Consider the following 72,089-nt stretch of genomic DNA (forward strand, 5'->3'; position numbering starts at 1 on the left):
ACTCCAGCTTGTAGGGGAGAGACCCTAAACCCGGATACTGGAAAGAGATAAGGTATGGCCGCACGCAGGATCCAAGGGACTCCCCCCTCTAGGGTAGAGACCCCTCAAACTCGGGTCCCAGGGCAGATCAGGTACGGCCGCATCCAGGGTCCAGGTGACTCCCACCTCTAGGGTCGGGACCCCTCAAACCAGGTGCCATGGGGAGATCAGTACTGCCGCAAACAGGGTTCAGGGGACTCCCCCCTCTAGGGCAGAGACCCTTCAAACCCAGGGAAAGATCAAGTACTGCAACACACAGGGCCGAGGGGACTCCTTCCTCCAGGGACTAGAGCTTCGAACCCGGGTGCTGGGGGGAGATCATGTACAGCCGCACCCAGGGTCCAAGGGACACCCCTCTCTAGGGAAAAGACCCCTTGAAGCCAAGTACCAGGGGAGATCAGGTAAGGCCGCATCCTGGGTCCAAGGGACTACCCCTGTAGGGGAGACACCCCTCTGACCCGGGTGCCAAGAGGAGATCAGGTACTATCGCACCCAGGGTTGCATGGACTCCACCATCTAGGGGCAAGACACCTCGATACTGGTGCGGGGTGGAGGTCAGGTATGGCGGCAACCAGGGACCAGTGGACACACCCCCTCTAGGGGCAAGACCTCTCAAAACCAGGTGCCAGGGGGACATCAGGTAACGCCACACACAGGGACCATGGGATGCCCCCTCTAGGGGTGAGAACCCTGGAACCCGGATGCTGGGGAAGATCAGGTACACCCGCACCCAGGGTCCAGGGGACTCCCTCCTCTAGGGGAGAGACCCCTCCAACACGGGGTGACATCAGGTACCACCGCACACAACGTGGAGGGTACTCCTTTTTTAGGGGGAAGCTTCCTGGTCCCTGGGTGAAGCAGTACCTGACCTTCCCTGGCACGCTAGTCCCAGTGGTCTCACCTCTAGATAGGGGTATTCCCTGAGTGCGGCCATACTTGATGTCCCTCTGGCACCAGGTTACAGGGGCGTGTCCCATGGTGCCTGGGTGTGGCTGTACCTAATCTCCCCTTGGCATTTTTTTTGAGGGTTCTCTACCCTCCAGGGGTGAGTCCCTGGACCATGGGTGCAGCCTACCTTATCTCCCCCCGACACCCGGGTTCGAGGGGTCTCCTCCCTAGATGGGAAGTCCCCTGGACCCTGGGTACCGCCGTACCTGATCTCCCCCCCTCCCCGTACCAAGGTTCGAGGGCATTTGCCCCTTGAGTGTACAGTTCCCTGGAACTTGGTTGCAGCAGTACCTGATCTTCCCCAGTATCTGGGTTCCATGGGTCTTGTCCCTACAGGGGGACGTCCCCTGGTCCCCGCTTGCGGCCATACCTGATGTCCCCCTGGCACCAGGTTCGAGACATCTCGCCCCTAGTGGAGGGCGTCCCCTGGTCCCTGGGTGCAGCAGTTCCTCATCCCCCCCCTTGCACCGGGTTTGAAGGGTCTTGCTCCTAGAAAGGGGAGTCCACTGGACAGTGGGTGTGGTGATACCTGATTTTTCCCCGGTACCCGGGTTCGAGGGGTCTCTTCCCTAGAGGATGGAGTCCCTTGGGCCTTGGGTACAGCCGGGCCTGATCTCCCCCAGCACTCGGTTTCAAGGCATCTTGTTCCTGGAGAGGGGCATCACCTGGACCCTTGGTACCTGATCTCCCTCCGGCACCTGGTTCGAGGGGTTTCACCCCTAAAGTAGCGAGTCCCCTGGACCCTGGGTGTGGCCTTACCTGATAAAACCCCCACATCCGGTTATGAGGTGTCTGGGCCCTGGAGGGGAGGGGTCTCTTGGCCCTGGGTGCTGTCGTACATGATTTCCCCCCGGAATATTGTTCAAGGTGCCTCTACCCTAGAGGATAGAGTCCCCTGGACCCTGGGTGCGGCTGTCAGTGAACTCCATTGGCTCCCCGGTTCAAGGGGTCTTGCCCCTAGGATTGGGAATCCCCTCGACCCTGGCTGTGAAGGGAGCTCTCCCGAAACAAGGGTTCGAGTGTTCTCGCCTATAGAGGGGGGGAGTCCCCTGGATCCTGGGTGCAGACATACCTGATCTCTCCCCAGCACCTACGTTCAAGGGTTTTCACCCCTAGAAGGTGGGGTCCCCTCGACCTTGTATGCAGTGGTACCTGATCTCCCCCTGGGTTGAGGGGTCTCACCCCTAAATGTGGGCATCCTCTAGACCCTAGGTCTGGCCATACCTGATCTTCCCCCTTCACCCGGGTTCTAGGGGTCTTACCCCTAAAGAGGGGGGCCACTGGACCCTGGGTATGGCCATACCTGATCTTCCCTGGAACCTGAATTCAAGGGCTAATGCCCCTAGAGGGGGGCGTTCCCTGAACCCTGGATGCAGCCATACCAAATCTCACAAAACACCCAGGTTCCAAGGGTCTCGACCATACAGAGAGGAGTGCTCTTGATCCTGGCTGCAGCCGTACCTTATCTGATCTCCCCCCAGCACCAAGGTTCAAGGGGTTTCACCCCTAGATTGGGGAATTCCCTGTACCCTGGGTGAGGCCGTACCTGATTCTCCCTGCACACGGTTTACAGTGGTCTCACCCCTAGAGTGGTTCGTCTCCTTGTCCCTGGTTGCAGCAATTCCTGATCTCCTCCCATCACCTGGTTTGATCGTCTGGCCCCTAGATGGAGGGATTCCCTGGACCCTGGGTGTGACTGTACCTGATCTCCCCTCTTCACACAGGTAAGAGGGGTGTCACCCCTAAAGAGTGGGACCCCAGGACGCTGGGGACGGCCATTCCTAATCTTACACCAATCCCTGGATTTGAGGGGACTTGTCCCTACAGAGGGGAGTCGCCTGAATCCTGGGTGCAGCCATATCATACCTGATCTCCCCCCGGCACCCAGGTTGGAGGGGTTTTGCCCCTAGAGGGGGGAGTCCCCTGGATCCTGTGTGCAGATGTACCATACATGATATACCCCAGTAACCTGGGTTCCAGGGATCTCTCCCCTAGAGGAGGGTGTCCCTTGGGCCTGGGTTCAGCCATACCTGATCTCCCCCAGCACCCATGTTCAAGGGGTCTCATCCCTAGAGAGGCCGTGTCCCCTGGACCCTGCATGCAGCTGTAGCTGATCTCCCCCCAGCAGCTGGTTTGAGAGGTTTCGCCTCTAAAGTGGGGAGTGCCCTGGACCCTGGATGCAGCCATATCGGATCTACCCCTGGCACCCGGGTTGGAGGAGACTCGCCCATAGAAGGGGGCTTTCCTGGACCATGGGTGCTGCTGTACCTGATTTCCTCCAGGCATCTGTTTCAAGGTGTTTCTAACATAGAAGGGGGGGGGTTCCCGTGGACCATGGGTGCGGCCGAAGCAGATCTCCCCTGGCTCCTGGGTTCTAGGGGTCTCACCCCTAGGGTGGGCAGTCCCCTTGACCCTGGCTGCAGCGGGAGCTCCACCCGACCCGTGAGTTCGAGAGGTCTCTCCCCTAAAGTGGAGAGGCCCCTGGACCATGGGTGCAACAGTACCTGATTCCCCAGGCACCCAGGTTGGAGGGGTCTCACCCCTAGATGGGGAAGTACGTGGACCCTGGGTGTTGCAGACCCGTGTCCCAGGGGTCTCCTCCGTAGAGGAGGATGTCCCCTGGTCCCTGGGTGCGGCCGTACCTGATCTCTCCCCTGCATTGTGTTTGAGGGGACTCACCCCTAGAGCGGGGTGTCCCTGGACCCTGGGTGCTGCCGTACCTAATCTCCTGCTGCGATCCGGTTTTGTTGGGTCTCTCCCCTAGAGTAGAGAGTCCCATCGTCAATGGTTGTACCCGGAGCTCCCCTGACACCCGGGTTCGAGGGGTGTCTCCCTTAGAGGGGGGAGTTCCTTGAACTTTGGGAGTGGCCGTCCATGATCTTCCCTCGGCATCCAGGTTCGAAGGTGTCGGCCATAGAGGGAGGAGTCCCCTCGACCCTGTGTGCAGCTGGGTTCGGGGGTCTCTCCCCTAAAGGGAGTATTACCCTGGACCCTGGTTGCGGCCATACCTGATCTCCCCCTGGCACCTTGTTTGCCCGTCTTGCCCCTATTGGGGGAGTCCCCTGGACCATGGTTGCGGCAGTACCTGATATCTCCCTTTCACCTGGGTTCGAGGGGTCTCGTCCCTAGAGGACGGAGGCTCCTGGACCATGGTTCCAGTCGTACCATACCTGACCTCCCCCACCAGCTCCCAGGTTCGAGGGGCTTCGCCATAGAGGGGGGAGTTCCCTAAACCCTGGGTATGTCAGTACCTGATCTTACCCAGCAACCGGGTTCCAGGTGTCTCGCATCTAGAAAGGAGAGTCCCTTGGTCCCTTGGTGCATCTCTACCTGATCTCACCCTCACAATGGATTTGAGGGGTCTCACTTCTAGAGGGGGGCGTCCCTAGACCCTCCTTGCTATGGTACCTGATCTCCCCCCTCATCGGGTTTGAGGGGTTTCTAGCCTAGGTGGGGATTCCCTGGGTGTGGCCATACATGTTCTCCCCTGGAAACCCGGGTTCGAGTTGTGTCTCCCCTAGAGAGGGCCATCACCTGGACCCTGGGTGCACCCTACCAGGTCTCCCCACACACCAGGATCTATAGGTTTCACCCCTAGAGGGGAGAGTTCACTAGACCCTGGGTGCGGTGGTACCAGATCTCCCTCCCAGGGTTCGAGGGGTCTCACCTGTAGAGGGGGGAAGAGTCCCCTCAAACCTGGGTGCAGCCCTACCTCATCTCTCCCCCCCCCCCGCATCTGTTTCGAAGAGTCTCACCCCTAGGGGGGGTGTGTCTGGACCCTGGGGGCTGCCATACCTGAAATTTCCCCAGCATCTGGTTAGAGGCATCTCGCCCCTAGAAGGGGGTGTCCCCTGCTCCCTGGGTGCGGCTGTATCTGATCACCCCAGGCACCCGGGTTCCAGGGGTCTCACCACTAGAGGGGTGATTCCCGTCCTCCGTCCTCCTTGTGTGCTGTGAAACCTAATCTCCTCAAGGGTTTGAAGGGTCTGGAACCTAGATGGAGGCGTACACTGATCCCTGGGTGCAGCAGTACATGATCTATCCCAGCAACCAGGTTCCAAAGTTCTCCTCCATAGAGGGGGCGTCCCCTGGTCCCTGGGTGATTCCAGACCTGATCTCCCGTCTGTTTGGAGAGGTCTCTACCCTAGAGGTGGGAATCCCCTGTACACTGGGTGCGGCCATACCTGATCTCCTCCCAGGACCAAGGTTTGAGGGGTCTCTCACCTAGATTAGAAAGGTTCATGGGGTCTCCCACTAGTTGGGGGAGTCCTCTGGACCCTGGGTGTGGCTGTACATGATCTGCCCCCTGCATCCGGGTTTGAAGGTCTCCTCCGTAGAGGGGGGAGTCCCCTCGACCCTGTGTGCGGCAGTACTTGATCTTTACCTGGGTTCCAGGGGTCTCGCCCCTCGAGCGGGGCGTTCCCTGGACAAAGGATGCTGCTGAACCTGATCTCCCCCACACCATGTTTGACGGTCTAGCCCCTAAATGTGGGAGTACCCTGGACCATGGGTGCGGCCATACCTGATCTCCCCCTGGCACCTGGTTTGAGAGGTTTTTCCCCCTAAAGTGGGGAGTCCCCTGGACCCTGGGTGAAGCCGTATCTAATCTACCCCGGGCATCCATGTTAGAAGAGATTCGCCCATAGCGGGGGGCATACCTGGACCCTGGGTGCTGTGTGCCGTACCTGATCTCCTCCTGGCATCTGTTTCGAGGGGTCTCTAACCAAGAGCGGGGAGGCCCCAGGAACCCGGGTGTGGCGGTAACTGATATCCCCCGGCTCCCGGGTTCGCCCATAAATTGGAGAGTCTCCTTGACCCTGCCTGTGGCGGGAGCTCCCCTCGACATGCGTGTTCGAGGGGTCTCTGCCATGGAGTGGGGAGATCCCTGGATGCTGGTGCGGCATTACCTGATCTTCCCCGGCACCTGGGTTCCAGGTTTCTCACCCCTAGAGGGGACGCTCCCTGTTCACTGTGTGCAGTCGTACCTGATGTACTTCTGGCACCCAGTTTTGAGGGGTCTCATCCCTAGATGGGGGAGTCCCTTGGACCCTGGGTGGGGCCCTACCTGATCTCTCCCCCAGCAACCGTGTTCGAGGGGTCTCTCCCATAGGGGGGAGGATTTCCCTCGTCACTGGGTGCAGGTACCTCATCTCCCCCCTTCACCTGGGTACGAGGTGTCTGACTCCTAAATAGGGGACCCCTGGAAACTGGGTGCGGCGGTACCTAATCTCACACCAACCCTCTGATTCCAGTGGTCTCTTCCCTATAGTGGGGAGTCCCCGGGATCCTGGTGCAGCCACATACATGATCTTCCTCACGCATCTGGGTTTGAGGAGTCTCTGCCCTAGAAGGGGAAGTCTCCTTGACCCTGTGGGCGGAGGTACTTCATCTACCTCTGGGTTGGAGGGATCTCGCACTTAGATGGGGGAATCCCCTGACCCTGGGTCTAGGTGTATCTGATCTGCCCCTGGATCCCGGGTTCGAGGGATCTGGACTAAATAGGGGGAAACCTGAACACGGGGTGCTTCCATATCTGAAATTCCCCAGGCATCTGGTTATAGGTGTCTTGCCCCTAGTGGGGGGTGTCCCTTGGTGTCTGGGTGCAGCTGCACCTATCTCCTCTGGCACCTGAGTTTGAAGGGTCTCACCCCTTGAGGTGGCGTCCGCGGTTATCTGTGTTAGGCGGTTCCTGATGTCCCCCTGACACAGAGTTTTGAGGACTCTCGACCCTAGAGGGGGGCATCCCCTGGCCCTGGGTTCGGCCCTACTTGATCTCCCCATGAACCGGGTTTGAGGGGTCCCCTTGACAATGTCTGTGATGGGAATTTCTCCAGACACCCGGGTTCGAGGCGTCTCTCCCCTAGAGAGGGGAGTCAACTCGACCCTGGGTGCCATGGTATATGATTTTCCCCCAGGTTCGTGGGTCTCGCACCTAGAGCGGGTAGAACCCTGGACCCAGGTTGCAGCCATATCTATCTCCTCCAGCACCATGTTTGATGGTCTCGCCCCTAGATAGGCTTGTTCCCTGGACCATGGGTGTGGAAAAACCTGATATCACCTGGGTGCAAGGTGTCTTGTCCCTAGAAGATGGAGTCCCTTGGACCATGGTCGCTGTCCTACCATATCTGATCTCCCTCTGGCAGCCAGGTTCACAGGGTTTCGCCCCCGGGGGGGAGTTCCCTGGACCCTGGGTGCCTCCTACCTGATCTCTCTCCAGGCACCTGGTTTGAGTTGTTTCACCCTTAAGTGGGGAGTCACCTGCACCCTGGGTGCGGACGACTGATCTACCCTGGCATCCTTGTTAGAGGAGACTCGCCCATAGAGGGGAGAGTCCCTGGTCCCTGGGTGATGTCATACATGATCTCTTCCCAGCATCTGTTTTGAGAGGTCTCTACCCTACAGGGTGGAGTCCCCTTTACCCTGGGTGCAGCCATAACTATTCTCCCCTGGCTTCCAGGTTTGAGGGGTCTCGCCCCAAGAGTGGGGAGTCCACCCGACCCTGGATGTGGCCGGAGCTCTCCCTACACGCGGGTTCCAGTGTTCTCTCCCCTAGAGGGGAGAGTACCCTGGATCATGGGTTTGGTCGTACCTGATCTTCCACGGGCACCATGTTTGACCAGTCTCATCTCGAGAGGGGAGAGTCCCCTAGAAACTGGGTGCAGCCATACCTGATTACCCACGGCATCCGTTTTGAAGAGTCTCACCCCTAGGGGGTGCGTCCGTGGGCCCTGGGTGCTTCCATACCTGAAATTCCCCTGGCATCTCGCCCCTAGAAGGGGGTCGTCCCCTGGTCGCTGGGTATGGCTGTACCTGATCTGCCCTGGCACCCGGGTTCCAGGGATCTCACCACTAGAGGGGTGATTTCAGTCGTCCTTGTGTGCTGTGGAACCTAGTCTCCTCCTGGGTTCCGTGGTGTTGAACCTAGATGGAGGCGTCCCCTTAACCCTGGGTGCGGCAGTACATGATCTTCCCCAGCACAAGGGTTCCAAATGTCTCCTCCCCAGATGGTGTGTCCCCTGGTGCCTGGGTGCTTCTGGACCGGATCTCTCCCCTGCATCTGGTTCTAGTGGTCTCTATCCTAGAGGTGGGTGTCCCCTGTACACTGGGTGTGGCCATACTTGATCTCACCCCAGGACCAAGGTTTGAGGGGTCTCTCCCCTAGATTAGAGACCCCTCGACAATGGCTGTGGAGCAACTTTCCTCCCACACCCAGGTGTGAGGGGTCTCTTCCCTTGAAGGGGGAGTCCCCTGGACCTTGGGTGTGGCCGTACGGGATCTACCCCTGGCATCCCGGTTCGAAGGTCTTGCACCTAGAGGGGGGAGTCACTTCGACGCTGTGTGTGGTGGTACATAATTTTCCCTCAGGTTCCTGGGGTCTCCCTCTAGGGCGGAGTCCTCTCGACCACGTGTGCGGCAGTACTTGATCTTTACCCGGGTTCCAGGGGTCTTGCCCCTAGAGGGGTGAGTTTCCTGGACCCCAGTTGTGGCCATACCTGATCTCCCCCCAGCACCGTGTTTGACAGTGTGGCCCCAAGATGGGGGAGTTCCCTGGACCATGGGTGAGGCAGTTCCTGATATACCCCTTTCACTTGGGTTGGTGGGGTCTCCTCCCTAGAGGACAGAGTCCCCTGGACCATGGTCCCGGCTGTACTGTACCTGATCTCCTCCCTGACACCCAGTTTCGAGGGGTTTCACCCCTAGAAGGGGCAGTTCCCTGGACCCTGGTTGCAGCAGTAACTGAACTTCACCACCACCCGGGTTCCAGATGCCTCGCATCTCGAAGTGGATGTCCCTTTGTTCCTGGGTCCGGCAGTACCTTATCTCCCCCCATCAACTGGGTTCCAGGGGTTTCCTCCCTAGAGGAGGTTTTCCCCTGGACCCTGGGTACCGCTTTACCTGATGTGCCCCCAGCACCCAGGTTTGAGGGCTTTGGCCCCTTGAGAGGGGATTTCCCTGGATCCTGGGTGTGGCAGTACTTTATCTTCCTAGGCAACCAGGTTCCATGGGTCTTTCCCCTAAAGGGGGGCAGCCCTTGGTCCCTGGGTGTGGCCTTAATTGATCTACCCCCGGCACCTGGTTTTGAGGAGTCTCATCCCTAGAGGGAGGCTTCCCCTGGGCCCTGGGTGCACCCGTACCAAATCTCAGGTCAAAATACTCTTACTTCAAATGTGTAAGGGCAAAAAATATTTTAATGATATTGTGTTTTATTTTCTCTTCTTTATTTCATTCTTTCTGGTATTTGGCCACCACAGTTCTCTGCATCTATTAGCTATTTAATTTGTCAAAAGTCTTTGCTTTGAAAACAACTATATTCTTCTTCCTTATCTTGCATATATGCTTTCCATGTACATGATCATGTTTTTTAAAATTTTCAGAGTTTTAAAAAGTTTTGTTGAGGAGTAACTGATATAAAAAGAGCTACCCCTATTTATTGTGTGCAACCCAACAAGTGTGTATGTATACAAACACCTGTGATGCCATCATTTCAATCTAGATAATACCAACATCTCAGAAATTTTCCTTGTGTTCCTTTATTTTTGCTTTTATTCAATAATAACATTTAACATGATACCTACTCTTAAATATTTTGAAGTGCACACCAAATTTTTAAATAAAAGCACCATGCTCTCCATTTTTCCCCCATCCACAACACATAGCATAAACTATTATCGGCTTTACTTCATGATATTTACTATTTTAGACACCTTATATGAGTGGAATCATGAAGAATTTTCCTCTTATGACAGGTTATCTCACTTTTAAAAAGTCCTTTTGGTTCATTCATGTTGTCACAAATGGTAAAATTTCCTTCTCCTTTTTAAAGGTGAATAATATTCCACATTTTGTAGAGACCACATTTTTCTTTATGCATTCATCAGGATATTTCCATGTATTGGGCATTGTGAATGAGAAGAATGCAGACAGACATTTTAGAGTCTAATTTTCATCGTTTCATACATGCATGTTAAAAAAGCAAAGATAAACAGCATGATAGTTCCATTTTTAGTTTGGTAAGAATCTATGTACTTTACATTCCCAGTAGTGTACAAGTGTTCCAATTTTTCCATATCCTTATCAATACTTGTTACCTTTCACCATTTTATAAAAGCCTTTCTAGAAAAGATGAAATGATATCTTATTGGACTTTTGATATTCATTTTCTTAACAATGATATTGAGTGTCTTTTCACATATCTGTTGAAAATTTATATATTCTTTTAAAAGTGTTTATTATTCTCCTTTCTAGTATTAATTTTTTAATTTCATTTAGAAGAGTATATCATATCTTTGCCTCCTATCTTACTTTTTTCTTTGAATTTCATTTATTAGAGTACTAATTTCTTTGCTTTTATGGCATGAGTGGTATATATGTGTGTGTGGGTGTGTGTATTTGTCTACACATTGTGGTCCTTTCCTGTGTCAAAAATTGAAAATATATATATATATATATATATATATATATATATATATATATATATATATATATATAATTCTTTTTTAATAATCATCATTTCTTTTCCAGGCTCACTAAATCTAAAAACTGTGTAAAACAAATTGGGGTGGGAGTGAACAGGGAGTGAACAAGGGAAATAAAAGCTAGGTTTTTGAGATGGTGCCCTCAGATTTCTCTGAGCCTATATAATGTTCACTTTCTACTTTCAATAGTACAATTGAGAATCATTGCTTGCAATTAGATTTGTTTTCAGATATATTCTATATGGATATCTTTTATTTTCTCTCTCTCTTTTCTTTTTGGTATGGTTCAAGAAAAGAAAAAATCTAGAATTTTCACTAAGAGTAAACTTTCTCAATTACAGATTGTAACTACTAAATTGAAATTGGAAGAACGTTTTTTTGAATTAATGTTTGAGGAGTTTTAGTTTTTTGTTTCCTTTAGTAAGACAGAAAACTCTGTCTCCCTTAAGTTCAGGCCACGCCTCCAAGAGAGGTGGTTGATATGCAGAAGGGCTATGTGGAGGGATCCAGCCTTCCCTGCACACTTTTGGTTTGTTCTCTTTTTTCTATTATTGTGTAAGAAACTATCATGAAATTTTGTGACAATAAAACAAAGATTTATTATTTGCCAAAATTCTCCATTCCTGATCAAGGCAGCTCTAATTTTGCTGATATTACTCATACAGCTGCAGTTCCCTACCAGGACAGAGGATCCTATTGTGGCTTCATGAACATTCTTCACCATCAGTGGATAGGTGCAAGTTATCAGTTGGGTACTTTGATTCTCCTCCTGGTGGAATCTCAGCCTACTGTAGGATAGACCTCGATTTCACAGCATGGTATTCTCAGAAATTGAGAGCTGAAATTACATGGCTTCCTAAAGCTTAGACTCTAGAGTTGCACTTCTTTTCTGCAACACCCTAATTGTCAAAACAAGTAACACACATACCAGCAAACTCAGAATCAAGAGAAGCACATGAATAAACTTCACCTTTTGATGACAACAATGGCAATGTCACAAGGCAAAAAGCATGGACCAAAAGGGGCATGATTCATGAGAGGTCATTAATATAACATAAGAGAAAGCCAAAATTTTTTCTAATAGGCTTTGTCATCATCACATATAATTCTTTTATATTATGTTATACTAGATTTTCCAGATTCAGTAATCTTGTTTTAACAAGAGTTTGAGTTTATAGTTTTAATTATCATAAATACTTTAGATTAAATCAAATCATCCAATATTATCAGTGAGAAAGGGTCCATGTGGGATGAGTAAATCACTCCCTTTTATTTCTATTTGGCCTTCTGACAGAATCATATTAATACTCCAACTATTTGCCCGGTGACTATTTAGTGCCAGATTCTCAGGTAAGCACTTAAAATAATTATTTCTTTAAAATTCACAACAATCCTATGAGGCCTAATTGGTTTCCTCCTTTTGCAGTTGAAAAACATGAGACCTGGGTATTAGTATACAGAATAGCTCTGACTAACCCATATGCCTTAGGAAGCAAAGCATCTGTGCTTTGCACCTGGGTCTCTGTAATTACTAACCTTGTAAGAAAACAAAACAAAATAAAACAAAGAAAGAGCAAAACATGCTAAAGTCACCAAGTATCTTAAGAGGCTTATTGAAATTTCAAATATTTAATAGGATTTTTTCCCTTGAATAACTGTTTTAATGGTATGCTAGTCTATATTTCACTTGAGAAAAACAGCATCTAAAAAAAAACCTCAGAAATATTTGAAATGAAAAATACTTAGTAAAACTTGTTGTACAGACAACAAAATACACTAAAATTCTACAGCAGTCAATTAACTACTACTGCTCTAAGAAGAATAGTCAGATGCTTGGGAAAACACAGAAGCCCAGAAATAAACTTTGACAAACAAAAGAAAACATATATAATTAAGGTAGGTTTTAGGAGAGTGGAGAAAAACATGATTATTCAATAATTTCAAAAAAATTGTCTAACTACAATTTTAAGGTTTTTAAGACTGTTATAGTATATAAAGATAATAAAACTTAATTGCAAGTAGATTTATGATTTAAATAATTATTAAAAATTTATGGGGTAATAACTTTTGGTTTTCTGTATGGAAAATACCTTTTTGAGCATAACGCCACTTTTAACTGTTCTGTATAAAATAAAATATTAATAGTTTTTATACAAATGGTTATATTAGAATTTGTGTACCCTCATTGCAATTAAAAGATGACAAAATAAAATTAGGTCCTAAATTTAAGTTTGAATTTGGGAAAAACATAGAAAATATTTAAATTTCCAAGACTCAGCAAGAGAGGTAGAAATATCAGTATAAGAAAAAATGGGTGATGATTAAAGTGATACCTATCTTGAAAGAAATTCAACAATATATAAAGATATTCTATTTATTCATTTATTTAATTTTGTTTTGGGAAATATAAAAATAAAGTTTTTCTAAGGAAGTTACAGATGAAAGTTTTAAATAAAAGTTAATATACAATGTTTGTAAAATCAGAGTAGATAATTTAGATGTCTCAAGATGTTTGAATGAATAAATAATTATACACCCACATTATTTAATTTATGTCCATTGAAAGTCAAATTGAAGAATATTTAAAGTCAAAGAAAAACGTTGATTATAAATCATTGAAAGGAAGTTGTGTATATATCTTTATAAATTATTTGATCTTCATTATGTAATCAAATTATGTTAAAATATATGTTCTTATTATCAACATGGAATCTATTATTATTATTTATTTTTACCATCTTAATGATTTTTATTTTCAGCACATAATAACCCAACATACTCATGGGATACATATAATTTGAAATACATATACAGAGTGTGATGTTCAAATTAAGGTGATTTGCATTTGTGTTTCTTTAAACTTTCTTCCTTGCTTCTATTTTACTCCAAAATACATAATTAATTGCTGTGAATTGCAGTTGGTCTACTCTGCTGTTCAAGATTGTGATTTACCTTTTCTTTCTAACTGCGTCTTAGTACCCACTGTCCAACACCTTTCTTTCCCCTCTCCTTTTCACTAGCCATCAGAGACCACTATTATACTCTCTGCTTCTATGAAATATTCCTATATGAGAACCTAGTTTAGAAGTGATTTTTATTTTGTAGTTTCAGTCTTTCTGCTATCTCGGCCTCAACCATCCAAACGAGAACTGGGTTTAAAAGAGCTGGCTGCAACATTAAGCTAAGAAGAAAGCACCAAAAAATCTCACAACACACAAATAATTTTGGAACCGAGGGCAAGAAAGCTCTTTGACCTTAAAGAACAAGCTTCCATCCTGGAAAGAGAGAACCTGAGCCCGCGTCTGGTTTATTTTATAACAGGGACATCAAAGGCCGGGATAATGTTTCCAGGACAGAGTCTTCTTTATGATGTCTTGTGGTTTGCAGATTGACTAACATCTTGGCAGGTCATACCCATCTCAAGTGGTGTGCAGATTCTCAGGCAAAGCTAGAGGGGGAGGCTCACCTGCATCATGCAATCACTCCCTGACAAGGTGTTTTCAGTGTCAGACCTATCCCCTCATTTGGGTACTATGCTCAACACAATCCACATACAGCCCATGAACTGCTCGTGACACTACTATTCTCTATTCCTTTAGTATTATGCATATGCATGGTGTATATGGGATATATTTATCAATCAATATGGCACTGTGACAGATCAATCACAATAATAACATCACAAATAAGAGTGGATATGGCTATAATACGATAGTAGTATTGCTAGTATTGTAAGCATGGATTGAAAATCAGTAATGTGTATGCATTATATCTTTCACCATCAGAAGGAAAAAAACAAACAATATTATCATATGAATACATGCAAGAAAATATGAACATGGATCAGGATCCTTGAAAGAGGAAGGATGTTTATTTTGTTTTGAATGGGGACAAAATGAAAACTATAGAAAGGAAAATTGAATATTAAAATATAAAATGATTAATGTTAGGAAACTCATTCCTAACTGAAATGATCATAATATAGTGGAAATTAATTACAAGATATATAATATCTGGAAATTTTCTAGAAATCTAAGAATAATGAGAAAACTCAATGTATTTTACACAGAAAATACAAAGCCAGATAAATAAAAATAATAAGGCTCACAGGAGATGGTAATTGGCAAAAAAAGATAACACAATTTGTCAATGCCTTCATATTCCAAGGACAATTTATGTGGAGCAGGAATTTTACAATAGTTAATTTATTTGAAAATAAGTATACTTGAATTTGGCTATCATTGAGAAACATCAAATTTTCAAGATTTCCTGAAGAAATAATCTGAGCATTCTTTTTAGTAAAGAAGTGTAAGACATAAGGAGGAAAATATGAAATATAAGAAGTGATGTAAGTCAGAGGCTCGATGAAACAAAGCATTAATGAGGCATATATTGTTCTCAGTTGGAACAGAAAATCTACCCAGAGAAAAATTCCATGAAAGAAAAAATGGCCCAATATTAGGAAATCCCTTAAAAACATTTAAAATCTAGAATACATTGGGAATCAAGTATGGAAGATGGATATTTATTATTTCAAAGATAGAAGAAAATAAACTTAGAGCAAAGAAGGAAGAAGGGGTGAAATAATTTAAAATTCAAAATTTTAGGAGAAAAATATTTATATAACAAGGTGATGAATAAAACATAAGATGAACTAAAAAGTATAATAACTGTAAGCAAGTTTGGGCATGTAAGGCTAGAGTTCTAAATGAACTCAAATGGAATAAAAATCCTAATATTTGAGCCATAAGGAAAAAAATGTCCTACAAAACTAGATTATCTTTTTTTTCTGAAAGCAATTTTCATATTCATAAATTGGTTTTAACTTTTAGACACAAAGTAAAGGTAGAGCATGAACAATTTAAGACAGGGAGCACAATGCAAATGAAAGCAACCTTGACAATGTAAAGGTAAAGGTGTAACTGAAAAAGAAAAAAAAAAACTTAGAAGTGGCAGAGCAAATACCAAGAAAGCAATCTTGACATTAAAATGTGCATTTTCTGTGTGGGAATCAACAATGATGGAAAATAGCTCTTTCAGCATAATCTTGAAAGTTAAATGTAAAAGCAGCAGCAGAATTAAAATAAAATTGTAGAAGATTTTTTTTTCCAGAAGAGACTTACTTGAGTGGAAGTGGAGGTTTGAGAAATGTGAATTAAATCTTTACCTTCCCCAAAGAACATCCCTATCTGAACTAGAAAAGGTAATAATAGAATAAGATTTGTTTTTCAATTGAAGGAGAAACTACTTTTGAACTAACACAAGAACACCTTCTATGAGATGGGACTTGGAAGGAGGTGAGAAAGACATGAAGAGTTTATGCTTTTCATTACAGAATCAGCAGCACCTCTCCGAACTTAAATGTTTTGTCACAAAAATACATTAGAATAATAAAACTTTTACAATAAATTTCAGAATGAACGCACATGAGAATACTTGATAGGGTGATTTTGATGCTTGATTTGAGAGTTTCAAATATTTAATCCAATACTAGTTTTATTGTTAGGTATATTAAAGCTACTTCTCTTATTTAAAATTGGAACTATTTATTCTTTTTCTGTATTGTTGTGCTACTTTTTAATGGAGTTGATACTTTCACGTGTCTTCATTCTGACCTTACCAAATGAACAAGTCAAGGTACATATGGAAGAATTCTTAGAATTAAACAATTAAAAATCTCTGGTTCCATTAAAATTTCTCTGTTTCCCATATGTCTTGGCACAATATAAATGCTAATTAAAGTTTATACAGTTGTACACGGGGAACTGCGATGTACAACTGTAGTCCATGTACAATTACATAGATTTGTATACAATTCATATTTCTCCCTAGGAGCAGAAGGTTGTATGAAATGAAAATAGAAGATAATGATATGAGTGTGTCTGAAAAGTATAATTGTGCAATGCTTTGAAAGCACTTGTCAATCATAGTTCTCATTCTGTAAATACATTTCTAAGTCCAAATGTGTGTCTTTTCACTTTTTTTATTCATTGAACAGACACCCTTTATTCTACACACAGTTTTTGCAGTTAAATTATGACTGCAAATTGTCAGTATGAAGCAAAATTTATCAAGGGCATCAATAAATGCATAACTGAATTTCAGTGTAAGGGAAAAAATGGTCAAACATAAAAATAATCAGCTAAATAAAGGAGCAATTAAATTCCATGCCTGTAAAAGTGCAGGTGTAAAGTATAATGTGGCAGCTAAATCAGGAAATATTTGGCTCTTCATATCAAATTAAATTGATAGTTAATGCTTTTTGTATAATAATGAAGAGTTTGGCATATTTAGTTTATAGAAAATTCCTGCTTTATAAATAGGTTGGTATAGCTTTACTCCTATCCAAATAATCAGTAATATCAGACATGCTTTTCTCAGAAATAGTACAACTTCATTTTCTTCAATGTAGATAAATGTATCAAAATGTCTTTAGGGGTTTATTATGAAAAATCCTTAGAAAAAAATGGCTAAATATGTCTTTTATGAGAGGTTGTTATAAAATGATGAAGATATAATTAATATATTCACTTATTATTAAAAGAAGAAATCCAACACTTCTCTCATTTTCTAAGTAATAATATCTTATTAAAAGTGTGAATGTATGATGGATAAAATACTACTAATAGCATTATTAGTTAATAATGATATCTTTAGTATATTATGTACAAGAAGGAATTTTAGTTTGAGAATATATAAAGTAATAATCATTGATAAAATCTGGAGACTAAGCCACTAAATTATATTCATCTTCTTATTAGATTTTCCCTATGCATTCAATGAAACACAGAAGGTATACTATTAAAACCAATTATTTTAGCATTAAAATGCGATTCTATTTTTAGCTAATAGCCGATAGGAAATGCTTTACATTTATAAGATGAAAGATGAGGATTAACTTTCATTGTAATTCATATTTTAACTGGTTTAATCAAATAAATTTGACCTATCTAATTAAATGATACAAAGAAATTTTATAAGAAAGCATGCAAAAGTATCAGTAGGTTTTATCCACTACAAAATAAAAAAAAATGTAAACTATCCCTGAAAATATAAAATTGTCTGATGACAATTCAACATATTAATATAATTAAAGAGATTTTCTAACTAATAAGAGTCCCATGGATGAGAAAACTGAAAAAAATGTTGCTTATACTGGATTATGGGCAAAGAGCCATATTTTGATGTTTGATATGTTTTACTAATATTCTTCTTGCTTTGTTCTCAGAAGACTCTCCTAAATAAAAATTTATTCTTTGACAATCAAGAGACATGTGAGAGTAATTAGTTGATGATATTTCCATGTTTAATCAAAATCTTAATGACATTCCTCATGGAAATAGAAAAAGCAGTCATGGCATTCATCCAGAAAAATAAGAGTCTCATACTAGCTAAAGCAATCCTTAGCAAGAAGAGTGAAGCAGGTGGCATCACTATATCAGACCTTAAACTATACTCCAGAGCAATAGTATCAAAAACAGCATGGTATTGGCACAAAAATGACTTGTAGACCAAAAGTACAGAATAGAGGACACATAGACAAACCCACATAACTACAATTATCTTATACTAGGCAAAGGAAGCAAAAACATACTTTGGGGAAAAGATAGTCTCTTCAACAAATGGTGCTGAGTAAACTGGAAATCCATATGCAACAAAATAAAATTAAACCCCTATCTCTCACCATGCACAAAACTCAACTCAAAGTGGATCAAGGACCTAGGAATCAAACCAGAAACACTGTGTCTAATAAAAGAAAAAGTAGGCCAAAATCTCTATCATGTCAGATTAGGCCCCAACTTTTTAAATAAGGCTCCTATAGCACAATAATTCAATGAAGATAAATAAATGGGATGAATTCAAACTAAAAAGCTTATTATCAGCAAAAGAAACAGTCAGTGAGGTGAATAGGGAGCCTACAGAATGGGAGCAAATTTTTACCACATGTACATCCAATAGAGCACTAATCTCTAGGATATATAAAGAACTCGAAAATCTAAGCACCAAAAACAAATAAACCAATCAATAAATGGGCCAAGATATAATCAAATAATAAACATGTGAAAAAACATTCAACATCTCTAGTAATTAGATAAATGCAAAGCAAATCTACTCTAAGATTTCATCTCACTCCAGTCAGAATGGCAGCTATTAATAATACAAACAACAATAAGTGTTGGCAAGGATGTGGGGAAAAAGGCACGGTCATACATTTTTGGTGAGACTGCAAATTGGTGCAGCCAATTTGGAAAGGAGTTTAGAGATTCCTTGGAAAACTGGGAATGGAACAACCATTTGACCCAGTTATCCCACTCCTCGGGATATACTTAAAGGACTTAAAACAGCATACTACAAGGACACAGACACATCAATGTTTATAGCAGCACAATTCACAATAGTTAAACTGTGGAACCAACGTAGATGTCCATCAGTTGATGAATGTGGTATATATACACAATGGAATACTATTCAGCATTAAAAGAGAATAAAATCATGGCATTTGCAGGAAAATAGATGGAGTTTGAGAATATAATACTAAGTGAAGTTAGCCAATCCCACTAAATCAAATGCCAAATGTTTTCTCTGACATAAGAATGCATATTCATAATGAGGTTGGAGAGAGAATGAGAGGATTAGAGAAACTCTAGAAAGGGCAAAGGGGGAAAGCCGAGGTAGGGGATGGAACGGGGAATAGGAGTAGAAAAGACTGTGGAATGAGATAGACATCAACCCTAAGTACATGTATGAAGACACAAATGGTGTGATTCTATTTTGTGTGCAAAAGATATAAAAAATTGTAATCTATATGTATAATATGAACTGAAATGCATTCTGATGTCATATATAATAAATTAGAGTAAATAAAAATAATTATATAACTAATATATATCTTATTGTGATTTGAATTCTTCATCAACCGTTCTAATATTGTTAACCATTCTAATATTTTTAAATTAATATTTTTCATGAGCACGATTTATGTTAAGTAGATGTAACATTATTTGTTATTGACTATGCTACAGGATGTCTATGTTGCTGTAAACATTTTTTTCTATTTCATATTTGTCATTATGCTTTTTTTAAAGAGAAATAGATTTTTTTTAATATTTTTTATTTTTTATAGTTTTCGGTGGACACAACATCTTTATTTTATTTTTATGTGGTGCTGAGGATTGAACCCAGCATCCCACACATGTCAGGCTAGCATGCTACCGTTTGAACCACATCCCCAGCCACTGTCATTATGTTTTTGAGTTAAGAATTAGTTTTATGTTTAGATAAACAAGTATTAATGACATTTCTTAAATCATAAAAATTATTGTCAATATTTTCATCTTTGAAATTTCTTAAATATTTATTTTTGCCAACTAAAAATTAAAACATTCATTTTCTTTATGATAGGATTCTATTTAGTCCAAAATATATGAGAAACATTCAGCACAATAATAAAAGATAGTCAAAACAGTAAAGAGATTAAAAAAAAAAAACCTTTCATTTTCTCCTAATTGCAGTCAGATGTGGTTATTCATAAACTAGAATGGGTTTTAAAACCACAAATCCTTGAGCAACTTGTGTGATCTAGAGTTTCTCAGAGGGTACAATAAAAATAACATCTTAGAATTGAAACTATACTATCCATTTATAAAGCTAAACGTAGCTACTTTAAAATAATTGAGTAAAATTAAGCTTAAGAAATATATTAATTGCTATATTGGAGCATATTAAGCACAATAATTAATATGTACTAAGCTATTGGTACATTTTAGATTGCTTTGTACAAGGTATTCTCTCTCTCTCTTATACATATTAACTAGAACTTGCTCAATAATCATGCTTATTTAATAAAAATCATGTCTAATTTCAGTGGACCACAATTAATGAAATTTATCCATAACTTTGAGAAAACTAGCCAATTTCTAGTTTGATACTTGTGTAGTTTTGCCCTATCCAAGTATCATAGCAGATTCTAAATTTATAGATGCTCTGAAGAAGAAATCAAACATAATCTAGGGACTAACAAGAAAATTGTTAAAAATGTTTTAATATAACTGATCAAGTAGTCAAAATATATGAGCAGAGCATGGTCGAGGAATATGGACTTCTTTAGTATGTACAAAACAGATCAAGTCACTTTTCAAATTTACTGAATGATATACTATATTTTTCATTTTAGTAAGAAACTTGGCTTTTCTTTTTTGCTCCCAACCCTGGCACACCTGCTGGCCTCTCTCCCCAAGATTACTTAGAGGTAGTCTACTTGAGTTTCCTAGGCTTAAGAGAGCAAGGAGAAGGGTGATGCCATCTCTCTCTTTCTCCTGATCAAAAGAAATGAATTAAGGAAAGAGGAAATAAGAACGCTTCTTCTCCTGGATGAAGCTGAGAGAGCTGCCTGTTACTATTTTATACTCGATAAGCAATATTATCAAGCTAAAGTTTTTAAAAAAATATAGATTAAAATTGTCATTATAGCTTTCTATAAAACATGACCATCTTTCACTGTCACTTTAAAATGTATAGCCTTTAATATTTTATTATTTTTGAGAATATTAATATCTCAAACATTGTAACAGAGACCGTTCATTACTTCCCCCAGATCTATTCTCCAATGTCTCTTTAGCAACAGAACCGACCCATACCTGGGTGAAAGAGGTATTTCTAAGAGTCTTTCTGCTATATGTGGCCATGTGACTAAATTTGGGCCATTGATTTATAAGGAAAGGGGTTTTATGGGAATTCTAGGAAATCTTATAAAGGTGTGGTCTTTTCTTCTTCCTCCTTTATTAGCTTGGCTACCTGGCATGTGAATGGACAGCTGAAATTATTGGGGATACTAAGAAATATGATTAGAACATAGAAGTGCTAGAGTTGACATGAGACAAAGCCTGGTTCCCCAGAGAGTGGTAGAAATGCCTAACCCATCTTGAATTCCTATTTCTGCAACTATTTGGGGGGAAAGACATAAACTCAGTCCTTGTTCAAACCACTATTATTTTGGATTTTTTTCCTATTTTATGCCACAAAACACAGTCCCTATCTGTTACAGAGAGTGAAGCCTATTTTTCCTAAACATATTTTGGACCAGATGGAAGTATTAATTCAAGTGTTCTCATTATTAATTATACAATATATGGCATACTAATCATTCAAAAGGTTAATTCAAAAGATTGTGCTAGATTTTTAGAAAATTCTGTTAATTCTTGTCTGACCCAAGAACAATCTCACGTGTATAAGTTTTTGTAAAATTTAAATATATGCACTAATTTCAAAACCTGGTATAATCATTTCATTCTAAAAATATATTCTGTCAATTAATAAGGTGATTACAATCCCATAATTGTTTTGCTATATTTAAAACTGAATGGATATAAATTTCAAAAGATGCCAGCAAGGGACAACAGACAGATTGTTCTCCCTTTTGGGAGCAAATTCTTTTCAGGTTCATGAACTCAATTTTGATTGTTTGATATTAGTAGGGTCTTTCTTCATATTAAGTGCCCCAGATAGAAAGACACATATACATAGAAAACATCATGGAAAATGGAAAACAATGCACTTTGTTTTTAGGCTTACACTGCTAAAGTCTCCCACCAAAAGGCAGTGATCCTCATATCTGAAGTAAAAGCACATGCATTGACATTCAAGGACTAGACAGCTCTTCTAATCATTCTTTTACTTAATATGAGCTCTAGGGAATCAGAATCTTCCCCAGGAAGTCAAACTTTAATTATTAAACTTCCTATTTCCTTTAGAATTTGAAAAAAAAAGATTCCCAAGAACATAGCCATTTGCCATATAATGACTCCAGTTATGGATAATTAGACTCAACATTTGCAATACCACATTATAGAGTTTTCTTTTTCTGCTGTGGGAGAGGGAAGGGTGACCATAAAAAGACAGAAAAGGACCTGAAAGAATGTTGACACTGGTGACTCCATGTGTGATTCAGAATCCACTTGGTTCTGTGTTAACACCTCTGAACTTGCTGTCAAAAGGAAAAAATTTGCTGAGTGGGAACATCTGAGTATTATAAAAACTAAACTATTTGCTAAAACAATGCATGATCTAAGTTGGTATATGGTAGATCAATTAACTATAAAAGTTAATTTATCCTCCAATCATAATTATTGACAAGCATCCTACATAACTCACAAAAATTTCATTTTTTATACCCTTGAAAGAATGGAAGAGATATTCTAAACCCCTTTCTTTTGGATACATTTTGGTTTCTGCTGAAATATGTTCTCTCTGAATTACAATTTGAAGACCCCCAAATAAATGACTTTTTTTGCATCCAAGTGTCTTTAAGCTCTGGATAACAATGGGGAAATATATTGTTGAAACTGGACACAGGGACACATGCCTATAATCTTAGAAACTTGGGAAGCTGAGACAAGAAAATCACAAGTTTGAGGTAGGCCTCAGCAATTTAGTGAAAATCTGTTTCAAAATTTAAAAAAAAATAAAATAAAAAAGGAGATTTGGGCTGGGGGATAGAGCTCAGTGGAAAAGAGCCCTGAATTAAATCCCCAGTACCATTAAAAAAAAAAAGCCAAAGAAATCACTGAACCTGATCCTCTCTGCCAGGCCAGTTCTGATTTTAGTAGCATTTAGGCTTAACTTTTGAACTAAACAGTAAAGATCAGTTAACTATCAAGAAAAAAACTAGTATGATCATATACACATACTTGTTTTCTACATGTTATTGCTATGTTATAGACAGTTGGGGCCAGGGAACATGAGATTTAACTGTTATCCAGAACTCTCTGATCACCATATTAAATTACCTGAAGACCAGAAATTCATCTTACAAACTATGCCTTAATCTTAAAAATTATTTCTCAATAGACAACAGAAAATTATTTCCACAATTATGCCTTATTGCACTGTTCACATATCATTGAAGAATTTTGCAGAGTGCAAAAGTATGGCAGATGAATGCAATAAAAAAAAGTAAAAGACTTCATGAGAAAAATATATATGGTCATTAAGTTAGCACAAATGATTCTGAGTTCTAAAGAAACTAAATCATGAAAAATCTATAATCCAAAATAGATTAATATCCATACATTATTTCCAGAGGACAACTAAATCAGATTTCCTTATCTCTCTCTTCCTTTCTTTTTGCTATGGTTATTGAAGCCAGGGACACTTAACCACTGAGATATCCACATCCTGTTTTTTTTAATTTTTATTTTAATTTTTTTTTCTGTTGCCATTTTGTTTTGAGAAAGGGTCTGACTAACTTACTTAGGGCCTTGCTAAATTGCTGAGCATGGCCTTGAACTTGTGATCCTCCTGCTTCACCCTCCAGAGCTGCAGGGATTACAGTGGGCCACTGAGCCCACCCTAAATTTGATTTTTTTTAAATTCTGGGACGATTGTGTAAATAAAGCCTGATCTAAGAAATCAAAATAGTGGTCACCTTTATGATGACCTTAGCATCTCAAAAATTAAGTGAACCCAATTTCAATCTCTAATGTGACTCACTTTCCAAATTCCTCCCAAATCAATCTGTTGTAATAGATATCCTACCACAAAACATAACTTTTAATCTCAGCATTATTGCACCCATGGATACATTTCCTAAGCAAAAGGGGTGTTGTAATACACAGATGTCTACTGTAAAGGATAGCATTGTTGTTAGTGTTGCTGTGATGTCATGATAAATGGTAAGATATGATAACAAGAGAGGAGAAACAATCTTTGTTTTTGGATGTCCTGGATTCTGTTCAGTCTAGGCTAACGTAAAAGGCAAAGAACAGATGGCAATAAAGGATAATAAGTAATGCTTGACTGATCTGGCTTCCTATATTGAGGTCTAGCTGACCTGTATCAGAAAAGAATAAAGACAGGAAATAAGAAGGTAATGTACCTTATTCAAAATGTTGGAACTTCTTATTCTATGAATTTGAAAGAAAAAAGGGCAAAAATGAGAAAATCATGTTTATTACACAATGATACTTCCTATCATCAGCTACACTTAAATTACATCTTCTACATTAAAATTTAAAAATTAAAAAGCAATTGCCAAGAATGAAAGGAGGTCATGAGGCCATTGAAGAGAGAAAACATTTTCAAATAAGGCATCTCAGAGGTCTGAAATCTATTTTTGACTTTTAACTATCCCTGTATAAATACATAGAGTAAAAGAAGAAGAGATAATTTTCAAAACCCTGTACAAGCAGAAAAAAAATTAAAATATGACTATAAATTAATAGGCCCAATACAGTTGCACAAATCAGAAATACTATCTGAGGTTAAAAAAATCTAAAGAGTTATTATTGTTATGATCATCTACCTTTCTATGATTGCAAAAATTCGCAAGTAATTTTAGTCATTTATTTATGCTTGATTTCATATATCATAAGCCTTTCTTTATTGTTTGCTGAGGGAAAATAGCAAAAGGATTGTACAGCATAAGCTTCTACATGATATTGACTTAATCTTTACACTAGTGGGGGGTGTAATTACCACCTAATTATTTTTAGTGAAGAACTTTTTCATAATTGAATTGCAAATTATACATATACTTAGTGGGTTTGATTTTCTCATTTAGAATAAAGTAATTTTAATAGATGACATAATTAAGCTAAGACATTCAGAGGTTTAAGAATAGATGCTGGCTCATAGATGTTTGTTACATGAATCTATTAATTTTATGTTTTAAGTCATAAATTTGAAGAGTAAAACTTATCCAAAGATATATTTGAAAACATTTAAAAATAAAAATGATTGTCTCACCGCTTTCTTTTGCTGTTTTGTTGTTTTTCTGAAGACATGCCTTACTTCTGTCTTTTTTTTTAAGTACTGTGATTACCAATGAACAGTTAATAGTAAATCTGGCAAAATTTCTCTTATCAGTTTCAGAACTTTAATTGCTTTATATTTTTTATATCCAGCCTATAACCAGACTTGCATACTCTTTTATTTACAATTAATAAGATTATACTATAATTGAGATCATATCTCATTTTTCACATATTTTAAAATTTGCTACTATATGCTTTTTATACCAATATAGCATGATTGTATGTGTATAATGTATGTGTTTTCTTTTTAAAAAATATTTTGAGATGTAGATGAGCACAATACCTTTATTTTATTTATATGTAATTCTGAGGATTGAACCCAGTGCCTTACATGTGGTAGGCAAACACTCTACCACTGAGCTATAACTACAGCCCATGTGTGTTATTTTATATCTTTCCATTTCTAAATTAAAACGAGTTAGAAGCATATAAAAATATAAAATGTAAACAAGGGTGAAAAATTAGAAAATAAGTTATCATGTTACTAATAAAATGGAGCTACATTTGACAAGATATATGTTTTTCCTTTAAAAAGTCATAAATCCCCATTATATATTAAAGATGAGATTCATAAAAGTTAAAAGACTTGTTCATGGTAATTTGGGAATGGTATGCTGAAAAAAAGACTAAATATTTAATCTAAAATACTATTGATAAATTATAACAAATAGGTGTTTCCAGAACATTCCATCCAACAGATGGAGAATACACATTCTTCTTAACTTTGTATGAATACTCTCTGGAATGAGTTCTATGTTAATGTTATGGCAATAAATAAGTCTTACGACATTTTTTAAAAATGAAAATAATATGGTATCATTTCTGACCACAATGAAATGAATGTGGATATCAGTATCAGGAGGAAGTCTGGAAACATTATAAATACATGAAAATTAAAATATATGCTCCTGAACTACCACTGGGTCATTGAAGTAATTAAAAGAGAAATAGGAAAGCTTACGGAGATAAATGAAAATGGAAACACAACATAATAAAACTTACAGAATACAGTAAAAGCAGCTGAAAGAAGAAAGATATACTAATCAACAGATTGCTATCTTAAGGAAGTAGAATGATCTCAAATGAACAAACCAACATTTACCTAAAGAAAATAGAAAAATAACAAACATAACCCCAAATTGGCAAAAGAAAAGAAAGAATAAAGATCACATCAGAAATAAATAAATGGGTGCTAAAAACAACACAATAGGTTGTTGAAACAGAGTTGGTCTTTTGAAAAATCAAAAAAAAAATAGCAAACTTTTAGCAAAAATAAGAGAGGATTCAAACAATGAAATCAGAGATGAAAGTTCAGACACTGCAACTGATACCACAGAATACAAATAACTATATGCCAAGGAACAAGATAATTCATAAGAAAAGGTGAATTCAACAAAATTGAATAAAAAAAATAGAAAACCTGATCAGACCAATAATGAGCAATGAGACTGAATCAGTAATACAAAATCTTCCATCAAGGAAAAGCCTAGGACTGATAATTTCACTGTGAAACTGACTACCAAATACCAATTAATTAATACCAATTTTTCTTTAATTATTCAAAAAACTTAAATAAAAAAGAGAATGAAGTTCTTTCAAATACTTTCTGAGGCAAGCATTACCCTGATACTAAAACCAGATAAGGTCTTGCTCTCCCATGAAAGAAAGTGATTTATTGCCCACTATCCCTGATAAACATAAAAAAAAACATAAAAATTCTAAACAAAATACTACCAAACCAAATTTAACAACATATTAAAAAGAATCATTCACTCTGATAAAGTGGGATTCATGACTGAAATACAAGGGTGGTTCTGTATATGCAAATAAACACAAGTGATATGCCACCTTAATAGAATTAATAATAAGAAATAAACTTAACCAAAGAGATGAAAGACATCTGCAATGAAAACTACAACACAATGATGAAAGAAATTGTCGAGTATACAAATAAATGGGAAAATGTTTCATGTTCATGAATTAAAAAAATGATTATTATTAAAATGCCATATTACTTAAAATAATGAAGAGATCAAATACAATATACAAATGCAATTCTTCACAGAAATAGAAAAACAAAAGTTCATACATAAAAACAAAAGGCTCCAAATAGCCAAAGCAATTCTAAGCAAAAGGATCAAAGTAACAGGCATTACACTATTTTATTTAAAAATATAAAAAGGCTCTAATAATCAAAACAGTATGGTATTGACATAAAAATGACAAAGACCAATAGAACTGAAAAAAGACCCCAAAAGTAATTACACACATTTACACCCCACATATTATTGAAGGAGCCAAGAACCCACAATGAAGAAAGAACAGTGTCTTCAAAAGAAAAAAAAATGTTTCTGGGTAAACTGATATTCTTGTGTAAAAGAATGAAACCAGATCCCTACCTCTTTATAGTTCTAGTCAGTTTTCCTGCCACTGTGATCAAAAGACCTGATAAGAACAATTTAGAGGAATGAAAGTACACTTGTGACTCATGATTCCAGAAGTCCGAGTCCATTGACGGCTCACTCCATTGTTCTGGGCTGGAAGTGAGGCAGAACATCATGCATAAAGGTGTGGTAAAAAAAAGTAGCTCAGAACATAGGCATCAAGGAAGCATAGAGAGCTCTGCTACCAGAGACAAAATATATTTCCCAGAGGCATGCCCTCAGTGACCTATCTCATCTATCCACAGTCTACTTGCCTACAGTCACATCCAGTTAGTCCATTCAAGTAGATGGATGCACTAATTAGGTCAAGGTTTTCATAAGTATTACCCTGATACTAATCATTTCACCTCTGAATATTCTTGTATTGTCTCACACATGAACTTTCGGGGCTCACCTCATAACTAAACCATAACATTTACAAATATCAACTCAAATAATTCAAAGACAAAAATGTAAGAATTAAAATTTAAACTGCCAGAAGGAAACATAGGGAAAATACTTCAGGACATTTTTCAGGGCAATATTTTTTTTGGATATGACCCTAAATGCACAAGCAACAAAATCAAAAGTTGACAAATGGGATTAGAGCAAACTAAAAAGATTCTGTACAACAAAGACAACGAACAAAGAAACAACCTATAGAATTATGGGAAATATTTGCAAACTATGTATCTGTTAATATCTAGTATATATAAGGAACATAAACAAATCAATAGCAAAACAATAAATAAGCCAATTTACAAATGGGCTAAATATATGAACAGACATTTCTCAAAAGAATACATACACATGAAAAAAGTTCAATATCAATATTTACTAAGGAAATGCAAATCAAAACCAGAATGAAATACCACCGGACTCCAGAAAGAATGGCTATTTTCAAAAAGACAATAAATAAATAAATAAATAACAAGTGCTGGCAAGGATGTGGATAAATATGAATACTTGCACACTGATGATAGAAATATGATATGGAAAACAGCATTGGAGCTTTCTGAAATAACGAAATAGCATTGCCATATAATCTATCAATCCCAATGTGTGTGTGTGTGTGTGTGTGTGTGTGTGTGTCCGTGTCCCAAAAACATAAAATCAATAGGTTGAAAAGACTCATGCACTTCTATATCTATTAAAGTCATATTCACAGTAGCCAGCAGGCTATGGATTCATCTGAAGTACTCATCATCAGATGGATAAAGAAAATGTTGTGTACATATACATATACATACACGAATGGATACTATTCAGACGTAAAAGCATGAAATCCTGTAATTTGCAATAGCATGGATGGACATACAGGACATTAAATTAAAGGCAATAAGCACTGAAGAAAAATATATCATTACATAGCATTATATCCTCATAAGTGGAACCTAAAAATGTCACCTAAAAATGGAAGTTCAGAGCAGTAAACTGGTTACCAGAGACTGGGGAGAATGAGCTTATGTAGAGGGGAGGTGGTTTATCAATGAGGACAATGTCTTTCGTTCGTTCCTTCCTTCCTTCCTTCTTTCCTTCCTTCCTATACTGGGGATTGAACCCAGGGCCTTGTCTATGTTAGGCAAATGCTCTACTACTGAGCTGTATCTTCAATTCTACAATTGTATTTTTGTTTGGAGGTATAAAGTATTTCGTGGCACACTAGGGTGAATATAACTAAAAATAATATGTTATGGCTTTCAAAATAATCAGAAAGAATGAATCTTAGTAACTTTCCATAAGAAAATTATAAAAGTTTCAGGTGATGATGTACTAATTATGGTTAGTAACCATCCAAGGTTTAGATGAATCCAAATATCACATTGTGTGTCAATTGAAAAAGTAAAAATAAAATAAAATACTACTAAATTTAATTAAGAAAAAAATTCAGATTTTAAAAACACAGTACCAGTCACTAAAATTATTACATTTCTCTTACCAAACTGCTGTTATTTTAAAATATTTTCTCATTGAGTCTTTTTTTAAAAATTTTTACAACATATGAAGAATAAATTTTCTCTTATGTCTACCTTGTGTTTCAATATATTTTTTCAAACTACTTTCATTGTGGAATTTTTATTTCTCATTTTGGCAGTTTAATATGACATGCTTTGGAGTGCTCATTCCTGTGTCTATCCTTACTGAGGGCCACTTACCTTCATGTATACATATGCTGATATCTTTCATAATTTTTGAAAATTCTCAGCCCCCTTTGAATATTTTTTCTCCCCATTTTCTCTCTTTTTCTGGGAATTTAATTACATTTGTGATAAGCTGTTTGACACTGTCCCAAATATCTTGAATATTCTTGTGTTTTATATTATGCTTATTTCTACTTCAGTTTGATTTTCATATTTTATTGTGAGGTTATCTAGTTCACCAAATATTTTTTCTGAGATTTATACTTTTATCTACCCAGTCCCAAAATTATTTCAGCATTTTGTAAACACGAAGGGAAATAACTATCAATTTTAAAAGTATCAAGATGGAAAAAAAAGTTCATTCTCCACTATTATTCAGTTTTGACACATACCCACACACGTGTACACACATACACAATACATGTATTTATGTATGTATCTAGCTATCTCTACCTATTTACGTATTTTTCTGGATCAGTATTATCAGATTCTTGGTAAAATACAGTTGAAAGATGATACTACCAAACTCTATGCTTGACAAAAATAAATGGCAGTTATTAGTTAACATTATTAATTTAATTATTTTAAATAGTCTTCATAATGTCATAACCAAATGAATCCATATACATTTTTATAAATAGATACGTGTGGAAGATATATTTTACTGAATATGGGAGCCAAATTTATGTTGTTTAGGTTATTGAAAAACAGTATGCATGAGTGTGTGTGTGTGTGTGTGTGTGTGTGTGTGTGTGTGTGTGCGCGCGTATTATACAAAATAGATCTCACATAGCAAAAATTCATTGGAAATCTCTTTTTTACACTCCCTCAAATATGATTCAGTTGGTGAAAAAAAATAACCCTTAATATTTTGGATGTGTAAAAATCTTGGTAATTCCCTATGATTAAGTTAAAATTACACTTACATTTCTGAATAATAACCATGTGCTTTACAAATCTTATATATAAAGTGATGAGGAACTAAGAATAGTTTCAAAATTACAACTGGTTGCTTTAAGTGAAGCATATCATATTAAAACATATAAAGTGACATATATTCACCAATTTATATGGACTTGTAGTCCCAAATGCTGATATACAGGACAACACTTTGGATAGCCATTTGTAGTGGAACATATTTTAATGTCAGAAATGCTGTTGGCATGTTTCTTATCTAGGAACATGTTCTTAGAGAAGTCCAGCAATATTAAAAGATTTCCAGAACATGAGGTTGCAGTATTATTTCTAATAATAAATCAGATTATTCCAAAAGAGCTTTAAAGTTGCTGAAATTTTGAAATATTTCCTGTTTGAATAGTTTTCGTTTTGATGCTCTGTGTAGTATAATAGAGACAAAATTGTTAAATTTCTCAATCATTATGCCTTAGCATAAACCTGGATTAAGGACAGAGACAGAAAACTCACAAATCAGATAATGAAAAGTAGTAAAGTAACTTATGAAAAATGCCAAATTTTATTATTTTGCTTGTTTTAAAAAAATTACTGTGAATATTATTTTTCAATTTGAATATCCAATTAATGGGCAATATTGACTAAATCTTTATAGTAGAAACATAGACATTTTGAATTTGTCCTAGGTTTATCTTAATTTTATATAAGAAATGTATTACATATATAGCTAACATATGCATATAAATCATCTTTTCTATGTCTACTTTAATGGAAACCATGGAAATTGTGTAGTTTTTAAAAAGATTGACTTGTAGTCATTACAAAAATCTGTACCTTATATACATAAATTCAAATGTAATGTATTATGTATAAGTATTGGAAAAAGGCAAGAAAAGATATATAAACTTCATTAATCACTGGAAAGCAAGAGGCAGAATTGTCTATATTTGTTGATGACCTGATTTTCTGCTTAAAAAATTACAAGAGCTCTGTAACCAAACTCATAGAAATGATAAACAAGTTCAGAAAGATTATAGAATAGAAAATCAATACATCTAATTAGTCATATTACTCTATACTGAAAAAAAGAGCATATAGATTTTTAGTATACTTAAAATGTGTAGAATGTGCCCATTTTAAAAGTTACTAAGTGCTTCTTAAAAAGTCAAAGACCTAATAAATATAAAGACTTTGTGTTTTAAATTTGAAGATTCAACATGGCAAATATGTCAATTTTCCCCAAATTAATTTATAGGTTTAATATTAACTTCTAGCAATGTCCCAGGAAAGAATTTACAGTAAATAATCTAATTTTGCATTTTATAAGGAAATTCATAGAATCTAAAATAGCTTAAAATATCATAATAAGAATAAAGTGGAGAAGCTGGGGTTGGTGGTAGAGTGCTCACCTAGCATGCTTGAGGCACTGAGTTTAATCCTCAGCACCACATAAATGCAAAATAACAATTTTGTGTTCAATTTAAAAAACTAAAAAAAAAATACAGTGGAAGAAATCATACCATATCTTAATATAGTTTTGGTACTCAAAGATTGTGTGGACACCAATGCAATGGTATTTGAGGTAAGGTCTATAGAAGGTGATTAAGTCATACTAGCAGCCTTCAATAAGGGTGCTAGTGACCTTATAAAAGAGTTATAAGACAACCGTTCCTTCTACACCACATGAGCCCATAGAAAGCATATTTATGTTTAAAAGACTGTCCAGACACTAAATCTGCTGGCATTTTCATCTTAAACTTTCCATCTCCAATGTTGTAAGGAATAAACTTCTTTTGCTTATTAATTACCTGGTTTAAGGTATCTTTGTTATAGCAATTGAATGGATTTATGGTTGGGAAATAACATAAATCAATAAAGTAGAATATCAAAGTCAGAATAAACATATATGTCTTATTGATTTTTGATAAAAGCACCAAGAAATTCTGTGGGTAAGGAAAAAAGTAATGACAAAATAACTAAACAAATGTTAACTAAAGAATAAAACTTACTTGAAACTTTACATCTTGCCCCAAAATTAACTTTAAATGAATTATAGATTGATATGCAAAACATAAGAATTATAAGTGTTTGTAAAAATAATAAAGGAGAAAAATTTGAAAGCAAGGAAAAGACAAAACGATCTTTTAGAATGAACAATAATAACATAACACATAAAAGGAAAAACTGGTTAATTGAACTTGCTAATTATTTGGTATTTGAAACTTTTGTTCTGTAACAAACAAGTGAAAAGAATAAAAGGACCTATGAAAGACTGGGATAAAGCATTTTCAAATCATATATGTGATTGAAGGCTAACACAAATACCTTTTAAATGCTCTCAAAACTCAAGAGGAAATAAAACAATAATCTAATTAGAAAGTGAGCAAAAGATAAAAACAGGCATCTCAATAATGATACACAAATGGCACCCACAAATATTGGTGAGTTTGCAGAGAAACTGTATAACTCATACATGCTGTTGAAATATTAAATGTTACAGCCATTCTAAGAAAAAGATTGGTATTTTCATAAAATTTACCTTACACAATTACCATATTTAATTAACATAAGACCCAGTTATTGCATTCCTTACCATTAATCTAGATAAATGAAGGTTTATATTCAGTCACAGACCTGTACATTAATGGTCATAGCAGTTTGATTTGTAAGATCCTAAAACTGAAATTTTTCATGTGCCTGTCAAGTGGTGAATGGTATAACAAACCATGACATGTCTATGCCAGGGAATATGACAACAATAAATAGATACAACCAAGGTATAAGTTATTCCCATCTTGTGTCCAACCACCTCTCCCACCACCTATTCTACATCTAATCCCTGGAAACCATTGATCTTTTCTCTATTTGCAAATGTTATGTAATAAGATGTAATATAAACAAAATTATACAGTATAGAGCCTTTTTTTAATTCACTTTCCCCAGTAAAATTTCCTGGAGATTCATCCAAGATTTTTGTTATTATTAACCCCATTTCTTGTATTGAAAACACTGGCCAATACTTACTTAAAAATATGCATAGAGATTTTACTTTAATCTTATTGGTTATACTAAATATTCTACAAAGACATGGCTACCTTTAAATATATATGTGTCTGGGGATGTGACCCTCTGGTAGAGTGTTTCCTTAGCATGTATGAGGCTCAAGGTTCAATCTTTAGTATCACTAAAAATAAACAAAAATAAATAAATAAATGCATATATGTGTATATGTATTCAAATATATATTATGTTTCATACTGTAAAATTTATATAATCATAATATTTTATATTCAGAGATATAAATCAAAGAAACAGTGGAAATATCTGTGTGATAGGGACATGGGAACGTTTATTTTGTTGGTATTAAGCACTTCCAAATATACAATCTGTTCCATTTAGTAGATTATCCTATAAATATATTAAATAATTTCTCATATTTGACTTGAAATTTTTTATTGAAGGGGAAGTGATTTAAATAACTCTAGTTTATAAACATAACTTAATTTAGATTCTGTGAAGGTACACAAATGATGTAGAATGATGTAGGGCAATAGCAGTACCATGTACTTGTCCATCCACCCACCCATAATTATTTTGTCCATCAGTATTTTTCCCATACACATCTGAATTAATTGCAGAGAAGGGCACTTACCAATGATAATTTCCTTTACAGCCATCATCCTACAATATCTCTATTATTACATTATACTGTCAAATAAATATATCATGTCAAAGCCTATTTTAAATTGTTGACAAATTGCTATTTTTTGGACAGCTTCAGGATTTTTTTTTGCCCAGAGAGATGGTTATTGTAGGACTCTCTGAAAACATGCCTGTGTAGGCAGTCTTTTTTCTTTGTCTTTTTTTTTTTTTTTTTTTGGCCTAACTGAGCAATGACATTATAGATTGTGACAAGTGACCTGTGAACAGTGGGACTGAAGTTTAATCACTATTTTGATGTTTTGCCTATTATGTGTGTCACTTAAAACAAATACTGACTGTTACTCCTTTCATGCTTATTCAGAACACTATATTTATAAACCAAAACCATATGCCAAAAATGAGCCAGATCTGCACAGAATAATTGAATAAAGATACAGTTGTTACTAAGGTGATAAAACAACTTTTCTATTATTAATATGTATGAACTTAAAAAAAACCTCTTAGTTGTTCATAGCATTTACAAAACAGGCATACAACCATTTAACTATACTGCACACATAGTAGGAAAAATCACAACACATTCTATAATGCCAAGTTCTTGAAGAATATTAGTGACAGGTTTATTTAAATCATAAGAAGTCAAAGACTAGCATGTGAATCAATGCACAATAACTGAAAATGATAGAACTAAGAAATTAATACAACCAAGAGTTTTTTTGGGTGTGTTATGATTTAGATATAAGGTGTTTCCCAAAAGCTCATGTAGGAGACAATGCAAGAATTTTCAGAGATTGAATGACTTGGTTGTGAGAACCCTAACTTAATCAGCATTTTCATAATCAGTATGGATTAACCAGTGGTAACTGTAGGCAGGTAGGGATGGTTGGGGGAGGTGCATTACTGGAGGGTGTCTTTAGGGTTTATACTTTGTCCCTGGTGAGCAGTGCTCTCTCTTTCTCTGCTTCCTGGTGGCTATGTCCTGAGCTGCTTTATTCCTCTATACTTTTTCACCCTGATGTTCTGCCTCACCTGGGGACCAGAGCTGTGTAAATTGGCCTTCAATGAACTGAGATCTCTGTATATGACTTCAGAAACTAGATTTCTATCATGTAAATTCATAGTTTTATACCTGAAAAGAATCTTAAATGTCACAATCTCTTTTTATTCAACAATTGCATTACATGAAACATGAAAAATTAAAATGATTTACTTAAATCATTCTAGTAAAATTAATTATTTCTATGTCTGCTAATAAACTATGTCACTTTGGGCATCAAAAGTCACCTATCTAACTACACATGTGTAATTATACCTATACCTGTAATTGTTACCTGTACCTGCACCCACATCTACACCTGTATCTATACCTATACAATAAATCTAATGTTGTCTATATTATGAAGGCTTTGAAGAATTAACAACTGATGCCCTTTTCCAGACTCAATGAAGGGTTTGGGTCTGTGTGTAACACAACTAATTGCAGAACTGAATCTTTGTTGAACAAAAATTTTGTCTTCAAATTATGTATTTGCTATGGATTAAAGATAGAGTGTACCCCAAAAAGTTCATATAAGAGACAATGCAAGAAAGTATAGGGATTAAATGATTGGGTAATAGAATTTTAACCTGATCAGTGCATTAATTGCCTTAAATGGATTGAATGGGTGGTAACTATGGGCAAGTAGAGTGTGGCTAGAGGAGGAGGGACATTGGGGAACATACCTTTGGGGTTTATCTTCTTTTCTTCTGAGTGGAGCTCTCTCTGTCTTTCTGCTTTCTGGTGCCATACTTCCAGCTGCTTATCCTCCACCACAGGCTTCTGCCATGATGTTCAGTTTTATCTCAGGCTCTGAGGAATGGAGATGGATGTCTATGGACTAAGATCTCTGTAACCATGAGCCCCAAATAAATTTTTCTCCTCTAAAATTGTTCTTGCAAGGTCTTTTGTTCATAGCAGTGAAAAAGTTGACAAAGCAGTACTGTTTCTCCCACCATACTCTTTTTATACATTGTGCTGCCAGTAATAACTATACTAAACATATTTTTTAAATTTATTATTATTATTATTATTTATTTTAGGGAGGATGAGTCTTGCTATGTTGCCCATGTTGACCTTGAATTCCTGTGTTCAAAGAGTCTTACTGCCTCAACCTCCAAGTATCTGGGACTATAGACCCTTGCTACCACACTTGGTTATGTTCATTGATTTTAAATGATTCATAATTGATGTAAATGATATAGTCACATGCCACAGGAACATTTGCATCTTAAAAACACTTTTATAGGCCATACATCTGAAATTATAAGGCTTTCATTTTTCATGAGAAAAATCTTAGCATAATCCCCAATTCTGATCTTTACATTATTTAATAGATTAATCAATTCAAATTCAAAAGATCACTAATTCTATTTTTAGACATTCCTGAATATATATAAACTAAGATGAGGAGACCATTTGGTATTATGTAATTTTAGTACACCAATACATACATATACAAAATATATAGCCATCCATGCTAACACCAAAAGACTAAAGAATGGTTTTAAAAATTCAAGTCACACTTTAGGAAAAGAAAACAAACCGGGAATAGTAAACCAAACAGCAATTTTCTGGCCCATTTGATTATAAAAGACTGAGACATTCAACTGTGTAAACTAGAGAAAAGCTGACAGTACCTTAATTAAATTAATACTACTAGTGACACTCCGATAGTGTCCATGTCAGGGTATAAGTTCTTACAACATCAAATAAAAGTGATAAACTTCCCCAAGGACCTAGTGTAAGTTCTTCTAGTGGGGATTAGTTTATACAAAATTACTCATGGGGTGTCTCATTTAAATTACTTAGAATCAAAGTGAATGTGTTCTAAGCCAAAACATTTCTCCCACCTGCTGCACAGGCAAAGAAGAGGGAGAAAGGATTCTAGAAATTTTAACTGAAAAACACTGGCCAGATCTGTTGTTTTGGAGTAAAAAACTTTCCCATTTTTTAAAGGTTTATATATAATGACTTAAAATATCTTGAAGGATACCATATCGCTGATATAAATATCAGAAAATGACTTTCAAAATGACAAATCATTTAAAAACATCTATGGAAAGCTTTTATAGTTATCAGGATTCCATAGCAAGTTTTGCCACTTCAGAAAAAATCATACATGGTTGTAAATAGCTTAGTGGTAAAGCACTTGCCTAGCATGCCTGAGGTCCTGGGTTCAATCCCTAGCACTAAATTAACAAAATAAAGGTATTTTGTGTCCATCTGAATCTAAAAAAATTTAAAAATAAAAAAAAATAAAAATATTACAGATGACGTGTAAGTTGAGAACTTTGATTTTCTGTCCATGGCCCTCTTCAATTCTCTTGAGAAATAGGGTCTAGGCTTGTCAAAACAGAATATGTCGGCCATAATCATGAATGCTCCTGAGCTTTGAGGAAAATTATTCTTATACAACCAAGTATTACTGTGACCCTTGTCCCTCACCACTGAGATGTGCTGGAACCGCTGGCAGTGTGAAGAGAGTAAGCCCAGGCAGTATGACAGACTGATGAGATGACAAAACACTGTCAGGTGGGCTAGCTTTCAGACTCCAGAAACTTAGACTAAAGAAACCTGACAGCTTTTACCACACATACTAGGTTCCTGCTGCTTCCCTGTGGTTACATGTTCATAACCTTAAAAGAGATAAATAGGGTCAAGCTATGCTGAAAGTTTATCTAGAAAGACATAGTTCAGAAGTGGGTTCACAAAGCTGAAGAATGTAAAATATTAAATATTTATAAAGAAGTTAGTGATTACGTTACTGTTTTAATAAGACTCCCCAGGATCCATCTGCTCTTAACACATGAGTTTCAATTGCTTTTGACTATAAAAAGAATTATTTGGTAAACTTCTTTTTAGTTAGGATCTCCCAAAGACTTCTTGATACTAATGCGTATACAAAAGCATTGCCTTAGTGCTTACCATTCCCTGCTAATGTTATAGGGTTATCTAGTGAGCCTTTTCACAGTACCAGGTCCTGTGATAGAGAAGAAGAAAAAGGCAAACTGAAATTTTATAAAACATCTGCAATACCACTGATCCCAGCAGCTCCCGGAGGCTGCAGCAAGAGGATTGCAAGTTCAAAGCCAGCCTCAGGAACTTAGTGAGGTGTTGAGGAACTTAGAAAGACTCTGTCTCAAAATAATTATTGAAAAAAAAGTAGAAAAAAAGGACGAGGGATATGCTTCAATGGCTAAACACCCCTGTGTTAACAAAACAAAAAATCAGGAAGTCAAATCAGTCTAGTCAATCTTGTTTCCCTTTGTATGAGCCCCTCCCATTGGAAAACTTTCATCTGTTTTGCCACATAGATATATATTTCTTTACTCCATCCATATGTCTAATTAAGTTTTTTTTTAAGAATGCTTTTGTTTATTTATTTATTTTAAACAGGAGGTTAAGCTTTTTGAGCATTAATTTCCAGTATATATAAAGAACTCAAAAAACAAATAACACAATCAGTAAATAGGCAAAGGAAGTGAACAGACACTTTCAGAAGAAAAAAAAACAAGTGTTTATAAATATATGAAAAAGGTTTATCTCTACCTTACCAGAGTTTTAGTAAAAAGATCAAAGAACATGCCATCTGCAGGCTCCTCAGATTCTCCCTTTGCTTCAACATTTTCTCCTCAGCTGGGTCAACAGTGGAGAGGGGCAGGACCTCCTGCTGATTTGGCATCAGATGCTGGAGGAGGTCCACCAACCCCAATATTGTAAATAAGACTCCCAAAGTTGACATTGGCCAGGGCCTTTGCAACAAACCAGGTCATAAAGGTCCAACATTTACAACAGCTGCTTTAATGAGGGCATTGATTTTATCCTCTATATTGGTAACCTCAGCTGTCCCAGATTAGGGAAGATTGGATACAGACCACTAGGAGACAGAGGCTATGCATGGTTCAAACTGCAGGACAGGTTGCTAGTCACAGGATGAAGTGAGGATCTTGGAAAGACCTAAAAACTTGGTAACAGTTGATGAAGGCAACGATGTTTAATAATTTTATAAAATGTGAAAATAAACTCCTATCTAGCCAATATAGGCTTTAAAATAACTTCAACCTCCACCACCCCTGAAAAAATATATGACAGCTAGAGCTAGAAAGATTTAGACACACTCCCTGAGCCTTTCAAATGGAAGAGTGTGTGGCTGGAATTCCATAGATCCAATACTAGATTATGAATTGCAGATTATATACATAGTAGCATCAAGATTTCTAACCTGTAGTAGGGAGATTCTCAGATCATCTCCTCTTCCCAGGGCACCCAGTCCTTTTGGTTATTCTTTCTTTCTGAAGTTGATATGGAAATTTTCCTCAGATTTATTCAGAAACGGGCAAAATAAACCTTATTCTTTGTGGATTTTTGTTTCTTTATGTGTCGACAATTACAGGTCCAGTGTCCCCATCAATTAATGGTTAAGACCATTTAAAATGGTATTTTGGAGCAAAAGAAAATATAGGTCTGTCAAATTGTATAATGTGAAAACTAGCATCACATCTCTACCACCATCCTTCTACCCTTAGTTTAGAGATCACCAAAGACACCTAAATCAGGCGTCTCTTCATTTTCCTGCTTTCTTCCTTACACTTTCTCAATATGGTCATTGTCACTCTCTTTCTCTTTTCTGCCTCAGAATATATCTCTTCCTTTAAGGTTAGTTACTCTGTTGACACTCTTGTTTCTTTCCACCTGACTGCTGGTTTAAGATAACGTTCTATCAACTCTTTTTTTGTTTTATTTTTTACCTTTTCAAGCATGTCCTTCCTCCTGTCTTCACTTATGACTGAGTCTACTTCTCCAAAAATATGACCTAATCCACAGATAAAACCACTTACTCATTCTTGTTTATTTCCTTCCCAGAAGACTTAAAACATTTTTTTTTCTTTCTCACAGACAACTCCACCATAAAACCCCATCAGTAAGTATCCCAGGGTTTACTCTTTTACCTCCATGATGACTACCCCCACTTAAGTCACACTTATCTTTTTTGATCCTGATAGATTAAAAAATTACTTATGGGTTTCCTTGCTCTCTCCTTCTCCACTGATACCGATTTTCCACCCTACTGTCAGTTATTCTTTTAAAACAAAAGTAAATATTCACCCTAATGCTCAGAATCTCTGTCTCCTTTTTCATTTGATAATAAAATGTAATGACCATGTCTTGCATGATTTTACTCCCTGCTACCTCTATGATTCCATTGCCTTTCTTTCTCTCCCCACATTAACCACATCACAGCCTTTTTACTACTTTTCCTCAGCATACTAAGTGCACTTTCCCACTGGAAATTCTACTGAACTCTTTCCTGTGCCTGGGGAAAACCTCCTGTCTCTACTTTGTCCCTCTGATAACTACATTTTTTCTTCTGCCTTCTTCACTTCTATGTTTAGATGCCACACAACAGAGAGACTTCATCTTGCTTTGACTTCATCTCTCTATCTCTTTAAACTCATTTACCTTTTCCTCACTAAATATATTTCCTTTTGATATACTTACATATTTAAAGAGGTCCCATAAGATTTCAATTCATGTGAGCAGGATTCTGTTCATTGCTATAATTACAATAGTCATTGGCACAAGGTATGTGCTAAAAATATTTGTTGAATAAATAAATAAGTCTTCGACATTTACCTTGACCTTACCAATAGTCTTAACAACAAATGGTAAATCACTTTCTGCAGATAAACTGAAATATCTGGGGGTGGGGAGCAAACATTTAATGAACTCATTTAAAATATTAAAATGATTTCAAACTTAAATAAGTTTTAGAAAATTGTATTAAGAGGTTATTTTGAGAAATTAAACTAAACCTATAAAGTCAGTTTTTATACCATATTTTAATATTTGGGATTATAATAACAACTATACAAAAATAAATCATGGCATTTGAACAAAAACATAATTCATCCCTCGACCTCTATTGTGTATACTAAGGCACAGACTTTATTATGCTTTTAACATTTTGAGAGTAACTTTCCAGACAGACATTTTTGAAAACAAAAAATAATGTGAAGTTTCACCAATTTTGAAAAGAGCCTTTAAATAAATGTGTACATAATCCACTCATTTTGGAAACTTCCTATTGATTTTCTGTTCTTGGAGTGCTAATGGATTCAACTGACACATTCTCAATAGTTGAGGATATTGAGTATAATTTGAAAACTACTCCAAATTTTCCAAGTGAAATACTGAATATTTTTAAAGATTTGATGTGGATTTTTTGTTTGTTTACACTTTGTTTTATTTAGTAGTATATTTACAACAACACAAACATGTGAAACCAACAAAGATTTTGACACTGGAAAGAATATATCCTAAACAGGTATAGGTGGAAAGAAATATTTAAGAGATCACTTCCTTAGTAAACCCTTGTGTGTTTTAATGATGTTTGTTAAAGATTTTGATGACATTTCCTTTCCCATGAAACTCTTTGCAGAAATCTGGAAAATAAATGAAAATAAACTCTAATGCAACCTGTTTTATAAAAATAAATCAGTTGAGACTGAAAAATAGTGGTGGACATTTTACCTTTGAGTCATAGCTCTGTCCATTGCTGCTAATAATGACATCTTCTAACAATTTGTACAAAGTTGTCTTCTGATTAACTCTAGGAAAAATAATAAACTGTTAAACTGTTTTTGAATACTGAATAAATTATTTTCTATCAGTGTAACTGAAATTATCCTAGCAGGAATGCCATGGAATTCAGCGAGCAATAGCAGTACAGTGTATGTTGTTTCATTCAGATGGCCCAACAAGTTGCTGCCCTATGAAGTGGAGACAGATCACTGGCCAAGAAGAAAGACAAAGCATCTCAGCAGTGATTACATCTACATGATGAGCGCTAGACAAACCGCAAGCTGGGAAGAACTTAAGTACTGCAGGATCAGGTATGCATACAGAGAAAGGTAAAGGCAGAGGGAATTGATAAAATTTAAAATGCAGGTACACTGACTGACAGAAAGGATAAGTGGGAAGTGTTTTTTTCTACTCTCTAATCACCTGCTCAGCACAACACTAGATATATGGAAATTGTTACCCCAAACTCCAAGCAAATCTCTGCATGGTACAAGCTGGTAGTCCTCCAAATCAGATTCATTTTGACAGTATGTATATGAATATAGAGTTGAATACCACGAATTGATGGCTCAGTGCCACAAAAGTGTTTCCCGTTCCACCAATCCAGATGCCAGTCAAAAAATGTAGATAGTCAACCATACTTCAAATTGATAGGCTATAAATGAGGGTTAACATGATCCCCCTCCTCAGATTGGGTTAATTTACTACAGCAGGTCATATTATTCAGGGTAATAGTTTATCTGTATATTATAAAGAATAGGGAAGATTTTAAGGGAACGAGCACAGAGCTTCCTTCTCTGGGTGCATTACACTCTAGGAACCTCCATGTTTTTACTTATGTGGAATGTCTGCGAACCATTTCCTGTTGGATTTTTAAGATAAGCTTCATTAGTCGGTCATGAATTAGTAAATTATTATTCACTGGAGATCAAAGGAGTTTTCAGAACATCCCACCTCCCTGAGGTGGCTGGTGGAGGGGGAGCTGAAAGTTCCCATCTCCTAGTCCACATGGAAGTTTCCTTTGGCAATCATCCTGAGCCTTACGGGGACCCCAGGTGTCAGCCTCACAATTAGAACAAGTAATTCCTATCACCTAGGAAATTTCAAGAGATTAGGGGTTCTTTGCCTGGAATTATTATCAAAGATAAGATACTAGGACAAAAGAGTCTCCTATCTTATCTCCCCTCTATCTGCAAAGGTTTTGAGACCTTTATGAAGATATACATCAAGTATACATTTCCTATTATATTACAATATTATAATAGTTTTAGAGAACTGTTAATCCTGTCACTCACTTTAATTATAAAAGACAGGTATCTGCACTTAGCCTCATTTGGCAGGTGATTCCAATAGAGGAGAATGTATCTGATGAATAATCCTCTGTAGAAATTTCTCAAAGGGTCAAAGTATTTTGAAACATAATTGATTTTAAGAATTCTATAATCCTTTAAACAGTGGCTTGGTTGAAAGATGAGAATTTTGTTTGCTTACTTGCTTGTTTTTGAGGTTAAAGGTAGTGTTTTTAATTGCGGGGGAGCACATGGGCAGGTATAAATGAAGTCAAATTTATTTCCCTAAAATTTTGCTTATGTGGTTGTGCATCTAAGTTTCTTGATGGAAAATATGATAGTATTATTTAAACTTGCTTATTTCTACAAAGTTTTTCTGAAATAAAAATAAAAGTATATTTTAAGGTGAATTGTACTGTTGTTTAATTTCTAGTCTGAATATAAAGTCATCAGGCAGTGTTTTTTTAAAGAAATTGACTATCTGTATAAACATTTGTATGTAAAATAGGAAATGCTGTCCAGTCATATTGCATTACAATTATGACAGGGACTTACAGTGGCGGCCTCTGCAGGAAGCAGAGTAACTCTCTTCTTCAGCCTGCAAATGTCAATGGGAAAATAAATGCAGGATAAAATTTAGCATCTCTGTCTTCATTTTGTATTAATCTCTTTTGTTACCTTGGACTTTGTGGCCTGCTCAGCTGTGCACATAGGCATGCTAATCATTTAAGGAGTGTTCATCTAAAACCCCATAATACAAGGTTTATTAATACCAAATCTGTGTAAACTATCTCCTCAGTCTGGAAAACTGAGGCAAGATTACCAACTGTCTGTTTGGTAAAATAGGCTGAAGCAATGCTAAGAAATCTCTGTCATTGTCCTATACCTTCCAGAACAGCAAGAGCAGTCACTCATGGGAGCTGAATTGCTTCCCTTCCAAGACCGCAAATTTGATAGACAAACATCCTACATCCTGAAAAGTCCCCTCAAGTGATTAGGACTTCTCCAGAGCCACCTTTCAGAACTAGAACTGAGAGAATGATAGACCGATCCATGGTTTGACAAAATCTGCTTAATCATTCATATATACCTCTTGCCCCTGACATAGTTCTTCCCATATTTAAGCCTAAAGTTCTTTTAGTATCACAAAGAAAGGGCTGAGTAGTTAGATCTCACTTTTCTTCCCCCAATGCAGTATGGATTAAAGTTCTTTTCCTGGTTTCACCTTGTTCTTTTCTCTTTAGTGTATGGCTGAACCAAGTTTGTTGTGATAACAAATCTCTCTAGAAAGTCCTCCCCTTTTTTATTTCCTTTTTATTTTCTGGACTGTTGGTCCATCTTTGTTAGATATCCAGCTCTAAGTAAATATAAGTACCTTTTTAAATACCCAGAAAACTGAAGATCCAACTCTGTAAAGCTATCCTCCTTTTGGACATATGTTTACTAGTGACATATGCATTCCTTCGTTTGTCAGTAACCTATAATTCCTAAGCTATACTTAAGAATGCAAATCAGCTAACTTGTCCTGGGTATAGCTAAAAAATAAAATTTAACCATTTCTCTTGGATAGTTGTATTAATACAAAAATGACTATGGAGCTATATTCCTTATAATAGTCAAGTTGCATAAGGCATAAATCAAGTAATACCTGTTGACCTCCACAGGCTGCAAAGCTAATTGAGGAGGAGGTTTCATGACTGCATTCTGAATTTAACTGTTGTTTCCTTTATGTGTCATTATTAAGCCAGTATTGAAATCTTCCTCTGGTAAAGAATGACCATGAAATATTAAAAATTACCAAAATTCCAGTAGTAAAGAATATATACATCATAAAATAATCCCCAACTCAAAACAAAATTGATTCTAAGTAATGAGTAGTAATGTTGAGTTTAGTATATACTTTATCTCAAGTCCAGCCATTCTGAAAAAAATGAAAATGTTTCTTGAAGTGCAAATTGCCACTTTTGGGATCATTAGTTCCTTACACATTCAACATATTCCTTTAATGGAAAAGGAAGAAAAATGGAGGAACAGAGAAAAAGAATTCCTTGATGTAAATTTATCAGCAATTTGGAAATTTACTTAGGACATATATTAACAACTTTATAAAATGCACATATTTACTTGTCTGAGCATAGAATCTGCTAGACAATTTTAGTTTCCAGAGTGTTTTTTTCCCTGTAATGACTCTTATTTTATATCATTAGTTGTAAGAAGCTGTGACAGGAAGCACTAAAATTAGTGAAAAAGCTGACAGAAGTTCAAGTCTATGAATTAGAAACCTGCTAAGAAAATGTATTTTTTTTCGTCACACACAACAGAGAGTATTTATGTGATAAACTCTTGAAATTTAATTGAAAATGAACTTGTATAGATATATACTAATAATACAGAGTACTGGCTGCATAATTGCTCTGATATTGCTTCTAAGTGCCCCATAAAACTTCAATTATTCTTCTGTTAATCTATATGGGCTGGGACAAAAAAGTAATTGTAGAGTGAGAAGGAGAGTGTGAATAATATTTAAAAACCAGGGTTGAGATGAGAAACTGGCAGTGAGCAGTGCAAATATTACTGCTGTTAAAGGAGGGAATTTGTTTGGATTCCAATTGACTGTATTTGGTCACCTACCCACGTAAGAAATAAGCAAATGTTGTAAAAAAAAAATGAATTCTACGATCAGTTTTGTCCTGAGAAGTAGCTAAATTGTGTCACTGTATATGTTTGTGTCCCCTGTCCTATAGAAGTAGTTATAATATATAGAATCAAAACCAGAAAATATATGTATGACAATTTAGCTAGGCTGTATGAGTCATGATTTCTGTTTTACAACCTTTGTTGTACTTTTGGGGGCATGGTGGCCAGTTTCTTATCTTCCACTGAGAAGAAGAAAGTAACAACCAAGAAGTTGGGGGAGAAATATTTGAGGGCTTTTAATTTCAAAGGATCATTGTTACAGAAAGAGTCCAACATTTAATATTACTTTGGTCTAAGTTTGAGAATTGCAACTTAGTAACATTCACTATTCCACTATAATCCCTACCACTTCCCATAATGAGCACAGTTTCATGATATTGAAGTATTCCTCTAGGATTATTTAAATAATCTGAAGACCTCCCAGTTAAATTTTAAGATAAAGGGGATTGTTTGCCCAGTCAAATGAACAGGGAATGATCATTATAAATAGTTCCTAGACAGTTGCTTGCCATAGGATTGGTACACATGTCATCTTCTTCAGAAGAATCCAACATAAAAAGAAAAGAAAAAAAAAAGAAGAGGAAGATTTAAGGACAGTGATATTGGGTGAACTGAAAAGTATCTTTGATATTTAGCAGAAGGATTAGATCCTTCTATAGTACTAAATAGTTCTTGTTTTGACTTTTGGAATTTGTGCCTTAGAGTAAAATCCAATAATTACTTAATAGATATTTTAAATGAATGGATGAAAGGATACTGTTGGGATCAGAGTAAACTTGGCGAATGGGGAGTTTATCTACATGTGCTAGGGTACACCCCAAAAAGGAGCAGTCAGGACAAAATATAGACAGGACTTCAATGTTCTTCTCAAACTGCACAGAAACTTTTAACATGGGGTGATAGCACAACTGGCATGACAGCTTGAATATAACTCATGCTCAATGTTAACTGAACAATAAGATACCTACCCTGATCCAGAGAAACCAGGCTTAAATATATTAGCATAGTCATCCCTGATGATCTGTAAGATCGTGATTCCCATAGCAGAGTCCTTTCACAAGAGATCACAGGTAATCCTCCAGCTAGTAGTCTTTGACTGAAAGCATAGTAAAAATTATAAGCTCATTCAACTGTGAACTTGAAGTCATGGACCTCCACAATCATATAGGGTAAACATCTAACTGGCTAAGAGGGCATACATATAAACCGTAACCAATCATGGGCTTATGCGACCTAAAGAGGTCCTCCCAGAGAATGAGTTTATTGAACTCATTCAATTAATACACTTATGCAAAATTGAGACAAAGACAATACTCATCAATATAGATTATGTAAATGAGCACAATATTTCATTTGTAAAAATATAAATAAAACCCCTTATAAAATATTTTCAGTCATATTTCAGCTGTCCAAAACAATGGTTTTCCAATGAGGTGAACAGGATTTATTACAGGAATTCAAAGTTGGTTTACCATTGCAAAATCAATTAATGTAGTTCTAGGAGGGGAAATTATAGAAGAAAAGAAAAAATTAAAAAAATTGACTCTGAAAAGGAAGAAATGAAAAAAAAATTATACTAATAAATAACATGACCTTATACATAGAAAATCATAAATAACCTAAGGAAAAAATATTAGAACAACATATGCATTTAGCAAGTTTACAGGCTACAATATCTATACATGTCAGTTTCAAATATCAACTTCATTTATATATATTAACATCGAACTAGGAACCACACAAAAATAAAATTAAGGAAGCAATTCCCTTTAAAATAGCATACATTTAGAAACAAATTAAATGAAAATTGTCAAATTTTTGTACAGGACATTTTCGAAATAAATTAAACATTTTTTTCTAATTAAAAAGAAATAAGTCCATATTTAGGTGTCTTAATATTATTAGTCTATCAATACCCAATACTCCAAAAATTAATTTATATATTCAATCTAATTATATATCTATATAGAAACATATGCATAAGTAATTAGAGCAGGATTATTCATAACAACCAAAGTGTGAAAGTGAGTATATTATGATCGTATATTGGAATATTAAAAAGCTGTAAAAAGAAATGAAGTACTGATACATGTCACAGCTTGAGTGAATCTTGAAAATATTAAATGAAAGAAGTCATTTACAAAATTATATATCATATTATTTTAAATGTTTAAGATGATCATAAAAGGTAATTTTCTAATCATGAAAATGTTGCATTGGGCTAACTGTTCAGATTGGGGAAAAACAAGAAGTGACAGCTAATTGGTAGAAATATCCTTTGGAAAACTATTGAAAATATATAAAATTAGATTGTGCTGATGATTATAATGCTCTAAAATATACAATTAGTCATTTTAAGTAGATGAATTGTATGGTCTATGTACTATATTTAAATAAAGATGATTAATAAATACATAGCTAGCTAAGTAAAGAAAAAGGTCAATATAAATATTTGTTCACAATCTCCCTGGCTTCATATCACCTGGTATGGTGACTTTAGAAATATCAGTACAAAGCTATGCATGCAAACATTCTCATTTCTTGTTCTGATGTGTGTCAAAATTTGATATACTTTTTTTTCCTGATGTGTACTAAGTTTAGGAATCATTTACCTAGGAAAATGTTAGGAAAATATAAAAGGAATACAAAAAAAATATTTTGAGTAATATTAACCTTAAAACACAAGTCTTTTCCTCTTTAGTTTGGTCTAGTTAGAATACTGATACTATTTTTGCTTGCTATTAGGCTGTACATAGGACATATCTCCCAAAAGCTCACTTATTATACAATGTAAAAAACTTTAAAGATGAAATAATTGAGTTATGAGAGTGTTAGCCTAATCAGTGCATTAACCCACTTAAATGGATTAACTGGATAGTAATCCAGTAGGCAGGTAGGGTGTGGCTGGAGTAGATAGGTCATTGGGGTCATGACTTTGGGGTTTATATTTTGCCCAAGAACTCTCTCCCTTTTCTTAGTCACCATGTTCTGAGCTGCTTTCCTCTGCTGTGATGTTCTACCCACCTCAGGACTGATGGAGCTGACCATCTATAGACTGGGAACTCTGAAACCATGAGCATTAAATACATTTTTCCTTTTTTATGTTGCTTTTGTTAGGTCTTTCAATTATAGTGGTGAAAAAAACTGGCTTGCTTATCAAAAGTCTTGAAATATTTTGCATAGAGAAATATAAAAAATAAGGAGTAAATCCTTTCCTCTATGTAATGAAATTATACTATTACCATCACTCAGACATGAAGTAGCAAATGTGCATATTGATTATTTTAATACTATTAAAATAACTTGATTATTTTGTTTTTGTAAAATTTCTTCTTAATCATACTACAAAGTTTCAGACATTCAATAATATTCACTGTATAGGATCCATTAAGCCTGTTCAAAATTAGACAGTTTAGCATTTCAACATTTACTTTTGTTTTTGCAATTTCAATGCTACTTACTACCATTATCACTTTAATTCCAAAAAAAAGATGTATTAGAAATTTTGGATTTAAAATTGCTTGCCAGACTTTCGGTTTTAAAAAGCTACCACTGTCCATAGATGCACTTGCTTTATTTCCATAAAAAATTATCCCATTTGAAACATTCACCATTAGTATCAACTTATCACCAGCCTATAATAAATTTCATTCCTGTCCCATTTACTTAATGCACTAAAATTATATTTACAAGCAATTTATGCAAAATGACTTGTACAGGTGGTATCTAACCAAAAATATGACTTCCATTATGTAAGTTGGAATGCCTAATTAAGATCAAAGGTCAAAATATCCATAATGATGTAGCCAGAAGAAATGTGTTCCAGGACACCTTGGGAAATCTAGCAATGCTGTTATGCACTAATGCCTAATAAATGAAAATGAATTTTACTGTCCACATTAGATCTTGGAAGTTGTTCCTCTTTGCTTACATCTGATTGCCATAAAATTATATGACTTTAATAGTATTTACAAAGTATAAAGCAATAGTTGTATTTTATCAATTAACTACAATTAACTGAGATATAAATCATTAGATTACAAGAGTAGATGACCAAAGTTCTTAAATGCATACTGCTTTAAGACTTGAAAATTATAAAATATGATAATTGATGACATAAAACATTTAAAAGCATAGTTTTTAAGTTTAGTGCATTACTTGACAAAAATTCTTAAATCTCTGATTTTTGGATTAATATGTTAAAGTGGAAAGATTCATGCAAGTGTGATAACAATGATTTAGTGAACAGAACAAATGACTATATCTACATTCAATGTGAATTCTTTTTCAAATCTACCATCTTTCATTAACTGTAATGAATTAAAACATTTAGAGTGGTTATTTAGAACTTCAATTGATATTTATGAAGTTCCTTCTGACCACTGTAATTTATATGATCTGTCAATGTAAAAATGAATTATATTGATTTACAAAAAACAGAAAATATTATGTAATGCTTTATACCTCGGGGTCAGTATTTAGATAAACACAATGTTACTGAGTAAAACTAATGTTAAATGAGGAAGATCAGTTGCTTTGTTATGCTGATCTGAAATGCTAGATCAATTTACTCTAAAATTTTCCCTAAAAACTTAAAAAATAATATCTTTTATTAACTTCCAAATATTTTTAGAAAAGAAATGAAATGATCAACTAACAAAGTATCTCAGATAGTTTGAATTTATTACTCAATTATTCATTTGAACTATTTAAATAAAGATTAACCTGGGTAAAACTCTTGTCAAAAGATTAATTCACTAATTATTTAACTGGTCTATCTCTCACTCCACTAGTCACTCGTTCTTTAAGTGCAGGCCATGGATCTAATTCATTTTTCATTCTTAAAAGGAATCTAAAGTAGACTGTTAAATATGTGTTTAAAAATGAATGAGTGAATGAATGGATGGCACTGAAGAACATTACTATACACTTAATAATTTAGCTAATTTAAATTTCATCACAAGTTCACAAAATATTAGCTCTCTTTCTTATCATTATTAAAAGCACCAAGACAATTAAATTAATGCTATTATTTCTCCAATACATTGAACTTAGCAACTTGAGATTATTGCATATTATCTTACATTCAAAGAATACTTTATAAGATGGCAATTATAACAAGGATCTCCCAATGATACATAACAAGATATGTTAGACCTTTTAGTTCAAATGACTTAGGATTAATCCATACCTATTAATAGACTAATTTTATTAAAACTAGCTTCTTTGAGAGCTAAATACACTCATGTGCCAAATAATGGTGTTTTTGTCAGCAACAAATTGTATGAACAATGTTGGTCCTGAAGATTATAATGAAGCTGAGAAAGTCCCAACACCTAAGGATGTTGTAGAGATCCCAATGTCATAGTGCAATGTATCCTGAGGTATTTGTGACTATGTTTGTTTAACAAACCTACTGCTCTGCCAGTTGTACAAAACAACACATACAATCATTTACAGCGTGTGATAATTGGTAATGATGAAAATGATCATTAATGGCTTATGAATTTTCTATATTATGCATTTTATCACTATTTTAGAGGGTATTCCTTCCACTTATCAAGAATGTGTGCTGTAAAACAGTATATTGCATTACACTGTGAGCAGTCTCAAACATCTTATGTTTATGGTTTCTCTTGATTGCATAATCTTCTCTCATGTTTGATTTAATTTAAAGTTGTTTGTTCATCATAATCCTAGAAATAATGGGCTATACTATATATATATATATATATATATATATATATATACACACACACACATTATGTATGTGTGTATATATAGTTGTGTATATATAGTGTGTATATCATATGCATATGTATAGATGTAAATATATATCTGTCTATGTTTGTGTGTGTATCTATGTGTGTGTGTGTGTGCATGTGTGATGTGTGTGTGTGTGTGTGTGTGTGTATACCATATAGCCTAGAGATATAGCAGGCTATACTAACTAGGTTTTATAGGACATTATATGGTTTTTGCAACAACAAAATTGTCTATAGACATCTATCAGAATGCATCCCTGTCATTAAGCAATAATGATTATATACTTCATGGTAATCAAAACTATTTTTCTTCATCTCATGCACAAGTGAAAGGCATTTATGTAAACATTTTATGAGTTCTAATAGAAAAGGGTAAACTACTGCACATATGTCCCACATGTCACTTTAGTCAAATGTAACCAAATGTGTTGCATGTGATTATGTGGGCTCTGCTTCTCCTTCCAAGTTAATATATGAGGTGTAGCATTCATTTTCATTCAAAAATTAACATTATTTTATCACAGCATCTAAAAATTAAAGAAAAATATTTTAAGTTTGAAAATCAAGAAATGTAGCCAGGGTTCATTAGTCTGTGAAATATACAACCTTAGTAGGAATCTATACATAAAACTTCATTTAAAATATTTGAATTTTAAAATCCTTATACATCTTTAACTGTGCACATTCCCAATACCAATGTGTAGTCAATTTTATATCAGTGTGTTCTGTAAAAGGAATAAATTTTGCTTTTTATTGAAATGAAATCGTGCTGATGTGGATAGGCCTGGCAGAGCATGACTGTGATAATGCTGTTTTGCATTTGTGGCAGAGTTTGCCAAGACTGATTCTGTCATTGGCAGCAATCTCAATATAATGTTTACTAATAGCCCTGAAGAGAAGCAGAATTTCCATAGCAACAAATGAACAATAATAGAGAGATTAATCGCCTCTACATTACTTGTATACAGTTTGCTGTAAATCAATGTTTTTTAGTTTGATAATTGTAAGTCCAGAAAGATTGTACATTATGAGTGGATTTGCATAAACACTTAAGATGAAGGATGCCTCTGTTGAAATGGGGAGATCGTTGCAATACAGGCAGGACTGTAGAACAAAATGACCACAGCTCAAAAACTGTGATGTAGAGTTTTTCAATTGTGGCATTGGTCATTTTTGCATTGCTCCTTAGGAGGGTCTTTTACTTGCAGCATTATACATGCATACATGCATACATACCACACAGAAAGAATGACTCTAGAATTTTAGTCAGATATCCCTCTTAGGCTGATCACTACACAAAACCATTATCTGATCTTTGGAACCTGCAGTTTTGTCTATGTAGAAGCTCCTTGAGACCTATGTACAATGCACAGATTTTTTTCCCCTAAACATCTACATTCATGTAAAGCAATATGATTATAGAATAGATTTGACTATCACCGAGTATATCTCATTTTAGGATTTGGTAATTTTACAAAAGAAGAGTTCTTATTCTTCACAACTTTGTATTTAGTTAGTTCTTAGAAGCATAAAATATGTTTCATACAGGCAGGAAGACTTGAGTTTATTTAGTAAACTCTAACGATACAAAAAAAAATTAAAAGCAAAATTAACTTTTGTTTTGTTCGATAAGAAACCTCTTGATTATTCTGTAATTTCATTAGATAGAACAAGAAGTTTCATAAGGATGAATATCTGTTATATCAGAAGAAAATAATAATTTCATTTACATCTATGAAAATCACATTTAAATGTTTTAAAATTGGAGCTCATCCACAGGTTCCCTTATATTTTATTTCTTTAAATAGGTAGGCAAAATGCATGATATGATAAAAGGTGTTAAAATTATTATATTTTCATTGAGGGGCATAATACACACTAGCTCTGTCAAATCCCTCATTTTTTATATCAAATTGATCTGTTTAGTGCTTATTTTTTATTATAATAATTATTAAGAAGGAATAAAATTAGATACTATATAAAAAGTAAAACAAATAAAAACAATTCTCCTACAACTCCTCAGTAGTAAGAATATAATTGAACTAGAAGATTTTCATTTGTGATGGATATAATTAGTATATGGGGAATACATCCAATTTGGGCAATAAATATCACTATATGATTTGTTAAGACCACAGTTCAGAATGATTGTAAAGGAAATAATCCCACCATGGCCGCTGGGGAGTATGTGGTTACCATCTTTGGAATGAACCCAGTAAATAAGAATTTGTTTCTAATGAGCAAATCAACTGATTTTTCTAATAGTCACTTCCCTGTAACTATGGATTGACTGACAAATGTAGATCTGTTCCTTCATTATTAACCCACAGTTCTTCTCAAAGGTTCATAGGTTATATTAAATAGGTTAAACTTAATTTGTTTTTTTTTGTTTTATTTTGTTTTGGTATGAGGGATTCAACCCGGTGGTGTGTAACAACTTAACCACAACCCTAGCCCGTTTTAGACTTTTTTATTTTGGGACAATGCCTTGCTAAGTTATGGTGTCACTAAGTTACTGAGCTGACTTTGAACTTGCCTCCTTCTGCCTCAGCCTCTCCAGTTGCTGGAATTACAGGTGAGTGCCACCAAGCCTGGCTGTCATTAAATTCTTGCAGCTCAAGATATCAAATCATACTAATATAAAGAATAACAAATTTAAATTTGAATGACTATTCTGTATGGATATATTATATATATAAATTCTACATTGATGTATTCATTCCAAAACTTTATTTAATAAACAAATTCCTAAAAATGTTTTATTGAATTTTATTAATAAGATATTTTTAAATCAACTCTAGAATTTAAATTTTATAAATGGATGCACTGATAGGTGATTACTTTCCAATAACAATAGCACCTAAGATGCTCCATTACTAGCCTCTGACCAAACTTATTGATCTTCTAGTTTAAGCATTTCTATAACTTTGGCCATTATAACTAGGATATCTACTTTATTGACATACAATTTTCATGTGATTCTTTTTTAATCTTTTTATTTCTGCAAGATGACTTGCAATGTTCCCACTATATTCTTTATTTGGTCATTAAACTTTTAATTTTTTTAAGTTGGGAGTAATAAATTTCAAAATATTTTTCTTTGGAATTCTTTAGTATTACCAAAATTTTAATACATTGTAAATTTATAAAATTATCATATACACAATGTATAAACATGAAAATTTACAAAAATGGTTATAGACTAATGATTTACTACATAAATTGTAGTATTCTGTTCTTTTAACTCTTTTAGATTAGAGATTTTAGAGAATTTCACAATGTTCTCCAAAATATAAAACCATACATTTTAATGATTACAAACTAATATCTCTTGTCAGTATAAAAGAGTAGACATGTTCACTCAATTAGTATTAAATTTGTTTTTAATTTCAATACTATTAAATAGAAAAATTTGTCTTTCTGTAAATCATATATCTGTGAACTTATGATTGCTTCAGATTGTGTTTTATATGTGAACTTAATAATTTGAGGTCATTTTAACAGGTTGCTTGATCATATTCTAAACAATTTGTAAAATCTAATTTTTCCACTACCAGTTTATGAGAGGATTTCCTGAATATTCCTTAGTAACGTGTTTGGTATCTAGAAATTCAACTTCTTGTTGAATTTGTTTCTTCCAATTTTTTGAATTTATTTACTTCCTCTAAGAATGTGTGCGTGTGTGTGTGTGTGTGTGTGCGCGCGCACGCACATGAAGTTTTTAGGATTTTTCCATGTATTAAATAATGTGATCATTGAATGTGCTAAGTTTTCCAATTTGGAATTCTATTTGTTTCTGTACAGGGTTGAATAGACATTTAAAGCGAGTACATTCCTGTCTTGATTCTTTCTGTAGGGGAATTTTATTTGTTTTATTATTCATTATTGTGTGGATTTTGCATAGATGCCCATGATCAGGCTAAGAGTTTCCTTCTATTTCTAATTCATTGCGGTTTAATTGGGAAGTATGCTGGACTTGTTTTAAAAAAATCTGCATCTACTGTGATGATTACTTATCTTAAAATTTTATCTTTCATTCTTTGAATGTGATAGAACACAATGAATTTGTATACCAAACAACATTTATATTACTGGGATAAATTCCACTTGGATATAGTATATAATTAATTAATTATGTTACAGAATTTGATTTGCTGACATTTCATTGAGCATTATTCAATCTACCTACATGGAATGTTGGTCTATAATTTTCTTTCCTTTTGATTTTTTTCTCTGATTGCTATCAAATAATGGCCTCATAGTATGAGATATGAAGTGGTGTCTTATTTTCTTTAAAAGATAATATTTAATCATAGATGGTGTTATTCTTTAAAAATAGGATAGAATTCAGCAGTAATGGCATCTAGACCTGTGTGTTAAATTTTTGCAAGTCTTATTGTCATGATGTAAGTCAGTTTGGTAGTTCATATATTTCTATGACTTTGTACATTACAATCAGGTTATCTACTTAATTGACACACAGATTTTTATGTGATTCTTTTCTAATCATTTTAATTTATACAAAATGAGTTTCAATGTATCCACCATATTCTTGATTTACTCATTAGAGTTTTAACTGTTTTTTTTTTTCCCATCAATCTGTCTCAGGCTTTGTCAACGTTGATCTTATTAAAAAGTCAACTTTTGGCTTCATAGTTGCTCCTTAATGTTTTTTATTTAATTTAGGTTCACTCTCATTTTATCCATTTATTCTTTCATTCTGCTTGCTTTGAGTTAAATTTATTTTACTTTTACTATATTCTTAAGCAGAGCATCAGGTCATTGTTTTTCAAATCCTTCTAGTGTTTTAATCTCGATACTTGTAGCTATATAGTGCCTACCTTAAAAACCTCCAATTCCTGATTTCACTGCATCTTATATATTTAGGTAAGTCTTATTTTAATTTTCATTAACTTCAAAATACTTTCTGTTTTTTCTTGTAATCTTTTTTGACCAAATGGTTGGCCAGTAGTATATTATTATATAATTAAAACATATTAGATAATTTCCAAAAATTTACTGAGGCTTATCTTCTAGAATAACATGTGGTGTATCCTGCAGAATAGTCTTTGGGTTGAGTGGACTGTCTAATATATTTCTGTTAGATCTATTTGGTTGATAATGTTCTGGTATTCTATTTTCAGGGATATTTCATGTCTAATCATGCTACCCATTTTTGAAATTGGAATTATGAATTATCCAGCTATTGATATTAAACTATTTCTCCTTTCAGTTCTGATAGTTTTTTATTTATATATTTGGGGATTCTGTTATAGGTATGTATTGGTGGATTGAACCTTTTATTATTTCATAAACCTCTGGTCTCTTGTAATAGTTTTTGTCTTAAAATATGTTCCTTGTGACATTATCAATAGTCACTCCATACATGTTTTGGTCACATATGGAATATCAGTTTCCATTCTTTGTATCTATTTATATCCTTGGATTGAGAATTAATATTTTCAAGACAGAATATGATAAGGTTGTGTTGTGTGTGTGTGTGTGTGTTTTAATTTTGTACTGCAAATCTTTGCCTTATATTTGGAGAGTTTAGTCCATTATATTTATTATAATTAACTGATAAAGACTGACTTTTGCCATTTGGCTTCCTCTCTCACCACCGCCCCCCCCCACCAGAAAAAGAAGAGTATTGAAAGATTGGAATGTGCAGTGTTGACTAATAGAAATAGATTACTGGCAATGTTTATAACCATCCTTACGTATCTATTTTACAGTACTCACATTTTAACTCAGGGCCTCATGAACTCCAGACTAGCACACTACCAGTTAGCTATATAGACCCAGCCTTCCTTATAATCATCTTTAAATTGTGCTTCATTTCTTAAAATTGGAGTCAGGATTTTAAAATTTGCATATAAATCTGTTAGGTACATGTTTGAAGCTTTACATGCCTACTACTATTCATTTCCTGTAGTTATCATAAAATGTTCATTTTCTTATCAAAATCCAAAACAATATTAACCTTTATTGAAAGATAAGCATGAGATAGACACTAAGAAGTTTTTGCCTGTTATATTCTCCAGGAGCCCTGTGTACCAACATTCAAGTAAAGAGAGTGAAATACATTTTCAATTCATCGTATAAACCTACAGGATAACTTACGTTTCTAATTGTAGGATGTGTAGATTAAGATACAACAAAGAGACTGATTACTCAGTTACTTGATGTAAGGGAATTGTTAATAATAAATGTGTGGTAATCATTGTTAATCCATGAGGTGCTGGGTAATTCTGAGGGCAAAACTCTACAGGAATAGAATAGCTCAAAATATTTCACCATCAATATGAAAACTGTAGCTAAACTTTTCAGAACCATGAAATGAATTGGTTTTAATAAAATCATTTAAAAGTTAGGTAGGTTCAAGGAATCTCAGTAATATATTTTTTCTTTAGTATAACATCTATAGAAATGCTAAATGCTTTAAATCACTTGAATTAAATACTTTAAAGTCAGAAATATCAAATTCATGAATGAAGATAAAACGGTGTATGTATAATTTCCACATTTTCAATTTTAAACTCAATTGAATTCCTCTCTGAACTCAAGCTGGATTTTAGTATTTTTATTTTCTATTGATAACTAGTCAGCTATTGAGAAAAAAATCATTTTAGAAAATAGTTGTTTGTGAATTTCTATCCTTGAATATATTTCAACATATAGCAATCCAGTGTGAGGGAATCTCCATCAACTTAGTTTATAGAATTTGCTGTTTTACATTTACATAGAAAACCAGAAATAAAGTCTTACCTCCACAAACTAGAATTCTATGAATCTATTCAGTTCCAGCAGATGGGATTTGAAATGTTTCAACCAAATAACTACTTTAGCCATTTAGTACTCAAAAAACTTCTGCAGCCATTAGGCGTTCTCCCCCACCGGCTGTTGGAACCATTTCTCTAGAGAGACTAATGAAAGCATGCAGGGAGGAGGAGTAGGGGGGTCCTAGGGAAAAGAATCTATAAACAAAGAAATTCAGGCAGGAAGAATTTAGATCTGGAAAGGGGAGGGCCAGGAGAAAGAAGGCTTGGGAGGCAGTATTGATACAGCTCAGCTTTTCCTAAAAGCAAGTGAACCTAAAAAGCAGACAGCTTTCTTGCTTATCATTTTAAGCTATTTTCGATGCTAAAAAGACAGAGTTTTACTACATTTTAAATGTTTACTTTGATGGGCTTCTACTTTGTTACGTATTTTTTTTGGGGGGGGGATAGTTTTGGGGGGCCATGTTGTATTGGCTACATATCTAAGAAGATGTGTTTTAAACACATTATAATAGCAATTTTCTGATGCATTGACAACTTCCGTTTAATAACTCTCAATAGATTATGACATTTATAACACACATAGTAAGGCTGAAAAATACCTATGAGATGTGATGGTATAAGATATACAACCAATCAAGCAAAAAAATTGATCACTGTTTACCCAATTTTATAAACATATTATCTAGCCACTATTGATAAAGCTACACCTGGTCTTATGCAAAAAGCCCAGAAAAGATTGATGATGCATTATGTATTGTTGAAGATCTACAGCATTTCTCCCAAATTATTATTATTAAAAATTTATTATTATTCTAAATTAATGGAATTTTTCAATAAATGTGATTATACCTAAAATGTATTTCATTTTATCAAATTTGTTTTATTCGTACTTTCATTTTTCTTACTAGAGTAGTTGTTTTGTGAAAAATTAAAACCAGAATATATTTTTACCAGAAAATGCATAGTAAATAAAATGATTAAAAAAAGAGAAAACCACAGTAGGAAATCGTGAATATCTGGAAGGCAAAGTACTTCTTGAAGGTTTATTTATTTCCATTCTATGAGCTCCAGAGACAGCTTCCAGGCTGGGGTTGAATTGCTCTATCACCAGAAAGCACATACTTGAGCAAGGATGATCACATTTCACAGTGTGACATAATTTGTCCATTTTTATTGCAGTTAACTTCTTTTTCTTACATTAATATTTTATTAAAAGTAAATCTTTAATGAATATTTTAAGAAACTTTAGGAAATGTCCTGAGTACCATATTTACTAGATACAAAGTATCTAAATATCAGGTAGTAAGTATCAATTCATAGAAGATAATTTTTCTTTAGGTAGATACATTTTAGCAAATGGTGTTATTTGTAAAGAAAAAGTTATTGATATTATATTTCTAATAATATGAGTTTATGTTAAAAAGAAACATGATTAAAATTTTTAAAAATATGCAATAAAATTTGAAAACAAATCTAATTCCAGTTATCAGTTTGAGATACATTTTGCTTATACTTTCTGATATCTAAATTACCTGTTTTTCTTCTATTAATTTAATTTGAATTTCTTCATGATAAAAAATAATTCATGTCTAAAAATAATAAATACCCATATACTTCCCTCTCACTTAACAAATGAAATATCTATAAACTTTGAAAACTTCTATGCATTCCCTTCAGATGTCATCTTTCAACATGCTTCAAGATGACTAAGTAACTTGTTTTTTGTTACTCATTATTCAATTTTCCATGGAAACTCATATACTTGGATCTAAATTTAAAGACATCATTTTAGATTTTGCCTTTTAAAGATCACATATTATAAATAAAACTGTATTGTATGCATTATTTATAACTTGCTTTGTTCAATATTATTTCTCAGCATAACTCATTCTGAGGTGAACTTATGTAGTTCACTTATTAATCTTCAGTTATACAAAATATTTGATCATACCAATACCAATCATTAATGTCTATTCTATTATAGATTAAAGTTTTTTTCTATTGCTTTGTTTTATTTTTATTCATTTTCATGATGTTTCTGTACATACACATACCTTCTGATACACGTTTTCAGCTTTTCTTTGAAACATGTTTTTAAAAAGAATGTTTATTTTTGTTTTCTTATAAATTCAAAGAATGTTTTATGCATTCTCATATAAATCCTTTATAGACTACCTATGTTACACATATCTTTTCTAGATATGTTAAATTACACTTTGTTTATGGTGATAAGTTTTGAATATGAGAAATTCTTAATTTCAGTGTATTTAATAATGTCTGTATATTCACCTATGGTTACTGCCATTGGATATGCTTAAAGAAACACTTACCTGGCCCCAAATTATATACATATATGCTTCCTTCTCATTTTAAAATTATCTTTTAAATTTAAGTTATGAACCCATTTGGAGTTGATTTTTGCACATGTGGTCAGAGAAAAGTCTATTTATTATTTTTTCATTTGACGACATTATGTTTTAAGCACCATTTGCGGGTTTAATTGTTTCACCTCAGCGACTGACTCACAGTGCAATCTCTGTTGTATAGCTGGTTTCTATAGATATATGAACTTTTTCTGTTGTATTGCACTGGTGTCTTTTCTATTACTCCAATGAAAACTCAAAGGTAATTACTGTATCTTTCTCAAAATTCTCAGGAAGAGTGAAACAGGTGGTATAGCGATGCCAGATTTATTTGTTTGTTTGTTTGAGAGAGAGAGAGAGAGAGAGAGAGAGAGAGAGAGAGAGAGAGAATTTTTTTTTTTAAGCTTTCGGCGGACACAACACCTTTGTTTGTATGTGGTGCTGAGGATTGAACCCAGGCTACATGCATGCGAGGCGAGCGCGCTACCACTTGAGCCACATCCCCAGCCCCATGATACCATATTTTAAACTATACTACAGAGCAATAGTAACAAAAACAGCATGGTACTGGTACCAAAACAGGAGGGTAGACCAATGGTATAGAATAGAGGAAACAGAGACCAATCCACAAAATTACAACTACCTTATATTAGACAAAGGTGCTAAAAGCATGCAATGGAGAAAGAATAGCATCTTCAACAAATGGTACTGGGAGAACTGGAAAACCATATGCAACAAAATGAAATTGAATCCCTTTTTCTCACCATGCACAAAAGTTAACTCAAAATGGATCAAGGATCTAGGAATCAAACCAGAGACTCTGCATCTAACAGAAGAAAAAGTTGACCCTAATCTCCATCTCCTGGGGTTGGGCTCCAAATTCCTTAATAGGACACCTATCACAGAAGAGTTAAAATCAAGAATCAACAAATGGGATGTATTCAAATTAAAAAAGTTCTTTCTCAGCAAGAGAAACAATAAGAGAGGTAAATAGGGATCCTCATCCTGGGAACAAATTTTTACCCCTCACACTTCAGATAGAGCTCTAATTTCTAGAGTATACAAAGAACTAAAAAAATTAAACAAAATAAATAAATAAATAATCCAATCAACAAATGGGCCAAGGACCTGAACAGACACTTCTCAGAGGAGGATATACAATCAATCAACAAATACACGAGAAAATGCTCACAATCTCTAGCAATCAGAGAAGTGCTGGTGAGGATGTGGGGAAAAAGGTACACTTGTACATTGTTGGTGAAACTGCAAATTGGTGCAGCCAATTTGGAAAACAGTATATAGAAAGCTGGGAATGAAACTACCATTTGACCCAGCTATTCCCCTTTCAGAATATACCCAAAAGATCTAAAAAGAGCATACTACAGGGACACAGCCACATCAATATTCATAGCAGCACAACTCACAATAGCTAGACTGTGGAACCAAACTAGATGCCCTTCAATAGATGAATGGATAAAAAAATGTGGCATTTATACACAATGGAATATTACTCAGCACTAAAAATAACAAAATCATGGCATTTTCAGGGAAATGGATGGCATTAGAGCAGATTATGCTAAGTGAAGTTAGCATTAAAAACAAATGCTAATGTCCCTAAAAAACAAATGCTGAATGTTTTCTCTGATATAAGGGGGGTGACTCAAAATAGAATAGGGAGGAAGAGCATGAGAGGAAGATTACTACTAAATAGGGAAGAGAGGTGGGAGGGAATGGGAAGGAGAAGGGGAATTGCACCGAAGATGGAAGGAGACTCTCATCAATTACACAAAATACATGTATGATGATGTGAGGGGGAGAAAAAAAAAGAGAGAGAAATGTGTCACAGTAGATTGGGCAGAGAGAAGTGATGGGAGGGGAATTGAGGGGAGGAGGGGATAGGAAGGGCAGCAGAATACAATAGACACTAGTATTACTGTATGTATATAAGTGGCCGTATAAACAATGTGATCCTGCAACCTGTACATGTGGAAAAAATGAGAATTCATACCCCATTTGAATCAAATGTATGATATGTAAAGATCATTGTATTGACATGAGCAAATAATAAAAAAAATTAAAATGGTAAATATTTCTACCATCTTCTTCAGGAACTTCTTGTCTATTTGCTCCTGAGTATCTTATTCTTCTGTCAAGTTATTTTCAAAATGCTGATAGAAATTTTTATTGCACTTTATTTAAATATAGATAAAAATTAGGAAAATGTACACTAACAATAGTTAGCATAATTACTATATTTAATACATAATAAGTACTTTTAATGTCTTTCGTATAATTTTTGCGTACAAGTGTTTTGAATAGTGTTACATTTTAATTGCAGATATTACTTATTGCCATTAAAGTATTCTTTAAGTATATATTCTTTATTAACAGAAACACAACTAACACTTAAAGAGTAATACTTACCAGTATAAATGTTTTGGTATATTTTTAATATTTTTATATAGATAATATTATCTGAAAATAATGGTTGTTTTAAATGTATTTTCTAGTGAGGACATTTTTCTGATATTATCATGACATTCACAAAGCAGGTGTGATACTGGAATTTTTTTTCTTAATTTATAAGGAATATATCTTTTACAGCTTGTGAAATTCAATTTTGTTAAGTTGTTAATACCTTTATCATGATTTGATGTTGGATTTTATTAAAAACTCTTTTTTTATATGATGACATTTTTTTTAGTTTTCCAGATTAGAATCAAATTTATTGTTTTCTAATAATACAAATGGTATTGTGTTTTCTTATATATTGCCAAAATTTACTAATATTTTGCTTAGAATAATGTTTCTGAACATTTTCTTTACTTTAAATCAGAAATGAAAGTTAAACAAATATTTAAAATTGGCAAATCCTTAAATAGGCACTTTACAAAAGAAAGTAATTACCGCCACCAAGAAAATGTAAATTAAAACCCTATGAGAAATCCTCTGAAATGAAAATGAGGACAAGTACTCCATTCACAATATCCTCAAAAAAAATAAAATACTTGGGAATCAACCTAACAAAAGAGGTGAAAGATTTATACAATGAAAACTACAGAACCCTAAAGAGAGATATAGAAGATCTTAGAAGATGGAAAAATATACCCTGTTCATAGATAGGCAAAACTAACATCATCAAAATGGCGATATTACCAAAAGTTCTCTATAGGTTCAATGCAATGCCAATCAAAATCCCAACGGCATTTCTTGTAGAGATAGAGAAAACAATCATAAAATTCATATGGAAAAATAAAAGACCCAGAATAGCAAAAACAATGCTAAGCAGGAAGTGTGAATCAGGTGGTATAGCGATACCAGACTTCAAAGTATACTACAGAGCAATAGTAACAAAAACAGCATGGTACTGGTACCAAAACAGGCGGGTGGACCAATGGTACAGAATAGAGGACACAGAAACCAATCCACAAAACTACAACTACCTTATATTTGATAAAGGGGCTAAAAGCATGCAATGGAGGAAGGATAGCATCTTCAACAAATGGTGCTGGGAAAACTGGAAATCCATTTGCATCAAAATGAAACTGAATCCCTTTCTCTTGCCATGCACAAAAGTTAACTCAAAATGGATCAAGGAGCTTGATATCAAATCAGAGACACAGCGTCTGATAGAAGAAAAAGTTGGCTATGATCTACATACATTGGGGTCAGGCTCCAAATTCCTCAATAGGACACCCATAGCACAAGAGTTAATAACTAGAATCAACAAATGGAACTTGCTCAAACTAAAAAGTTTTTTTCTCAGAAAAAGAAACAATAAGAGAGATAAACAGGGAGCCTACATCCTGGGAACAAATCTTTACTCCTCACACTTCAGATACAGCCCTAATATCCAGAGTATACAAAGAACTCAAAAAATTAGACAATAAGATAACAAATAACCCAATCAACAAATGGGCTAAGGACCTGAACAGACACTTCTCAGAGGAGGACATACAATCAATTAACAAGTACATGAAAAAATGCTCACCATCGCTAGCAGTCAGAGAAATGCAAATCAAAACCACCCTAAAATACTATCTCACTCCAGTAAGATTGGCAGCCAGTATGAAGCCAAACAACAACAAGTGCTGGTGAGGATGTGGGGCAAAGGGCACACTTGTTCATTGTTGGTGGAACTGCAAATTGGTGCAGCCAATTTGGAAAGCAGTATGGAGATTTCTTGGAAAGCTGGGAATGGAACCACCATTTGACCCAGCTATTCCCCTTCTTGGTCTATTCCCTAAAGACCTAATAACAGCATGCTACAGGGGCACTGCTACATCGATGTTCATAGCAGCACAATTCACGATAGCAAGATTGTGGAACCAACCTAGATGCCCTTCAATAGATGAATGGATAAAAAAAATGTGGAATTTATACACAATGGAGTATTACTCTGCATTAAAAAATGACAAAATCATAGAATTTGGAGGGAAATGGATGGCATTAGAGCAGATTATGCTAAGTGAAGCTAGCCAATCCCTAAAAAACAAATGTCAAATGTCTTCTTTGATATAAGGGGAATAACTAAGGACAGAGTAGGGACAAAGAGCATGAGAAGAAGATTAACATTAAACAGGGATGAGAGGTGGGAGGGAAAGGGAGAGAGAAGGGAAATCACATGGAAATGGAAGGAGACACTCAGGGTTACACAAAATTACATACAAGAGGAATTGAGGGGAAAGGGAAAAATAATACAAGTGGGAGAAATGAATTACAGTAGAGGGGGTAGAGAGAGAAAAGAGGAGGGGAAGGGAGGGGGGATAGTAGAGGATAGTAAAGGTAGCAGAATACAACAGACACTAGAATGGCAATATGTAAATCAATGGAAGTGTAACTGATGTGATTCTGCAATCTGTATACGGGGTAAAAATGGGAGTTCCTAACCCACTTGAATCAAACTGTGAAATATGATATATCAAGAACTATGTAATGTTTTAAACAACCAACAATAAAAAAAGCAAAAAAAAAATAAAACAATTAAAACAAAACCCTATGAGATAACTCTGATTAGATCATAGAAGGTTTAAAAATCTAAAGAGACTCCAAATGCTGGTGATACATGTTGTCAGATTTTGTGGCAAATGTTGTTCTCATATACTGATGATGTGGAAAAATTTTGGTTACTTTTACTATGTAACATTCAAAGACAATCTATCAGTACCAAATATATGTGTTGCATTACCCAGCATTTTCATTCCTAAGCATGAATCTCACAAAAAAAGACAAAGAAAAAAAGAAAGAAAGAGATGCATGGGTATCATATACACATACAAACATGCTCATTGATTATTATTCACAGGAAATAGAAGCAAGAAACACAAAAACATTTTGCATTTATAAACAGTAGCATGGGTAAATAAATTATAATCTGTTCACTTATTAGAATGTCATGCAGCCCTTAGAATTAATGAGCTACTTCTACATGAGGGACATTGATAAAACTCACAACCGTTAAGATTGAACTGTATCATTTTGGAGCTCATCCTAAAGCCCCACACATCACTGGGATTCATTCAGAGGCCAATAACTACTTTGGAAATAAAACCAAAGCCTCTTTGTTTGTATCAGTGTGTCCAGGTAAATCTTTATAGGTTTATTAGAAAGCAGAAAAGATTAGAAATATTGGAGAAACATTTTTGGACTCTGTTATTGATACTACATTAGACATGGCAGAATATTTAAAACCATACAATATTGTGAAGAAACACTGATTTTTATTTTGTCAGCAATAGGAAAATCCTTGGACAACAAAATTAAGGAGATATCTGATGGCAATATGTTTCTACCATGCACAATACTCACTTTTGTAATGTGTGGGATGAGCTCCAGGTTTTCTTGCAGAGGATTCTAATCCCACATTTCCTGATCAATCTATTCTTTGTACTATTTTCTCACTATTCTTTGCAAAATTTGTAGGATATAGAGGTCAATTTGCATGCTTCAAATAAATTCATTTATATTGAAGCTTAAATATGAAAAGATTTCAGAGTTTATATTTGCATTTTAATAGAAACACCATCCTTTCATAAAACATATTAAACACAATGGCAGCATTTTTTGTATCAGATAGAAAAAGAGGATAAAAATTAGAGCACTTAGCTAAGACATTCTCGGTGTTTCTTGTATCTTTCAACATGGAAATTTGACTTTAAAGACTCTGTGTATAACGCTGTTTTCATTTAAATCACACATAGAACATTTTAAAAATTGAAAAGTTAAATTGATACATTGTCTAATGTGGCACCCTTTATAAGTCCCATAATATAAGGTAAGCTCTTTATGGCTAGTCAGAATAAAGTTAATTGTACCATAGAAATAACTTAATGATATCTTAAGGAACATGAACAGAGTAATGAGGTTTAAGTTGCTTAATTCAAAACCAGAGTAGAGTTTGAGCACAGATAACTTACATTATAGTGTCTTTCATGAATCATATAATAAGTGTAGATTAAAATAGCTATATTTTAAGTTTAATAAACTCTAAGAATTTTTATATATCTTAGACTCTGTCACATTGAAATGCATGGTCAACTTAATAGGGAGTTAAATACATCTTGTTAAATTCATTTTCTATCACTAATGATATAGAAATAGATAAAACTATTCATGGACTTATGCACAATTCCCCACCACCTCATGTGTTTATGTATTTTAACTTTTACTTGCCTTACCTCATGCTTTTGACCATTGTTCTCTGAATAAAAATTTGAAATAGAAGCTTGCTAACATGTAACTTGCTCATTGTGAAGGAACAAAATTTCATGAGATCAATTAAATGAGAATATGCACTTTTATTTTTCATTGATGTTGTTACTGAAATTTTTTGTTATTCCTTGATGATATTTTTCTTGTTGTCACCTTTAATTTTATCTGCTTTATTTCATTTTTAAATTGAGCTTTAGGTAGTAGCTTTTACAGATGTTTCAATACATATATTCATTACTATTATTAATCACAATGAGGATTGGGTGGCAAATTGTGGAGAGGTACATTAACTGAGGTTTTCAAAATATATACACCAGGATTTGGTAAGACACTTACTTGGGGATATAGGGTAGGAACTGGAAGGAGTGGGAGAGACTTAGATGTAATATGTTTCTGTCATTTGTGAAGAACAAAAATAAAGAAAAGGGGGAAAAGCAAAGAAGTGAAGAAGATGTTTTTAGTACAATGTAATTTGAAGAAAGTTTTAACCAAGTCCTTGAGACAGACGTGATCATCAGAAAATTACCAGTCCTCCTGGAAACCAGTTTGGTTTAGGATCCTGCCATAGACCATTGTTGACTGGGAAAGGCTCATCAGAAGCTTGGCCTCCAGAGGAAGGTGGTGTTGAGTTTCCCAGTGTAGCATCTGAGGATGCCAGTTAATTTATGACTGATAATCAGAAAGTCGAAGATCTGATGGATATATTTTTATGGTCAGAACAGGAGCCCTTAGGGACAAATAAAGGTGACCAAAGGCTGATTTTAAATTTCACTGATATTATACAGTTTTACTTAGTTCTCTATAGACATTTCTTCTATTGAATATTCTCTGTATGGTAGATATAGATTGAAAAATTATTAAGAACTCAGGAACAGTAGTTTGTGTTTATCCATTTTATTTTATTACATTTTTTATTTGTTATTCCTCTTTTTTTATTGTTGGTCGTTCAAAACATTACATAGTTCTTAATATATCATATTTCACAGTTTGATTCAGGTGGGTTATGAACTCCCAATTTTACCCCGTATACAGATTGCTGTATCACATCGGTTACCCTTCCATTGATTTACATATTGCCATTCTAGTGTCTGATGTATTCTTCTGTCTATCCTATTCTCCACTATCCCCCCTCCCCTCCCCTCTCCTCCCCCATTCTCTCTCTACCCCCTGTACTGTAAATCATTTCTTCCACTTGTATTATCTTGTCTTACCCCTCCTTTCCTCTTATATGTAATTTTGTATAACCCTGAGGATCACCTTCCATTTCCATGTGATTTCCCTTCTCACTCCCTTTCCCTCCCACCTCTCATCCCTTTTTAATGTTAATCTTCTTCTCAAGCTCTTTGTCCCTAACCTGTCCTTGGTTACTCCCCTTATATCAAAGGAGTCATTTGGCATTTGTTTTTTAGGGATTGGCTAGCTTCACTTAGCATAATCTGCTCTAATGCCATCCATTTCCCTCCAAATTCTATGATTTTGTCATTTTTTAATGCAGAGTAATACTCCATTGTGTATAAATTCCACATTTTTTTTATCCATTCATCTATTGAAGGGCATCTAGGTTGGTTCCACAATCTTGCTATCGTGAATTGTGCTGCTATGAACATTGATGTAGCAGTGTCCCTGTAGCATGCTCTTATTAGGTCTTTAGGGAATAGACCAAGAAGGGGAATAACTGGGTCAAATGGTGGTTCCATTCCCAGCTTTCTAAGAAATCTCCATACTGCTTTCCAAATTGGCTGCACCAATTTGCAGTCCCACCAACAATGAACACATGTGCCCTTTTCCCCGCATCCTCTCCAGCACTTGTTGTTGTTGGAATTCATGATGGCTGCCAATCTTACTGGAGTGAGATGGTATTTTAGGGTGGTTTTGATTTGCATTTCTCTGACTGCTAGCGATGGTGAGCATTTTTTCATGTACCTATTGATTGATTGTATGTCCTCCTCTGAGAAGTTTCTGTTAAGGTCCTTGGCCCATTTATTGATTGGGTTATTTGTTATCTTATTGTCTAATTTTTTGAGTTCTTTGTATACTCTGGATATTAGGGCTCTATCTGAAGTTTATGGAGTAAAGATTTGTTCCCAGGATGTAGGCTCCCTGTTTATCTCTCTTATTGTTTCTTTTTCTGAGAAAAAACTTTTTAGTTTGAGTAAGTCCCATTTGTTGATTCTAGTTGTTAACTCTTGAGCTCTGTATGGTAGATATAGATTGAAAAATTAAGAACTCAGGAACAGTAGTTTGTGTTTATCCACTTTAAATTCATAATCTAAACCAGTTCTGTTCAAGATAAGCCTCTGGAGTTGACAGAGCTATTTGAAATTTAGGATCCCTACATAACAAGGAAGTAGGAAGTGTGCTCTCTCAATTTCATCTCCAACATAAACGACTCAAAATAGTCACGTATCTCACATAATTGAAACTCTTTAGAATGACTGCTGGAAGGACAATAGGATGTTCTTCATAAAATTTATTCTTATACTGCTGAGAGCCATAGCCAAGTAGGAATCATGTAAGGCATTTTTGGTTGAAAGGTGATGCCAGCAAGCCATTGAGATGATATGATTATGTTAAAATCTGCATTCAAATGGATATTAGACCCCTGTTGTCCACCTTGGCCTGCTACTTTGGAGCTCTAGTGGGACTCCCGGAGAGTTCCCACTGGTTGGGGAAGTGCGATACAAGAGATTTCTGGAGGAGGGATTTGTTTGTTGGTGTAGTGTGGCCCGGGGAGAACACTGTGTGTGTGGTTCTGCATATTTCCCGGGAGAGTGCATGGCATTTGCGGGAGTTTCAGGAATAAAGTTTGTTCCTGCTTGAGTGGCTTGTGATTTTGTGCCCAGCCAGACTGCAGCATTATACATTTCTTCTTCTAGAAAATTCCTCAATTTTATACACCTTTCTTCAAGTTGGTACCTAAACAAATAAAAACCAAACTGAACAAACAACAAAAAACTCAATTATTATATTGTTGTTCATTTCTACACTTTAACATTGTCAAAAAGTGAGAAGGTGGAAATAACTTTCCCATATATCTTCAGAATTATTTTATGCTTCTTAGAGCACATTTCCACTTGTTTGAAACCTATTTTTATATTAATAAATATTCTATGACAAAAATTATGAAACCGCTGTATCAGTCTCTCTTTGTTGCTCGAATAATTTACCACATATGTAGTAGTTTAAAACAAAATAAACATATTACAGTTTTTGGAGGCTAGAGTCCAAAGCTCACTGGACTGTCATCTAGTCCAGGGAAGGGCTGAATTTCTACTTGAGGTTGTAAATTGTCCCACTCTCTCATCTTTTCCAGTTTCTAGAAGCTTCCCATATCCTTTGGCTTGTGGTTTCTTCAATGTTTAAAACTAGCAATGGGTGGTTGAGTCTTGCTCAAGCTGACCTGACTCTCCTGTCCCCCTCTTTTATTAATAAAGACTATTGCTATTATATTAAGCCAACCTAGATAACCCAGAAGAATTTATCACAAAGCTATTAATTTAATCACATAATCTTATTATGTAAAAAAAAATTTTTCCAAATTCTGAGATTAGGTTTTGGACATCCTTAGGGTTAGAGTCAACTTGGTTGCATTACTCCACCTCCCATACCTTCTCAAAAACAGAAAGAAATGCATACATTTTCTCCTAATCACTGTATCTTGGATATGTTGTTTTGTGTTTGTGCTTTTTTTTTTCCATTTAGTTAAAAAGCTTACTATCATTCCTGAAGAGCTGTTTTTTTGTAATTGTATTTTGAACTTTTGAATTCTTTTTTAGAACTTTGTTATTCAGTTTTCAAATGTTTGGAAAATTGATTAATATCTCTACTTTCTTTCTTTATGAAAATATTCTGAGAAACAATTGGTCATGATAAATAATTTTAAAGTATATTATAGACATCTTGATGCTGCTTTTTGAATACCACTTTTTTTTTTACTGTTCTGGTTAGCTTTTATTGTTTTTTTTTTAATTTTTTATTTTTTTATTGGTTGTTCACAACATTACAAAGCTCTTGACATATCATATTTCATACATTAGATTGAAGTGGGTTATGAACTCCCAATTTTACCCCAAATGCAGATCGCAGAATCACGTCGGTTATACATCCACAATTTTACATAATGCCCAATTAGTAATTGTTGTATTCTGCTAACTTTCCTATCCCCTTCTATCCCCCCTCCCCTCCCCTCCCCTCCCTTCTTCTATCTCTACCCCATCTACTGTAATTCATTACTTTCCTTGTTTATTTTTCCATTCCCCTCACAACCTCTTATATGTAATTTTGTATAGCAATGAGGGTCTCCCTTCATTTCCATGCAATTTCCCTTTTCTCTCCCTTTCCCTCCCATCTCATGACTCTGTTAAATGTTAGTCTTTTCTTCCTGCTCTTCCTCCTTGCTCTGTTCATAGTTGCTCTCATTATATCAAAGAAGACATTTGATATTTGTTT

The sequence above is a fragment of the Ictidomys tridecemlineatus genome, unplaced genomic scaffold (genome assembly GCF_052094955.1).
Source record: "Ictidomys tridecemlineatus isolate mIctTri1 unplaced genomic scaffold, mIctTri1.hap1 Scaffold_75, whole genome shotgun sequence".
NCBI lineage: Eukaryota > Metazoa > Chordata > Mammalia > Rodentia > Sciuridae > Ictidomys > Ictidomys tridecemlineatus.